Here is a 72089-nt window from a genome sequence, read left to right on the forward strand (position 1 = left end):
TGAATTCCATTGAAATTTAAAAAACAAAACAAACTCTCTTGAATATTCTACAAACCTATCGTTCAATACCACTGAAACTGAAATAACGTAACAAGTTTCATTGATTGAAATATTCAGGAAAATATGAGGTATGACCATTAGATTTTACAAAATATTTCAGATTCGTTTAGACATGTATATTATTAGTATGCTTTTTAATCACTCTGATTTCTTCAGGCCACCACAAACTCGTGCAACAACTATTGGTAGAAGGCTACCACAAACTCTTCTTCAACCGATATGTCAAGTATCAAAACCAAGTTATTATCATGTAAGTTAAGAGTTAAACAAGTATACCTTATAAACTAAGATATATTGGAGATTACTCTGAATTGTTGTCGTCTAATTTTTTCTTGACAGATAATTGAGGACTCAATCAGCGAGAATTCAATCAGCGATGCATAACAGAACCAATTTGTAATTCAAAGAAGCAAAGTACTAACTTATCTTACAAAGAATCTCTATTTATTTAATGTACAATAGTAAGTTTATGAAACCCTTACCATAAATTTACAAGAAAGGCTCTGATTGGCTCAACAAGAGAGGCACCGAAAAGAATCAAGCGGAGAGCCAAATACCAAGCCATCTACAGTAATTATATTTGATCAACCTACCGAATAAGTTTATGAAATCTTGGCCACAAAAACTTACTAATGCAAATGTAATTGAGTTAACAGGAAAGGATACAACTAAGCCAACAAGAGAGGCGCAAAAAAGAATCAAATGGACTGCCAAAAAGAGAGCCATCTAGAGTAATATTCTTTAGTAACTTAACTAACACATATAATTCAGAACATTACTTTTATATATACCGAAACTAACACATATATGGTAGGAGTGATCCATCGCACAAAGAGCATGTCAGGAACGGAAAAGAGAAGAAAAATAAAAGATGAATCAAAGACAGCATATATGTGGCTAAAGAGCGGTCGAGATCATCCGAAAATTTGGATGGTATAGATTATACCTTGGCCCCACTCGACTCTAATTGAACCATGTTGTAAAAAGATTTGTAACTTAGTTGGATATCCTAATCATTGAACAATACCCGCATTCAATGTAGAAAATAAAAGCCTATGACAGTCTCCCAGGACACCCAAAACCCTTATCTCTCCTCTATTTTTGCTTGACTTTACTTCCCGGACACCCAAAACACATTCCTAAGAGTAAGAAGTATTCCCTTTCCTAATCCAACAAAAATTCCTAACAAAAAAAACTTTTCTTAATCTATGCGATTTCAGGGTTAATAAATACCATGAATTCCATTGAAATTTAAAAAACAAAAAAAACTCTCTTGAATATTCTACAAACCTATCGTTCAATACCACTGAAACTGAAATAACGTAACAAGTTTCATTGATTGAAATATTCAGGAAAATATGAGGTATGACCATTAGATTTTACAAAATATTTCAGATTCGTTTAGACATGTATATTATTAGTATGCTTTTTAATCACTCTGATTTCTTCAGGCCACCACAAACTCGTGCAGCAACTATTGGTAGAAGGCTACCACAAACTCTTCTTCAACCTATATGTCAAGTATCAAAACCAAGTTATTATCATGTAAGTGAAGAGTTAAACAAGTATACCTTATAAACTAAGATATATTGGAGATTATTCTGAATTGGTTTCGTCTAAATTTTTCTTGACAGATAATTGAGGACTCAATCAGCGAGAATTCAATCAGCGATGCACAACAGAACCAATTTGTAATTCAAAGAAGCAAAGTACTGACTTATCTTACAAAGAATCTCTATTTATTTAATGTACAATAATAAGTTTATGAAACCCTTACCATAAATTTACAGGAAAGGCTCTGATTGGCTCAACAAGAAAGGCGCCGAAAAGAATCAAGTGGAGAGCCAAACACCAAGCCATCTACAGTAATTATATTTGATCAATCTACCGCATAAGTTTATGAAATCTTGGCGACAAAAACTTACTAATGCAAGGAAAGGCTACAATTAAGCCAACAAGAGAGGCGCAAAAATGAATCAAATGGACTGCCAAAAAGAGAGCCATCTAGAGTAATATTCTTTAGTAACTTAACTAACACATATAATTCAGAACATTACTTTTATATATAACGAAACTAACACATATATGGTAGGCGCGATCCATCGCACAAAGAGCACGTCAGGAACAGAAAACATAAGAAAAATTAAAGATGAATCAAAGACAGCATGATGTGGTTCATAATGGTCAGCCTGATGAAATTCAAACAACAAAAGGAATGCAAGATGAGGAATGTGTACAAATAGGAAAACAAAGGGCAACACAAATTCAGGCAAGTTAATAACTACAATGGTAATTAATTAGTAATGCTTTTATACTTAACACTGATTTTCTTAAGAATTTTTTTTGGGTCAATGTAGCAATCTCGGTGCAAGCGACAAAAAACATTAACACAGTCAAAAATAATATTCGGAAACATTAGACAATACCCGCATTCAATGTAGAAAATAAAAGCCTGTGACAGTCTCCCAGGACACCCAAAACCCTTATCTCTCCTCTATTTTTGCTCGACTTTACTTCCCAGACACCGAAAACACATTCCTAAGAGTAAGAAGTATTCCCTTTCCTAATCCAACAAAAATTCCTAACCGAAAAAACTTTTCTTAGTCTATGCGATTTCAGGGTTAATAAATACCATGAATTCCATTGAAACTTAAATAACAAAACAAGCTCTCTTGAATATTCTACAAACCTATCGTTCGATACCACTGAAACTGAAATAACGTAACAAGTTTCATTGATTGAAATATTCAGGAAAATATGAGGTGTGACCATTATATTTTACAAAATATTTCAGATTCGTTTAGACATGTATATTATTAGTATGCTTTTTAATCACCCTGATTTCTTCAGGCCACCACAAACTCGTGCAGCAACTATTGGTAGAAGGCTACCACAAACTCTTCTTCAACCTATATGTCAAGTATCAAAACCAAGTTATTATCATGTAAGTGAAGAGTTAAACAAGTATACCTTATAAACTAAGATATATTGGAGATTACTCTGAATTGTTTTCGTCTAGTTTTTTCTTGACAGATAATTGAGGACTCAATCAGCGAGAATTCAATCAGCGATGCACAACAGAACCAACTTGTAATTCAAAGAAGCAAAGTACTGAGTCATCTTACAAAGAATCTCTATTTATTTAATGTACAATAATAAGTTTATGAAACCGTTACCATAAATTTACAGGAAAGGCTCCGATTGGCTCAACAAGAGAGGCGCCGAAATGAATCAAGCGGGGAGCCAAACACCAAGCCATCTACAGTAATTATATTTGATCAATCTACCGCATAAGTTTATGAAATATTGGCGACAAAAACTTACTAATGCAATTGTAATTGAGTTAACAGGAAAGGCTACAATTAAGCCAACAAGAGAGGCGCAAAAAAGAATCAAATGGACTGCTAAAAAGAGATCCATTTAGAGTAATATTCTTTAGTAACTTAACTAACACATATAATTCAGAACATTACTTTTATATATACCGAAACTAACACATATATGGTAGGCACGATCCACCGCACAAATAGCACGTCAGGAACGGAAAAGAGATGAAAAATTAAAGATGAATCAAAGACAGCATGATGTGGTTCATAATGGTCAGCTTGATGAAATTCAAACAGCAAAAGGAATGCAAGATGAGGGATCAGTACAAAAAGGAAAATAAAGGGAAGCACAAATTCAGGCAAGTTAATAACTACAATGATAATTAATTAGTAGTGCTTTTATACTTAACACTGATTTTCTTAAGAAGTTTTTTTGGGTCATTGTAGCAATCTCGGTGCAAGCGACAAAAAACATTAACACGGTCAGAAATAATATTCGGAGAAACAACAAATACAAACGTTGAAACTATCTATCCTGAAGAGGTAATATTAAGAAAATAGCAACAAAAATTCAAACACTGAACATCTTTTAAACTTGACTCATCAAATGAAGTTAATATATAAAATATCAATTGAAAAAGCGGGGGTCTAACAACACCACCCAATATTTCGCTTAGCAATCTGTATGGACTAACTCCGAAATACTTTTCTAGAGAATCAACTAGACAGTCAGACTCAATCTAGATAAAAGTATCTCAAGGAGTTAATATCTCTCTCTTGATTTGATTTTTACTCAAGCTAAAAACAATAGCGAGTCTTTATCAAATACAAGGAATACTTGGACGGTACCAAAGACCAATGTCCAAGGATCAATCAGTATCAATCAACAACCAAAGGTTGGATATCCAATTGATGATCACGAACACACAACCTGTATTATTTCAATTATATAAAATATAATGCGGAAAAGAAATAACACAGACACCAGAATTTTTGTTAACGAGGAAACCGCAAATGCAGAAAAACCCCAGGACCTAGTCCAGATTGAATACACACTGTATTAAGCCGCTACAGACACTAGCCTACTGCAAACTAACTTCAGACTGGACTATAGTTGAACCCCAATCAGTCTCCCACCGATCCAAGGTACAATTATACTCCTACGCCTCTGATCCCAGCAGGATACTACGCACTTGATCCCCTTAGCTGATCTCACCCACAACCAAGAGTTGTTGCAACCCAAAATCACAGACTTGATAATAAACAGATCCGTCTCACACAGAAAAGTCTATCGAAGGATAAATCTGTCTCCCACAGATAAACCCTAGGTTTTGTTCCGTCTTAAGATATAAAATCAAGGTGAACAGGAACCAATTGATAATCCGGTCTTATATTCCCGAAGAACAACCTAGATTAATCAATCACCTCTCTACAATCTTTCCTGACTACACAGGCGGTTTGTCGAGGAATCACAAACAGTGAGACGAAGATGTTTGTGACTTCTTTATCTTGCCTATCGGAGAACTCTCACGATCTCAATCCAATCAATCGATTGTACTCGTACGATAGAAGATGCAAGATCAGATCACACAACTACGATAAAGTAGTATCGGTCTGGCTTCACAATCCCAGTGAAGTCTTTAAGTCGTTAACCTGATTTTAAAGAAGAAAATCAAAGGTTAATGGAGATCGACTCTAGCGGACGCACTAGTACCACACAAACGTGTGGGGATTAGTTTTGCACAATGCTAGATGTCTCCTTTATATAGCCTTCAAATCAGGTTTTGCCTTAGGTACAAAGCAATCCTTATTCACCGTTAGATGAAAACCTGATTTAGATTCAAGCTAATATTTCTCAACCGTTAGATCGAAAACTTAGATTGTCACACACACTTGGGTAAACGTTTACTGGGTTTGTGAAAACCATGCCCAAACGTGTACGTGTATGTTGGTTCAACATAGTAACCCAAAAAGCTAACCATATGAGCATTTCATATCAACCTTGTTCTTCTTCACCATAACTAGTTCAATTGACACAAATGAACTAGTTAAAGAGTTGCTCAATTTCTATGAGATCTTATTTAACTACACAAGACACAATTGAAACAAAGATGATTCGATTCGATTGAATCGGCTCATGAACATTATAGCCACGGTTTGCATAAAGCATTCCTTAGTAATTTAATGTTTCATGTTCAGAGCACATCTTTAGATCATAACCTCTTAAGTTCACAAACAAGTTCGCGGACTTAAGTTAATCGGTTGAATTTTCCAAACTCAGCAGAAATTCTCGGAAAGAGAACTTCTGCCAGTTCGCGGACTGAGTTCGCGGACTTAGCACACAAACGAGTTTTGGAAAATCCAGCAGAAATTCTCGGTCGAGAACTTCCGACAGTTCGAGGACTGAGTCTGCAGACTGGGTTCACGGACTTGGCAAGCCAATTCCACAATCCTCCCGATTTCTCTTGATCAACAAAGTTCGAAAACTTCGGTTCAAGGAATACATGGTTATGTAACCTAAACTCTCATTTCAATCATTGAGACATTCTCAGAGGACGCTATGTAGCCGTTATTCACAGACTGATTCACGTCAGAGCAATTCTCAAAATGATTGAAACTTTTCATGACTTTCGTCACTAGGTGAAGATAAACTTGATCAAAGCGAAACGCTTTACCAACACACGTTTTCGAGATAAAAGATAAGCAATGAATGCTCAGCTCGAAATGTCAAATGTGTATGATCTAGTCTATATAGCATACGACTTTTGTCTCATAAGAAATAGGAGATAAAATAGATAGACTTTTGACTGATAGATAAGTTCAAGTCTCCACATAACTTTTTGTTGATGAAGTTCCACGGTTCCTTGTATAGATCTTCGTCGTTGTATGATGAATCGCCATGAAGTCCTTGAGCTCAACTACACTTTTCTATCCTAGTCCGAGACTTAGCTACATATGCTAGAAATCAAGACTTATAGTGTTGATCACTACCATTGACAAACATGCTTGAGATAGCAACGCATGCGAGGTCGACCGATCTATGCTTTAACATTAATTTATATGTTATTCATTGCAGATCAATGCTTTACAAATGGAAAGAAATCATCATGTGAATGCTACAGATATATCCATCGAATCTACCAACTCCGAAAATTCCATTGCAAATGATATTGAAATATAGTATTGAAAAATATAACCTCTAAGTTTAGTAATATTTGCATTAGTGATTTACTGATTTTTATTCTTATGTTTAAATAGGTCTATTCCGGAAGTAGACTCATCAGATGAATACACTGATCACTACGACTCATCAGATGAAAAAAGTGACGATGATATGCAAATAATAACTACAACAGCGAATAATAAACATACAACTAGACGTAGAATTAATCGCGATGGAAGAAATTTCCTGGGGAAAATGGATGTTCAATGCCCAAATTGCAAAGCGTTGCATTGGATCAATGAGAAGTCAAGTGATTCGTCCCTCAAGCAACCTAAATTTGTCACATGTTGTCACAAAGGAAAAATTCGTTTACCACCACTGCGTGAACCCCCAACGGCTATAAGAGAATTACTCGAAGGTTCCAAAGACTTCCGTAAAAATATCAGAAATTATAATGCAGCAAACGCATATACCAGTCTCGGATGCAAATATGACACAAGAGCCCCGAAAGGAAAAGGTCCATGGTGCTTTTCTATACATGGTGAATTACGACATACGTATGGATCTCTGACGTCGAAGGACGGAGTTGATCCTGTGTACTCCCAGCTTTACATATATGATCTGTCTCATGCATTATCTATAAGGGAAACTAGGAATCAGTATTTAAATAAAGATACTCTTAAGATAATTCAGGATACTCTGTTGCAGCATAATATTTTATATCCGAAGTTTCTTCATGCATATGAGATATTAAAAAAGAATGAATCACTTGAGAAGACCGTTCAGGTTTCTTTGCATTACAATGAGATAACTGATGAAAGACGTTATAATCTACCGACTGCAGATGAAGTGTCTGTAATCGTACCGGAAAAAGAAAGTAAAACAACGGGTCCACGTGATATTCTATTACACCTAAGAGCAGAGCATGGCTACACAAGAATAGATGAGTGTCACCCTGCATATCTACCTCTGCATTACGTTCTATTATTTACGTACGGTGAGCTAGGTTGTAGCATAGATCTCAATCAGTGGGATGTCGGTACAAAAACATATACAAATGTATCTTTGAGCCAAATCCAGTACCTTAGTTATCGTATTTTTCAGCGGAAATCAGAGTATTCAACAATCTTAAGAGCAGGAAAACTTCTCCAGGAATTTTTAGTGGATTCGTGGGCTTCTACTGAGCAAAGTCGTTTAGATTTTTTGAGATTTAACTAAGGGAAACTACGTGCAGACCAGTACGCTGAAATAAAAGAAATGAAAAATACGAGATTAAAGCCTAACGAGGGAAGTAAACTATGCATTCTACCATCTTCATTCATTGGAGGTCCAAGACACATGTTTGAAATCTATCAAGATTTTATGGCAATAACACGTTTTAACCATCATCCAGATATTTTTCTAACAATGACTGCAAATCCGAACTGGACAGAAATCAAAGATGAGCTTTTAGAACAACAATATGCATCTGATCGTCCTGATTTAGTTGCACGTGTTTTTGAATTAAAAAGAAAGGCACTGATGGATGAAATAATTAAAAAGAAAGTTTTTGGAGAAGTTGTAGGCCACTTCACACAATCGAATTCCAGAAACGAGGTCTGCCGCACATGCATGCATTAATATTCTTACAAAAATCAGAAAAAATACGTACAGTGGAGCAAGTCGATAAATTTGTTTCAGCAGAATTTCCCAGTGAGGAAACAAATCCAGTTCTCTTCGACACGGTTAGAAAGTGTATGGTACATGGACCATGTGGTGATAGAAATCCAGAATCTCCCTGCATGAGAAAAGGAAAATGTATTAAGGGATATCCCAAACATTACAATGACGCTACATGTTTAGATGGTGGAGGGTATCCAGTTTATCGCAGAAGAGATGATGGAAGAGAAGTTATTGTGCGCAATTGACGCAAATCATACAATATTGACGTTGTTCCCTATAATCCACACCTGACAAGAATGTTCAACTGTCATATAAATGTCGAAGTGTGTGCAGGTGTAAGAGCTGTCAAATACATACACAAATATATCTATAAAGGACATGATAGAACAACAGTAATCGTAGGTGCAAGGGATGAGGTTCAAGAGTATATTGATGCCAGGTATGTTTGGCCGCCAGAAGCAGCATGGCGTTTATTTCGTTATTCCATGCACCAAGAAGTACCAAGTGTGCAAAGGCTGGCAATACATTTGCCCGGACAACAAAGAGTTGTGTATGAGTCGGAGCAATCAATGAAAGCGGTGTCAGAAAAAACGGAAAACAACTTTGATGGGTCATTTTGAGTATTATGCTAAAAATACAAATGCCCCTAAGCATACATACCAAGATTTCCCACAACACTTTGTTTGGCTTAAACAGGAAAAAAGATGGAAAATCAGGCAACAAGGCTTTACTATTGCGAGAATCCATTTTGTTAGCCCTAACGTAGGAGAATTGTACTATCTTCGATTATTGCTGACTGTTGTAGCAGGTGCAGATTCATTTCTGAGCTTGAGAACTGTGGACAACGAAGAACATCCTACATTTAAAAAAGCATGCATAGCACTTGGGATACTAGAAACTGATGGAGAGTATTTAAAGTGTCTTACAAAAGCCGCAGTGATCCAAACAGGTAGTCAGGTGAGAAAGCTTTTCAAGATTATTTTATCGGAATGTACCCCAGCTGAACCAGAAGTTCTATGGGCAAAATTCGGAATGAACATATGTGATGATCTTCCTCATACAATGAAAAGATTGTTTAACATTCAAAAACCAACAAACGAACAAACTTTGGATTATGGATTGTACCTGGTGGATAAATTACTGCGTGAATCCGGGAAGGAGCTGGAAGATTTTCCACCAATGCCTAAACCAAAAGAAAACTGGGGTAAGATTGTCGACAACAAATTAATGTTCGAACATAAACAACTTCAATTTGCAATTCAAGAACCTACAGTTCAACACAATATCAAAATACTGAATGCTAAACAAAGGGCTGCGTACAATGCAATAACAAAGTCTGTGAATGATAGAGATGGTAAGCTATTTTTCCTGAATGGCAGTGCGGGAACATGAAAGACATTCATGTATAATACCATAGCAGCAAGTTGTCGATTGAATGGAGATATAGTAGTAAATGTTGCCTCATCAGGCATTACTTCACTACTATTAGCAGGTGGCGAACTGCACATTCAACGTTTAAAATTCCGCCAGAGATTAATGAAATCAGCGTGTGTTCAATTTCAAAACAAAAGGAAGAAGCTAAATTTTTTAAGTAAGCAAAGTTGATTATATGGGACGAAGTGCCGATGCAGCATAAATTTTGTATAGAAGCAGTTGATAGGACACTACAAGATATATTTGAGAACAATTTAGCCTTTGGAGGTATTACAGTTGTTATGGGAGGAGACTTCCGGCAAACTTTGCCAATTGTACCAAATGGAGGTCGTGCAGAAGTTGTTGGAGCATGTGTACAAAAATCATCGCTATGGGATAATATGCAGGTGTTGACGCTTGACCAGAACATGCGTCTTGATCAATGCCATCCGGAAAACATAGATTTCGCAAGTTCTTGCTCGAGGTAATAGTTTTTAAAATTCCAATCATACCAAGTAAATATTCATACAAACTGTATAGCCAAAAAGATATTTATATTCAGCTAAACAAATTTGGTAGGTTGGGACAAAGCAAGAAGAAAAAGTGGTACTGCCATCATTGGTGCAAAGATACGAAAACATAAAAGAGTTGATATCCAAACTGTATCCATGTTTGGGAACATCTCAACAGGTATCGCCCGAACAATTAACTGAGAGAATCATTCTCTCAGCACACAATGATGATGTTGACAAGATTAACATGGAGGCATTGAATAGTTTGAAGGGAAGGACGTTCACATATTTAGCTGCTGATAAATTAAATCCGGACAAAAGCGGAAGAATTCCGAATTATTCTAATGAAAATCTTCAAAATCTAAACCCACCAGGGATGCCACCGTTCAAGTTGGATCTAAAAGTTGGTTGTCCAATTATTTTGATGAGAAATCTTGCCCCTTCAGAGGGACTTTGCAACAGTACTAGGCTATTGGTTACCAAATGTGGTAAATATGTGATCCAGGGAATAATTTTAACTGGAGACAAAGCGGGTGAAAAGGTAATGCTACCAAGAATTTTATTTAAACCATCGGTGTCGGAATTAAACGTAAACATGACAAGGCGTCAGTTTCCAGTCCGAGTGGCTTATGCGATGACAATCAATAAATCTCAAGGCCAATCTGTCAAGTATGTGGGAATTGATTTACAGACCCCTGTTTTCAGCCATGGCCAACTATATGTTGCTTTATCGAGGTGCACAACTGCAAATAGAATAACAGTACTACTGGAAAATGGAACGGACAATCTCGAAACAACTAACATCGTCTATCCAGAAGTTCTATTGTAAATTATTCATGTTTATTTGATTTAGTATAGCATATTGATTTTCATGTTTATTTTTATTCATAAATAGAACTTCGAACTTAAAGCCATAATATTTCATACAAGTTAAGTTGAATTTTTATTACTTTACACTATTGGTAGGAGAATCTCATCGTTGAAGGAAATAGTAACTGTTTAATATTACTAACCTTGGAGGTCATCTACAAACACAGGTTCAAGTATAGAATCGGGACTACGTTGTTCAGCTTCTTTACATGATGCGTTGTAGAATGCAATCTCCACTGCTTGGCTTCTTTGGTTGAGAACTTCTGCAACATTTGAAATAACTTAGATTAGTTAAAAAACTCATCATTAGGGTAGACCATTAGAAAATTGAATTTTGAATGTCGTACGCACCGAATAATTGTATTTAATATATGCCCAATCTTAAGAAACTATGAGTGATCATCAATAACTAAAGGAACCAACTTAACTCTCAGACCCAAGATTGAACCTCAAGCTAGGGGAACAACTGTATTTATATATACCCAATGTTAAGAAATTATGGGTGATCATCAATAAGTAAAGGAAACAAATTAACTCTCAGTCCCCTAGCTTGAACCTGGAGCCAGGGGAACAATTGTATTTACGATATAATGTTGTCATGAAGCGTGGGACATTTGTCTCAAAGTTTGAGTTCATTCCTTATACAAATTCCAGCAGAACTGATACTGGACAGAACTACATAACTTGAAACATAAACTGCATAAATTACAGAATTGATCCTACAAACAATCACTAATACAACGAAGGAAATTGCACAAAATCTTTCAAAAGCAATTGTTGAAGAAAACACCGCTTTGTACCTGATCTTTTGAACTGTCAACTGTAGCATTTTACTTTAATCTATCAAAATCAGTTTTCTTTAAGTAACTTCATTATACTCTAACTTAAGAAACTATGAGTGATCCATAACCAAAACAACAGACTGCATACTACGGAGTGGAAACAACTTAACTATCAGACCCTAAATGTTAATAAGCGACTGTGCACCCGCATGAAAGAAAAAAAACCGCTATTTTCAGAATAAACTTAAGATCTACAGAATATATCTCAAATACAGTGTACACAAGAGCACACATAACATTGCCAACCAATTGCATGTGAGAACAGATAAAACAGATTATCATGGATCAAGAAGCAAAAATATATTTGGCTCCATCCCATGAACAGATATAATACAAACAGGAAGGGTTAATCTGTTACAGCAAGCATATAAAACAAATATATTTGGCTCCATCCCCTAATAGTTACCGAAAGCATATAAAACAAATTGACGGTTATATTATCACCCTGTTTGGTGTTTAAAAACAATGTGCCTTCATTTATCGATACACCGAATACAAACAAATACGAAGATAGTCATCATAATACAGATCCTAGCCTAGAAATAAGAATATCACATTTCTCTTAGTTGATATCCAACATAAGGACAGACACAATTCTCAATCCTCATTTACAATTAAGTGTCACTAATCTTACATTAGTAAGTGCACAACAAAGATTCATGAAGTGGTGATTCTTTTATTAGTTTAAGCTAGAATTCAATTAATAAAATTCAACGCTTTAAGAAGTTCAACTAAGCAACCACATTACATTATGTTCAAAACTACTGAATTTCAATCACAAACTAAATTTAAGAATATATTTAGAGAGATAAAGATATATAATTTATATGCTTAGTCTGTTATTAAACCAAGTGCCACAATGATAAAAGAAAAAGATTCTCAATCCGAATTAATAACTAAGAACTGGTAGCGGCAATATCACAAACACCATGTGTTCCAAACCAATTTCTTCAAGTTAACTTAACGAAGATGTAAAAAAAAAGGGGGATGGGAGAAAGGAAGATAACAAATATACCTTTTTGGCAGTTGGTGCCTTTTCCTGTGCTAAATAGAAGCGAGAATAACAAATAATGAGTGACTGCTGAGGGCCGAGTAGAATTTCAAGGGTTTGAGATTTTGGGGAAATTTGAAACGAAAAGATTTTGATTGTGTGAGTGAAGAAAATGTTAGGGTTTGAGATTTGGGGGAAATTGGAGAAGAAAATGAGGAAGACGATAGCAGAGATTTAAAGCTACATTCGAGAAATCAGGCTCTTCTGTGTAGAAATCGTTTCATTGTGTTATGATAAACTCATTTGTAAAAATTTGGGAAAGAGCTAGGGAAAATAGATAAAAGAGCGATATTAGCCGAAATGACGGAAATATCCTAGGTTTTATCAAAATTGACGTACTTGCGTACAACAACAGCCGACAGGCGAAGGAAGTGTCCGTGATTCTTCTAATTTGGTACTTGCAACAAGACAGTGAAGAGGTTGAGCCGGGGCCGTAGACCCCGGTGATACCTAGTATCCTCTTAATATCTTCTTCGTATCATAAACTTGAATATTGAACAAAAGAAATGAGAAAGGGTTAATAGGCGAACCTATCGTCCGATAATGGTTTAATTTGAGGAAAACCGGCCTCCCGATGATTATTTCGAGGGTAATCAGAGTCCAAACTAGAGAAAAACTCTAATCACGACTCATTTTCATTGGACATCTATTTAATTGAGATTGGACTCTTTAAATACAGTTTACAAAGCATTCAGTTACAATCCACGTACATCTCCTCTGACATAGGAGTTCACCCCCACTAACCAAAACTACTTGTTTGTATCAAACAAAAAACCAAAACTACTTGCAACTGCTAATTCAAATGCTAATTTGAATTCCTATTAATTAGTCACAATAACACGTTTACAATAATTATTATCACAGATACCTATTTTTTTCTTCCAAAATCCTCTCCATAACCGTGTTTTCCAAAGAATTATCCAAACCTAGTTTCTTCAACAAAAAAAAATTCTTCAAACCTAGATTTACTAGGATTGAATCTGATATATCAGATTCTCCAAGTAAATTTGGGTTTGTAATTGTATAGTTAACTTTCCTGCTTTCAATAAAAATCCTTTGGTGATTAGGTTTTAAAATTTTACTTTTACATTATTGTTCTTCTGTTTTTGTTGTTTTAATGGCTATTTCATGCCTTGTCACAATTCCAATTCCAATTGCCATTAGGGCGTTTTATTATAACCTATGTGCTCTTAAAGTGAAATCCAATGGGAGATTCAAGCATATCTTTGAAGACGATCGATTCCGACGTGACGATGATCAAGCATTATACAAAGAAGATCAATGGCTACTGGAATGGATCGTGATTACAATGATTAGCGAAAACTGCTTTGACGGATTTCATCTCACTGAAGAAGAAGCCTCTGAATGGTTGAAGAATAATCAAAATACCAGTATTCAGATTAGTCCTTTCCATTTTATTTGGTTTCATATAGATCAAAGAATTCACATTGCATATTAATATTGGTTGTATCAGTGTGCAATGTATTATGATGAAACATGATGGTATGTTTATCTACCACTTCTGCTATGTAACAATCCAAACCTCAATTTAAATGAGGTAATCTAATAAATATCTCTTGGGGTTTTTTAAAGCCCCTCTTTCCATAAAAAAATAAATTATTATCACTATTGGATCCTTCCATCTCTCTCTTGCTCTGCAATTTCTATAACTGTTTTTCCTAATAATTCTCCATTAACTGTCATCATCTCTTCCCCAATATTTACACAGAAAACTTAAATCTCTTTGAATATATCTTGTGTTTTCAAATCTATTTTGATTCTTAGGATTCATAATAGATTTGACAATAGTAGTATTAGGATTTTGTATATAAATAAAACTTAATTGCTTATGCAATTTAGGGTTTAATTTCCTTTTCATGTGTTTCTTTTCTTGTAATAGTCTAATGGCTTATTATTGCCATTATGATCCCTTATTATATGTTCTTTTAGCAGATTTTTATAGCCTTCGTGGCAATTTTTTCACTTGCAGAGATATATATAGGTATATCACTGAGGATGCTTCTCTCCAGCATGGCGTAGATCCAAACACATTTATGCAGGATTCATGTCTACTGGTGTTGATGCTGATTATAATGTTCAGGGCATATTACTCATTTTCAGTGGAGACTCAAGATTTGAAGATCAAAGAATCTAAATCAAAGATTCAAGAATTAAAATGGTTCAACATGAAGTTAGAAACCATCAGGAAAACATCGATATTCTCTCGGAAATATAAGTATTTTGTACTTTTAATGTTATTTATTAGTTCTTCTGTTTTAAAAGATCTTATCATTATTTGTACTCTTTGCTATAATTTCTTGATCGATGTACATGTAAAACTCTGCAAAACAAATTAATGAAATTTGTTTTTTCTTCAAAATAAATAAATTATTATCACTATTCCTAATTAACAAAAGTAGTAATCGTAACATTCCACCACCCTTAGAAAAATAACCTTGTCCTCAAGGTTATGCTTTACTTTTTTCATGACTTCATCACCATGACTTCAACAAATAATAAGGTGTTTAAAATCTTTAAAATCATGTATAACCTCATCGACTCTTTTCCACAGTTCTTGAGTTTGAACCAGAAAATCAAACATTTTTTTTTAAATTAAAAACAATTGAACAAGAATACATCAACAGAATTTTTATTTTTCCGTCGCAAATAGAGTATCAAAATCAGGAGAACAATATTTAGAATATCTTTTTACACAAATAAAAGATCTAGGCAAAAATATTCAGACAAGTTAGAAAATCTCCAAATAAGTAAAACTGATTGTTATTTTTTTTTCTTTTTTTTTTTTGGTATTAGGAGAAAGATATTTAACAAAGAACAATATTCAAAATATATTTTTACCCAAACAAAATGTATGTGAAAATATTGGGAACATGTTAACAAATTTCTCCAAGTGAAACCGTTTTTTTTTTCTTTTTTTTTTTGACGGAAAAATCAAAAACCTAAACCAACTCTAAACAAAATCCTAATCTGTAAAACGAAAATGAAAAGAAAAATATTAAAGGATAGAAACCACTTATCTGATGATCTTCAGGATTGATACTGGTGAAGATTTTGTGTTTTGCGGAAACGAAAACCTTGCTCTGGTAATACCACTTGTTACGATCCTCTTAATATCTTCTTCATATCATAACTTGAATACTGAACAAAAGAAATGATAAAGGGATAATAGACGAACCCATCATCCGGTAATGGTTTAATTCGAGGAAAACCAGCCTCCCGATGATTACTTCGACTGTAATCAGACTCCAAACTAGAGAAGAACTCTAATCACGATTCGTTTTCATTGGATATCTATTTAATTAAGATTGGACTCTTTAAATAGAGTTTACAAAGCATTGAGTTACAACCCACGTACATCTCCTCTGAAATAAGAGTTAACCCCCACTAACCAAAACTACTTGCAACTGCTAATTCAAATACTAATTCTCCTCTGAAATAAGAGTTAACCCCCACTAACCAAAACTACTTGCAACTGCTAATTCAAATACTAATTCGAATTCCTATTAATTAGCCACAATAACACATTTACAATAATTATTATCACTAATCCTAATTAACAAAAGTAGTAGCCGTAACACATTTCTTCCTCCTCCACCTCCACCACCACCGCCAGTTTCCCCACCATCGTCGCCGCCATTTTCCCACCACCACCATCTTGATCATCGGCTCCAACTACTAGAACAACTTCTTCCAAAAAGAACGTCTCTGCAGTTGAGACAATACAACTAAATGTGTAATCTGAGTTTATCAACTCCATATCATCTTTAGTTCTCAAGATTTGAAGAGCCACCGGTATCTGAGTTCGTTGATGGATATATTGCTTGGTTGTAATAACTCGGTCATCATTCCTCACTCTAATCCAAGTTCTCATCCTACCGGGAAAAATGATCTTTACTCTCATCGATGAGTTATTGTATAACTCCATTATTCTGTTTCTTGATGAAAAAAATTAGGTTTTGTTTCTTGAAGAAAAAATTAGGGTTTAAATTTGGACAGGTGGAAGATGATTTTGTTTTTATTTGTAAAACGTGCTTCTGATTATCGAGTACTCTTATAAAGAACCTGGGAGGACTACACACCAGAGCGGGAAACTAATGCAAGGCGAAGTGCGTGAACTCGAAGAATCACATCTGCCATCTCTCACAGCGGTATGCCCAATTGCACGTGCTTTTTCACTCTTTGGAATTACTCGGGGTAATATTTTCTAGTTACCTTCTAATTGCTTACCTGGACGCACTTAGATGTTTTATTTTTATTTTTTTGAGACGACATTTACCGATGTAACTATTTATCCTCTTCCTTTTTTATATAAACAAACTAACTTTTTGTCGGGAAGACAACATTTACGGACATAACTATTATACGTGGTAAATATATTGGGTGATAATGGTAGTTATTTGAATTAAAAATCCCTATTATCAAAAATTTAAAAAAATAAATAATGAATTCGAAACCCAAACATCGGAAAAAAAATTATAGAGCATAATTTTTTTTAAAAAGTGCAATTGTTTTTTTCCCTCCAATATTGAGTGTGTTATTTGACTAGGCTGCTTCAATATATATATATATATATATATATAAAACTAGTCTAAAGTGCAGTGTTAGTATCGTTGTTTAATGATCACAAACTATCCTACGCGATTATAAAATGGAAAAATACAGTTTAACCCAGAATCCAATCCCACATGGTCATATAATTTTTATTTAAAAAAAAATCATTTTCGCTTCATTATTATCTCATTTGTACAAAAAAATACACTTGCACAAAACTTTCATAAGCATACTCAGTTAATCCCACGTAAACCTACTTTTTTCTGGAAAATACATTGGTGCACTAATATGTACCCACCTAAAAAACATAGAATAAATCAACCAGTCATACCCACAAATAGATTTGTTTCATGAGAATTACATTGGTGTACAACTATGTACACATCTAAAAAATCCAACACCCATACCCATAAATCGTGGCATATATCCATGAGATAAGACAATTGCGAATAATTATGTACACATCTACAAAAATTCAGAAAATCCAACATCCATACTCACAAAACAAGCATATTCATGACATGGGACAATGGTGTACAACTATGTACACATTTACAAAAACATAGCAAATCCATGCATACCAGTAAACACATGCCATATATCAATAAGGCAGTAAAATGGTGTCCAACTATATAGACATCCATAAAATCCAAGAAATTCAACATACATACCCACAAAACAGGAGATATATTCATGACACAAGACAAGGTGCACCAGTTTGTACATATGTGTAACTTGAATCGTCTACCTAAGTTTCAACAGCACAATAACCTGCGTATATTCAATCAATAAATGTCGTTATTGACATTTGAATAACTAAAGTTTTTACTCCCCCTAAAGGTAAGCTAGGTAAATATTCAATCTGAACATCTTTGTTATTCCCCTTTTTGTAGTCAGAATACTACAACAGCAATATGATATGTTTCTCCCTCTTAGTCAATGATTTACTCTTACGTTAGCAATAACGTTTAAGCACAATTGTTCTTTAATTAGTGATTGCAAATCATTTGTTTACTCCATATATTTCTCCCCCCTTTTTGTCACAAAATGATAAAGGTTCGAGCAAATAAAAAACAAACCGAAAGGATCTTACAAATGTAAAAGACTTGTAAACAACCTATAAGAGTTAAGCACGAAGGTTTCACATACCACTTTAGATAACCAATATTAAAACCGAAACTACAAGTAGTTTAGTTTTAATATGTTATCAATGAAACAATTTCCCGAAGCAATTTTCCCTAATAGTTTAACAAATCGACTAAGAAACTTAATTCCCTTGTTAAACCGATTGCAAACATACAATCTCTTATTTCGATAAGACCAAAATAAATATCAGAATTAACGTTATTTCTCTCATCAGGCTCTAGTTATCCAGACAATAACTTAGACCTTTCTCTTTAGACAAGAAAAACACTAGGTTAGTTAACTAGTTTTTCTTTTCAAGGCATTCAATTAGACTTGAATAACCGAATCCTCCAATTTGATAAGTCTAACTAAGATCGGAGTTAACTTACTTTCTCTCATCCGGAATCGATTGGACTAAACAAATGATCTCGTATTTGTTAAGCCATAAACAATACATACAAACCAAAATAAATTTACTTGCACAATTACTTTCTTAACTGGAAGCAATCGAAACAAACATAGACATTATAGCACCGTAATTGCACCGAATTTCTTTAAGCAAAAACACGTTATACCCAACAATAAAGAAGATACCAATCAATAAGCCAAATAAATTGACACAGTTTTGCTTAACCACAAGCAATTGAATCATACACACACATACATCCATACACAATAATGGAACATATCAGTTGTACCGAAATTTTGTAAGCAAAAGCAAAATATATGCAATATAAACATGCTTTTCTTAAACAGGAAAACAATTAACTAACAAATTTTTTACCTCGAATTCCGCATCCTCTTCTCCCTAGAAAGATATATCATTAATTGCAAGTTCAAGTAAGAACTCTCCCTCAGTGTGTTGTCATCCTCTCGCAAGAACAAAAGAACAACAACAAAATCAACCTTTACTAGAGAAAGGTTGAATCGGTTTTAACTAATGCGTGCTAATAGCAAAAGTTTAAATCCGAAACACATATGTTATGCTAAACACAACTTATGTAAACATAAATTGATTATCAACATATTGTGACCTTTCACATATGAGTTTCAATCGGAACACCTTATGATCCTTTGATAAAGCCTACCAACATGGGCTAGAACTTAATCCCGCTACATCAAAAAGCCACACAAACCACAAGGGTCATCACCATATGAGATCGAATATTTTTAGGTTAATAAAAACCGAAACTAAACATTTCATAAATCCGAAAGCAAATAGCATAAAATATAAACATTCATTCACAGGCTATGTAATCGGTAACTATCACAAGAAAAATTATAAACAAATAATTTTATTTCATAAATAATGATAGTTTTATTCAAAGAGGCCTAACATATTTAGCATCCTAAATTTAAATAAGAGAGCTTGACTCGAGAATTTTCTCAATCTTTTCCACACAAAAATCACAGACAACATCACTACATTCTCTTTCCTTTACTAAGAAAGAAATAATATGTAGTACTTTTAAGCGAGGTACAGAACTGCAAGAGTTAATTACATCCGAAATTTCTTCTATTAGATCTTCCCCACTCTCTACATAAGGAGAGAGCATTGTACGATATCACATGGTTGTTTTTGTGAAAGCTTGATATTGTAAGAAGAAGGAACGGGACCGAACATATATATATGTATTTCGAAAGAGGTTTAAGGAAACCTTCAAACTTTGGAAGTATTATACAAAAAGGAAAGTATCCGTTTGATAGCTTAGAATTAAAACCCATCTTATGTATGCGATCATAATTTATTTTATTATTTTTTAAAAAACAATTCACATATTAATAAGATTTGTATAATCATAGATTCCAGATTGACTTCCTTTTTCCTTTTCGACTTTGCAGTAGATTGTCGAAAGATACCTGTGAATCAATATCACTGGATGTTTTTAAATCCTCTTTGAGTCTAATAATAAGACGTTCATAGTCATCTTTATCTAAAATTACAACATGATTGTTTTTCTTAGCATTTTCTTTAGATGATCTCTTTTTAACTTTCACTTCAAACTTGGGCATCCACTTGTAGGTGGATTTGGGATGAAGATCTTTCATCTCTTGAAACATTACATTTTTCTAAGCTGAAACATCAGATCTCATATTCCTATTGACAAAGGTATTAACCTTTTTATCATTGTTCCTTTTAGGATTCCTCCTTGTATGATAGGAACACGAATTATTAGAAAAATTCTTTTGTCTCAAAATAGGATAATGGTGATCTGAGAATTTTTTAGAGGTAAATTTACTCAATTCTTTTGAAACAAAAGATAAAGCATTCTGCATCTTTCGAAGTTTACAACTCCTTTGCATGTGACCTTTATTTCCACAATAATAACAATGCTTACTAAAAGGAGTATATTTTTTTAGGATTACCTTTGTGAGATGTTTTTCCCTTATGTTGATCTTCGATCTGAGACTTAGCATGATTGCATCTGGAACTATTTTCTTTTAAAGGCTCACTTGAGCTCTTTGGGGATCAGGAATGTCAGTTGGTTTAGGTAGATCTTCTGGTGTGGAAGAACATACAACCTTTACAAATTTTATTTCTTTGTTGGTTGAGGAAGTATTGATTCCCTGATATCCCAAGCCACGCATATCACCATGACTTCTTCATGTTTCCAAAAAGGAAGACAAGTTGGTTGTGCTATCATTGAGCCTTTTTAGCTTTGCAACTTCTTCTTACAATATTTTAACTTTGTCAAGAGCGTTGACAAGGTCAATCTTAAGAAGGTTTTATTTGGAATAAACAAACTCCTCCTTTTGTCCACACATTAACTGTTGAGAATTAAACTTTGCTTCAGTTTCAACAAGTTTTTTATTCAACAGATAATGTTTTCTGTAGAGATTCTCATAATCGAGAGTCTTTGAGAATAGGCTCTCTCTGCAGTCCTTCAAAAGATATCGAGCATTTTGATATCCAGAGAAGATCTTTCTCAGTTTCATATTTTCTCTGCAAAGAGGAGCAAGAAGTCCAACAACATCTGAGGTGGATAGCCTTTTCGTAGAAATAACACCTAATAGTGAAGAAAATACAGAGATATCTTCTTCTACATCTTGATCAATTTCTGAATCACCATCTTCAGAAATTTCATCAGGTTGTCTTTCAAGACAAGCTTTCCCGTCATCAAAATCTTTATTATACTGATCACTTTGTTCAGTAGATTTACAAAGGATGAATTTATTAGGTGTTGATTCTTCATCTTGTTTTTCGTTAACTGAATCATTTACAGGTTCAACTGTAACCATTTTTTATTCAAATCTTATAGGTTGGATCACACCAAACACTGATTATTATATCTTTTCGTGTTTGCCTGCTCTGGTACCAATTGAAAAGATGAGGGTTCCCAAATACACCACAATCTTTTAGTTTCAAGCTATAAGTCCTCTATCGAAAGTGATCGTCTATGGAAAGAGTCGAGACAGTGCAACTAATCGGTTCACACTTCGTGTGATTGTCTATGGATACGAGATCGAGACAATACAACAACAAGATAACTAGTGTGATTAACTACGGATACAAGATCGAGACAATACGAGAAAAAAGTATGTTACTTGATAATAGTTTCAGACTTAACCAAACTCTATAGGAACACTATCAAGTAACGCGGAGTTAAAGTTTGTGTATTTTACTTTTAATTATAATAAGTAATTATAATTGCGCAAACAGAAAAGTAAAAGACACAACAAGTTTTTTGTTAACGAGGAAACTGCAAATGCAGAAAAACCCCGGGACCTAGTTTAGAATTGAATACTCTCATAATTAAGCCGATGTACAAAATCTACACCAACTTCGTATAGTTGAGACCAAGCAACTACCACTAGTTCACTTAGTTTCCTCAGTATCCAGGCGCTTCTGACTTCAATGAGTGCACACACTAGTACAATTCCTTTGGATCGTATTCCAAATAGTAGAGAAACAACAAATCTGTTTGGTAACAACTCTTTTGATTCTTTCAAGATAAAGAATCTCAAGTCATACACAAAGGATTTTTCGTTTAATCTAATAAACTCCTTCGCCTGGTAAGATCAATCTATCCAATAACTACTAAAGTAATCAAGTTTAGATTCGCAACCAGTCATATAGATTCCAACAAGAAAATATAAAGTGATGCCGATCTCACGCAACTAATCAATCGAATAAATCAGATTCTAGTTGGATCCCAGCCGATCAAGGTTCGTGCACACACAAAGATATGAGAACTAATATGAAATTCTTCAAATCTTCTTTAATCTCCAATAAAAACCTGCACAACGCCACTTGAATCTCTTGTGATCAATCACATACATAACGGAGTCTGTTAACAATGGATTATCACAATATGTCTTTATATCTACAAACAGTTCTAAAGACCTCGTCTATACTTCGATCTAGTTTGAGTGAATCTTATATCAGAAGAGAAGATTCTCAAGAATAAACAAACTAGGCCCAATTAAAGTTTCATCAACCGTTAGTCATCAAATCAATCAAAAATTAATAAGACTGCAATTATCTAGTTTCCCACCAACGGTACTCGTAGAGCTTCTTGATACCACATAAGTCTTTAAACGAGCGGTCGTAAGAGATTTCACCTAATTAGGATATTTTCCTCTCCGAATAGACGGCTACACCAGAAACAACGAGAATTAAGTTTGTCTGGATCTTAGGATGGTTTGCTAGAAATGCAAACTTAGGTATTTATAGACCAAGGATGTTTAGACACCAAGGAATTTCCAAAACCGAAAATATTCTCAAGATATGCAATGAATAGTAAAATTAGGTTTTCCTAATTCCAATAAATGCTTGTCCAAAATTTCTGAAATCTCTCAACAGAAAATCTCTAATTAGTAAATGCACATTACTAATTTTTATTCTCTAGAGATGCATTTAATTATTGGTAATTAAATCATATAAAACCAAAAACCTTAATTAAAAGATTCTCAATTTATTTCGGCACAAGATCTCCTTGAGTACTAAGGATAAATAAGGTTGTCGTTCACTCGGACTTGATGAGATTAATTTCAGATTTAATAAAATAAAATACTAAAAATAAATAAAATATATACAAAATATGTCACAGGATGAAGAATTTACTGGGACTCAGGATTTCACTGTTTTTCATATTCAAGTGGTTCAGAAATTAATCCTAGGCAATTATAGCTCAAAATAAGAGAAATATTAACTCTATTCTTTGCCAAAGTAGATTTCATAAAACATTAGTTGTATATTGTAAGCATGAAGCATCAAAATTTCCTATAACTAAGCATGCGTCATCAAACAAAGTCACAAATAATTAATTAAAATCAGAAATCGTTAAAAATCGGTGAAAAAAGTAAATAAAGAATTAATTGAATTACCACAGGGATGAAAAACAACTTCCTCCGTCATCCCAGTGATGAGTCTAGCTCCGCATAGTGGAAACACTCTCAAAATTCATTTTTATTGCTCAAAGGGTGTTTACAAGATGAAAATGGAGGGAAAATTATCAAACCGGGTTTGTAACACTTATTTTTGTTACAAACCGAACTGTTACAGAGAACGATAAAAACTGTCTGTTGTTTGCACTGTAGCACAACGGTTGTTCTTGTGTGTCTTATGTTCTTCGTGTTCTTGAGGTGCACTTATTTTTGTTACAAACCGAACTGTTACAGAGAACGATAAAAAATGTCTGTTGTTTGCACTGTAGCACAACGGTTGTTCTTGTGTGTCTTATGTTCTTCGTGTTCTTGAGGTGCAGCAGCAGCAGAAACGACTCAGCAACCTCTGATTTCTTCTCTACAGCTCAGCAATCACCTCTGTTTTCACCCCTCACTCTCTATCTTCGTTGCTTCAATTGAACCCAACAAAACCTCACCATACGAACAAACCACAAATCCATTTTGTCGACCCATGAGATATTCCCCATTTGCATCTCAATGACTGCCCAACTAACTGAAGTTTCTGCGCCACCTGATTTCTCTCAACTCCTGCAGTTCCTTTTCATCTCCATTCACCATTAAATTCACTCCCAGATTCATGTCAAGAAACCTCATACGAAACCCATCTTCAGTTCAATGCAGAAACCCCCAAAATCTGTTTCAGCCATCGACAACCACAAACACCAACTGTCACTGCCACAAACCCACAAAAGATTCAACTCCCGGCTTCTTTGATTGTTACCAATTCTTTCTCAATCGAGTACAAGGTTCACAGCATGAACCAGCAAGCTGGACTCCAAGAGCACCTTCAGTTTGATCTCCGTTTCTATCAACAGATGTGAACGAAGGTCCTAGAATACGATCGGCAGCTGCTTAAACATTCCACCATCTTGAAATAAGAAACAAAATTTAGTTTCGATAAGAAACGAGAAAGTGGAACAAACAAGACGTGGTGCAGATGATAACACGTCCTCCACTTTTTGTTAAGCCCATTATATATACGAAAATATTTACTCACCGAAGAATTTGCACCGCATTCTCACCGTGTAAGAGGATGGGTGGGGCCTATTTCTGCCCCACCACTATCCCAATGCACCGAACGCTGCCCTGGGTCCGTGTGATCTCCCTCGGTGCATTCACGGTGCGAATTCTTCGGTGGGTCTAGCAAGACTGTTATATATATAACAAAGAATATAATTCTTTGTTTTCATTTGTGTCACTATGTGAGGCAGTGATATGGCTCCCGTGATGATACATATTGATCTCTATACCTTGGTATCTATACTATTAAGGAGAAATTCAGAATAATAATAGAAGAGAAACTTAGAAAACAGAACACAAGTAGTAATTCGAAGAAAATATCTTCTCTAGATTATGAACAAGAAAACGATTACAATTCTCTCTTTGTTACGCTCACAATCTTCTTTAACAGTAGATTAACCTTAAACTGTTTGCTAAGCTTGCACAAGTATTGCTCCAAGCTTTCTCTAGGTTTTCTGTGCCTAGAATTTTGTGTGTCCTTAGCTATTAGCCAAAGCCCTCTGTTTATAGCCTTCATCGTACTCAGCCGACCAAGGACTTCTATTAGGAATCTATTTCCTGAACTGTGAGTATTGCCTAAAATAAAACTCTTCCCCAACTAGGAATTCTGCCTAAACAAGAATTCCTGCCTATAACAGGATTCTTCCCTCAACTTAGCTTGAGGTTAACTTAGCTTGAGGTTAACTAAGTTACCTAAAGGAGTACAGATACACATGTATCATGGGTCCCCCTTTTAAGAATTTGAACTCCTGTGAAAGTTAAAAATGAAGTTTTGGGAACTCAAGAGTCCCTTTTTCCTTGTTAGACCACTTAGCCTTTCTAGGAACTTGACCTTTAAATCCAATTAGAAAAGCTTCTTTCTCTCCTTGTCGTGTTTTAGTCACTCTTTGCTCCAATATGCAATCTTCCTTGAGTGGTTCTTCTCTATCAAACCATAAGTCTTCTACTCGTGCTAAGATCATAGTGTCATCGCCGTCATCATCTAATAATGGTGGTTCAAACAACTTCAAGCATTCGGCATTTATAACCGATCAGTACATTCCTAGATAAGGTGGTAAATCCAGACAAAAGGCATTGTCACCAATCTGATCGATTATATTAAACGGTCCATATCTCAATGGTTTCATCTTCCTACCTTCCCCCTTCAGTCACTCCTTACCTAATTTTAACCGTAACAAGTCACCAACACCGAAATTACAAGGCACGAGATGCCTATCATGTTTTGCTTTGTATTTGGATTGTGACTTCTTTAATTGTCCTTCAACAGTCGCGTGAATCTGATATATCTTCTCCAAGAACTTTTGTCCCTTTTGTCATTCGCTTCCTTCCTTCCCCCCATTGAGGTGTCACTAGAAAATACTAGATCGAACGGACTAGGTGGTAAGTAACTATAACACGTTTCGAAAGGAGATTTTCCCAAAGAACTGTGAACTGCTCTATTGAAAGCAAACTGTAGATATGGTAAACTCTCATCCCAAGTTTTAGGATGCTTATGTTAGAGCATAGCTCGGTTGAACCCACCAAGCGTTGGTATGTCAAGTTTGGTTGTCATATTTTAGTGAATCAAAACTCATTTTAAGAGTCGCTTGATTATGTACTAGAGTCAACTTCGTATAGGTTAGCTTGAAAGTATTAGGATATGAGACATTACAAGTATTGCGAAGAAATGAAGAAGTGAAGAAGTAAGAAGCTACAACGACAACATCATCCTTCCACTTGGGGTTAGTGATATTTGACTTGAACTGTTTCATTCCCTAACGTATCTTCTAAGTTGTGCATATTGAAAACGAAACTGCGAAGCATGCACACTCTAGATAGACATAGTATTAAGGAATACAATATGAAGTTATTGATTAACCATTAAACTTTGTAGATAAGACATCGACATAATCGTTTAAATGCTATTGTGATTATGTATGGGTATAAGGTGAGGATTTCATCCTAGGAAACAATGTTTTACATGTTTTTTAAGGAAATAAGTTAATAAACTTGTTTATGAATCGAAAAGGAAATCGCCAGGCATTATTGGGATTGTTATTCATTGCATATCTTGTGAACATCCAATATCTGTGATTTAGTATAACCGCTCACGACTTGTTTGTGTTCTTGGTAAAACTATTCACAAAGGCCTGACTTATGTATTGGTATGACTTGTATTAGTGAAACCGATCTTAAATAATCACCTGAGATGGTATGATCGAGTTTGTGATTTGTTTGACCGAATCTGGGTAAAGGGGAACCGATCCTATGAAGAGGTGCAACACATCACAAAGGGGAATCGATCCTTGTATGATGTGCAACAAGTTTGTACCAGAAAGGGGAACCGATCCTATGGACATGTGCAACACGTTTTTAGGCAAACGGGAACCGATCCTATGCACATGTGAAACACATATGATTTAGATACCATATATATATGGGGAACCGATCCTAGTACCTAGTCAACCGAATTTTGGAAAGCTAGTGTAACTATCCACATTACTCACATGGAGGTAGAACCGAAACTTGTTTTTGTAGAACCGTTAAACCCATGATTTGTGATCAATCACATAGTTCTTGAAAGTCAGATAAACCAATTCTAAACTTGTTTGAAAGTGTGGAAAATCGGTTTCAAGGTTGTAAGTATGAAAGAGGACTTACAAAGTAAGGATGTCGACACACTTTGAACACAGGCAATAATGTTTATCTTTTATTTTTCAAAGTTATTCCTTAATAGCTAATGGAAGAAAATCTCAGGATCGAAATTTAAATAAGTTAAGAATCTTTTATTTAAGGTTGTTAATTTTATTTTAGGAAAATGAGAATTAGTAATGTGCATTTACTAGTTGAGATTTTCGGTCATTAGTTTGGACAGAGCATTTCCAGGAATTATGGAAACCGAATTTGGAATATATTGAATATCTTTGAGAATATTTTCGTTTTTGGAAATTTCTTGGTGTCCAAACTTCCTTGTCTATAAATACCTGAAGTTTGCATTTCTGGCAAACTACTTCGTGACAACAAACTTCCTCGGTTGTGTTTTTACTGGTGTAGCCGCCTATTTGGAGAGGAGAGTAACCTAATTAGGCGAAATCTCTTACGGCCGCTCAGTTTAAAGTCTTCTTTGGGATTGAGAAGCTCTACGAGTACAGTTGGTCGGAAACTAGATAATTGCGGTTTATCTTGTGTTTTCGATTGATTTGATTGACTAACGGCGGATGAACTTTGATTTCACCTAGTTTGTTTATGCTTGATAATCTTCTCTTCTGATATAAGATTCACTCAAACTAGATCGAAGTTTCGACAGGGATCTTTAGACTGTTATTAGTTCTAAAGACGATCTTGTGATAATCCATTGTTAACAGACTCCGTTTTGTACGTGATTGATTACAAGAGATTCAAGTTGTTGCATGCAGGTGTTTATTGAAGATGTAAGAAGATTTGAAGACAAAGAAGATATTGAAGATTTCTGATTTGGGGTTCATAATCTTTGGTGTGCACAATACTTATTTCGGTATAAGAGGATCCAACCATAATCGGTTTATCCTTGTGGTAGATTGGATTGATTAGTTGTGTAGATTGGCATCAATATAATTCTTTGTGATTAAAAGTATTGATTGCAAAATCTTAACAATTACTTCGGTAGTTGAGAATAAGATAGATCTAAGAACCTGACGAAGGAGTTTATTTGAGATAAACAGAAGAGCCTTTGTCGAACTCACATCACTTGGTTGAAGAGAGTTGATACCAAACAGATTTGTTGTTCCTTTATTGTTTGGAATATGAACCAAAGGAATTGTTCCAAGTACGTGACTTATTCATAAGTTGGAGGCGTGGGAATACAGACGGAACTAGGTGAACTATAGGTTTAGTTGCTTGGTCTCAACTATATGAAGTTGGTTTAATTTTTTGTAGCGGCTTAATCCCGAGAGTATTCAATTCTGGATAAGGTCCCGGGATTTTTCTGCATTTGCGGTTTCCTCGTTAACAAAATCTTGTTGTGTCATTTACTTTATATTTCCGCATTATAATTGTTTTATTAAAATTAAAGTAAATTACACAAACGTTAATTCCTATTTACTTGATAAGCAATCATATTGTGTTTGGTTAAGTCCGAACCTTTTTATCAAGTAAACATACTTCGTTGTTGTATTGTCTCGATCTCGTATCCATAGACGATCACATGAAGTGCGAACCGGTTAGTTGCATTATCTCGACTCAGTCCATAGACAATCACTTTCGGAGAAAGGACTTATAGGTAGGAAAAGTTTTAGCTTGAGGTATATTTGGGTACCCTCGCCTTTTCAATTAGTATCAGAGAAGGAAAAAACGAAAAGATCTAACAATATGTGTTTGGTGCGATCCAACCTATAAGAATGTGAAAAAGCGAGGGTCTAAAAACCTCACCCAATATTTCGATTAGAAATCTGTATGGACTAACTCCAATATACTTTCTAGAGAATCAACTAGACAGTCATACTCAATCTAGATAAAAGTATATCAAAGATTTAATATCTCAATCTCTCGATTTGATCAATAATCAAGTAAATGGAAATATGCGAGTCTTTAATCAAATACTAGAGAGATAAACTTGGATGGTACCAAAGACCAATATCCAAGTGTCAATCAATTTAAATCAACAACCAAAGGTTGGATATTCTAATTGATTGATCTTAACGCACAACCTGTGATATTTCAATTATATAACAAAATATAATGCGGAATAGAAATAACACATGAAAAAATGGGGGTACAACAACCACACCCAAAATTTCGCTTAGCAATCTGTATGGACAAACTCCAATATAATTTCTATAAAATCAACTAGACAGTCAGACTCAATATAAAAAAGGATATCAAAGAGTTTATATCTCAATCTCTCGATTTGATATATACTCAAGCAAATAGAAATCTGCGAGTCTTTATCAAATACTAGAGAGATAACTTGGATGGTACCAAAGACCAATATCCAAGTGTCAATCAATTTAAATCAACAACCAAAAGGTCGGATATTCTAATTGATTGAACAACGCACAACCTGTGGTATTTCAATTATATAAACAAATATAATGCGGAAAAGAAATAACAAATACACCAGAATTTTGTTAACGAGGAAACCGCAAATGCAGAAAAACCTCGGGACCTGGTCCAGATTGAACACACACTGTATTAAGCCGCTACAGACACTAGCCTACTCCAAACTAACTTCGATCTGGACTGTAGTTGAACCCCAATAGATCTCACACTGATACAAGGTACAGTTATGCTCCTACGCCTCTGATCCCAGCAGGATGCTGCGTACTTGATTCCCTTAGCTGATCTCACCCACAACTAAGAGTTGCTACGACCCAAAGTCGAAGACTAAAATAAACAAATCTGTATCACACAAAAAAGTCTACAGTAATAGATAAACCTGTCTCCCACGAATATACCTACGAGTTTTTTTCCGTGTTTTGATAAATCAAGGTCAACAGGAACCAGTTGATAAACCGAACTTATATTCCCGAAGAACATCCTAGTATTATCAATCACCTCACAATAATCTTAATCGACGCAGCGAAAAAAGATATTGTGGAATCACAAACGATGAGACGAAGTGTTTGTGATTACTTTTCTATCTTGCGTATCGGAGATATAAATCTCAATCCAATTATTACAATTGTACTCAAAACGATAGAAACAACAAGATCAAATCACACAACTAGAAAAGTAGTATCGTTCTGGCTTCAAAATCCCAACGAAGTCTTTAAGTCGTTAACCTGGTTTAGAAGAAGAAACCAAAGGTTAAAAGAGAATTGACTCTATCTTATACAACTAGTATCACACGTAAGGTGTGGGGATTAGGTTTCCCAGTTGCTAGAGTTCTCCCTTATATAGTCTTTCAAATCAGGGTTTGCAATCAATGTTAGCTTGGTAACAACGCATAAAATATTTACCATTAGATGAAAACCTGATTAGATTCAAGCTAATATTTCTCAACCGTTGGATCGAAACCTTAGCTTGTTACACACAAATAGAAGTTCCAATTTTGGGTTTATGTAAACGTTCCCAATCATTAACATTTGTTGGTTCAACAATAGTTAACCAAATGGTTAGCCATATGATCACTTTCATATCCACCATATTATTCTTCACCATAACTAGTCCAAATGACTCAAATGAACTAGTAAGAGAGTTGTTGAATTACTTAGATCTTATGTAACTACATAAGACACAATCGAAGAAAAAACGGTTTGATTCACTCGAATCGGTTCATCAACTTTATAGCCAAGGTTTGCAAAAGCATTCATTAGTTTATATAAACATGAATTCAAGAACAACCGATTTTAGATATAACCTACTCAAGTTCGCGGACTGGGTTCGCGGACTTAAGCTCACGGAAGGAGTTCACAAACTCCAGAAGAAATTCTCAGGTCGAGAACTTCCGCCAGTTCGCGGACTTGGCTCACGCCACATTCCGTTTCTCTTGATCAACAAAGTTCGCAAACTTTGGTTCAAGGAATAAGGAATTATACATATATGTATTTCCACAACAATGCTTATATCCTACCAATGGTTATGTAATATAAACTCTCATTTCAATCATTGAAACATTCTCAGAGGACGTTATATAGCCGTTATTCACAGATCATTTTTCGTCAGAGCAATTTCCAAAGTGATTGAAACATAACATGACATTCGTCACTAGGTAAAGATGAATTTGGCTAAAGAGAAAGCTTACTGAAAAAGTGGGGGTACAACAACCACACCCAATATTTCGCTTAGCAATCTGTATGGACAAACTCCAGTATACTTTCTAGAGAATCAACTAGACAGTCAGACTCAATCTAGATAAAAGTATATCAAAGAGTTTATATCTCAATCTCTCGATTTGATATATACTCAAGCAAATAGAAATCTACGAGTCTTTATCAAATACTAGAGAGATAACTTGGATGGTACCAAAGACCAATATCCAAGTGTCAATCAATTTAAATCAACAACCAAAAGGTCAGATATTCTAATTGATTGAACAACGCACAACCTGTGGTATTTCAATTATATAACAAAATATAATGCGGAAAAGAAATAACACGGACACTAGAATTTTGTTAACGAGGAAACCGCAAGTGCAGAAAAACCCCGGGACTTAGTCCAGATTGAACATACATTGTATTAAGCCGCTACAGACACTAGCCTACTCCAAACTAACTTCGGTTTGGACTGTAGTTGAACCCTAATCAATCTCACACTTATGCAAGGTACATTTATGCTCCTACGCCTCTGATCCCAGCAGGATGCTACGTACTTGATTACCTTAGCTGATCTCACCCACAACTAAGAGTTGCTACGACCCAAAGTCGAAGACTTTAATAAACAAATCTGTATCACACAAAAAAGTCTACGGTGATAGATAAATCAGTCTCCCACGAATATACCTATGAGTTTTGCTCCGTCTTTTGATAAATCAAGGTGAACAGGAACCAATTGATAGACCAGACTTATATTCCCGAAGAACAACCTAGTATAATCAATCACCTCACAATAATCTTAATCGACGCGGCGAAAAAATTTATTGTGGAATCACAAACGATGAGACGAAGTGTTTGTGATTACTTTTCTATCTTGCCTATCGGAGATATAAATCTCGAGCCAATTATTACAATCGTACTCGTAACGATAGAAGATGCAAGATCAGATCACACAACTACAATAAAAGTAGTATCGGTCTGGTTCACAATCCCAATGAAGTCTTTAAGTCGTTAACCTGGTTTAGAAGAAGAAACCAAAGGTTAAAGGAGAATCGACTCTAGTTATGCAACTAGTATCACACGTAAGGTGTGGGGATTAGGTTTCCCAGTTGCTAGAGTTCTCCCTTATATAGTCTTTCAAATCAGGGTTTGCAATCAATGTTAGCTTGGTAACAAAGCATTCAATATTCACCGTTAGATGAAAACCTAATTAGATTCAAGCTAATATTTTTCAACCGTTGGATCGAAAACTTAGCTTGTTACACACAAATGAAATGTCCAATTTTGGGTCTACGAACCGTTCCCAAACATTAACATTTGTTGGTTCAACAATAGTTAACCAAATGGTTAGCCATATGATCACTTTCATATCCACCATATTCTGCTTCACCATAACTAGTTCAAATGATTCAAATAAACTAGTTAGAGAGTTGTTCAATTGCTTAGATCTTATGTAACTACACAAGACACAATCGAAGCAAAAACGGTTTGATTCACTCAAATCAGTTCATGAACTTTATAGCCGCGGTTTGCAAAAGCATTCCTTAGTTTATATAAACATGAGTTCAAGAACAACCGGTTTTAGATATAACCTGCTCAAGTTCGCGGACTGGGTACGCGGACTTAAGCTCATGGAAGGAGTTCACAAACTCCGGCAGAAATTCTCGGGTCGAGAACTTCCGCCAGTTCGCGGACTTGGCTCACACCACATTCCGTTTCTCTTGATCAACAAAGTTCGCAAACTTTGGTTCAAGGAATAAGGACTTATACATATATGTGTTTCCACAAAAATGCTTATATCCTACCAATGATTATGTAATCTAAACTCCCATTTCAATCATTGAAACATTCTCAGAGGACGTTATATAGCCGTTATTCACAGACCATTTTTCGTCAGAGAAATTTCCAAAGTGATTGAAACGTAAAGATGAATTTACGCTAAAGCGAAAGCTTACCAACACATATTTCGATAAATAGATAGGCGAGTCACACTCGGCTCGAAATAGCAAATATGTATAATGAAAGTCTATAAATCAGCACGACTTTTGTCTCAAGAGTAGGAGATAGAGTAGTTAGACTTTTGAGTGACTGATAAGTTCAAGTCTCCACATACCTTTTAGTCTATGAAGATCCACCAGTTCCTTGAGTAGTCCTTCGTCTTGTATGATGATTGCCATGAACTCTTGAGCTCAACTATACTTTCTATCCTAGTCCGAGACCTTTAGCTATGTAGGCTAGAAATCAAGACTTATAGTTTTGATCACTAACATTGTCAAACATGCTTGAGATAGCAATGCATGCGAGTTCGACCGAGCAATGCTCTAACAATCTCCCCCTTTGTCAATTTTAGTGGCAAAACTATTAGTATATATGGAATACAAAAAATAAATGAATTAACTTTTGTAACTCCTATTCCACATGCCTAATCTTCAACATTACTCGAAATCTTCGTCACTTCCAAGTACTCTAATGATCCCAAAGGTTGTAAGTTTAGCATCGTCGTTGTTGAAAATCCGTAGATATAACAACAAGAAAACAATAGTTCTCAATCATTGTTATACAGTGTTATAGTATCATTACACAACATCAAAGTCCAATTGTATCACAACTTCAACAACAATACTATGGTGATATGTATCACTCCCCCTTAGTCAATACTCCATCTCACATGGAAACCACTCAAACCCTTACATAATGATCCGAAAACCATATGTATTTATAGTGTGAACTACATATTAATTCTCCCACTTTTTGTCAATAAAATTGGCAAACGTTCAAGAACGGGATCCTAATGAAATTTCCGAAAGAGATATTTCTTGACCAAAAGAAAGTAAAAATATATCATCTTGTTTAGATGCAATCATAAAGCCGAAGCTAAATGCATTCATCAAGGAGTTTAAAGATACAAGATAACCCCTACAATATTCCACAGCCGCACTCCCCACAAAGATTTAGTAATTAAGCGCAAGTTCAAAAATAACTCTCCCCCATAAAATGTCATTCCCGAAAGAACAACAAGAGCAACCTTAATTTCGAAAGAAAAGAAGGATTTCTTTGGACATACGAAATCACATACAAGTATGAATTTGAAACCAACATATTCAATTAAAATAACCACAAGAGAAATCATGATTAATTTAATCGACAAATGCTCAACATAAGTGAACTTATGGAGACTTAAAAAATACAAATAGATTAATCACAAGAGAACCCATAATTAATCTAATCGAAATACACAATCAAACTAATCACAAAAGTAATCAATTTAATTGGTCGTGCTCGACATAAGAAGACTTACGGAGCAACAACTAAATAACCACACAAGATGATTAGTTTAGTTGAATATGCTCGACATAAAGTACCTCACGGAAGAACAACAGAGCTAATCATAAAAATAATCAACTTGCTCGTTCAATGCTCAACATAAGACACTTTACGGAGCCTCACAGTAATACATAAAATATGGATCAGGGAAGATCAATTACTGCGGAGTACACAAGGATTCATTCTATTTTCCATCACTATTCACATAACGATATCCAATAGACATAATCCTTGAAAACAAAAGATTTTAACATATATTCAATCAATAATTGACATAATAGGCTTAACTTTTGTATTTATCAAAAGTTTATTCATTCTTCTATCAATACATGCATATCGACATACGAAAGACTTTACTTTTGACAAGGTATGGGACAATCATACTTCACGGATGCAAACACACATATCCCATAACAATATTGCAATATATAAAATCATAAAGATTAATACTGCAAAAATCATCTTCCAAACAAATTTAGAATTTAAACCAATAAATCTAAAAACATGAAGATGAAAACTTTGGACATAGCTATGTGTAATCACAATAATGGCTATTCCAAACTCTAGTTATTCTTCTAATAAAAACAAGAAAATAGAAGATTTACTAGGCAATAAAAGAGAATCAAAGTTCGTTAAGAACCTCATATCTTTCAATGAATCCATCAAAGAAGGTGTCACTGATTTCCTTTATTCTCTTGACTGTAGACACACCATGTTCATGAGTTAGAGCACTAACTTTGCGATCAACAACCCGAGCAAGTTGTCTAGCCTTGGTGCAGTCCATGATGAGTCTCTTTTGATTCTGTATCAGAATATTCTGATTAGCAAGGATTCTGGCCTGATCATCCAAGAGTTGGTTTATTTGCAGTTGAAGATTTGCAAACTCGACCTTTGAATCGTTTTGAATACGAATCAAATCCTTGACAGAATCATCAATCCAAGAGTTGTAATCCTTTCTTTCAAGCATCTTATTTAGAACCAGCTCTTGAATTGACTCACGTCCTTGAGCGTCTTCCTCCATATCAAGAAACACTATCTCTTGATATTTTGCAGAGTTCTCCATATAAATTTTGTTAGGGATGGAGACACACAATATAGAGAAATATATATGTGTATGAAAACAGGAGAAGGAAACTCTTGTTTTTGGAAACCCTAAGAACTCTCAAGAGGAGGACGCGGACGTTTGTGGACCGTCAGCACACAAAAAACAAAGAAAAAGAAAAAACTCAAACTGAAATAATATACAACATACTTGAGTGTTTCTCAATAAATTTCCTTGCACCTCTCAAGTTAGAAACAAGGAAAAGAATACCTGGAGTCAGGTGGTAGAGTGGAAATTAATCCCACTGTGATCATCGAGAAAGAAGTTGTATATATCATCTGACAGTTTGACCTTCGTGTTCTTCGCCTTTCTTTGGTTGTCTTTCATCCCAGAAGAGTAAGACACAGTGTGTTTATCATATCCGGCAGAAGGCTTTCTCTGAGGACTAAATCTAGGACCTCTTGCAACTGGTTCAAGAGGATCGGAATAGATAGGAATCCATTTTCCAGACTTAGATTTGCCAGAAAAGTCTTATAAACACAGGGAATGCTTTTATTAGCGGCACAAGAGTTTACACCACTAGAATTTATTTGAACCCTGTGATGACTTCTAGAAAGAAAATCATTTTTATAAGTGTTTATAGGTGAAAACTATTCCTGCCGAATTTGGTAATTTGGGGTGTGTGGATGAGGAATGAATCTAAAACCTAAACAAATGCACTGCACGGGAGTGCTTTGTGATTCGAGAAATCAATCTGTACAATTCTGGCCTAAACCAAGAAATGGTCGTTCCAGACTTGCTTCGGTCACAAAGTGAAGGAGATTGGGTTGATCTTAGGGAGGGAAGCGAAGAAGGTGTTGAGATTGTGAAGTTGTTGGCTATGTATGACTTGTATCAGAAAGCTGAACTGGCTTACAGAATGAAAGCTATCAGTTCTGGTGTTGGAATACGATTGTATCAACACTTAGTTTCTGTTGTCTTGTCTTTTTTGAAAATAGAGAGGAGAACCTATTTATACAAGTCATTGAGCCTAACCCACGTCTCTCATAGGAAGTGGAGAAAATGGAGTGATGGAGTAGTAGAGTTGCGTGTGTTAGTGTTACATGATAAGTCTTGCCTACTTCTCCTATCATCACTATCCGTCCATGACTTCCTGACACGTTCTTGTGATGGCGCGTTGTGTGCTGCATGCTGTAAACCGCCAGACCAATACCTCAGTATGTATCCCCCAGTTTGTGACATGATTGATGTCTCGAGTGTGTGGATCGTGGGACCCACAGAAAGCAGCATGTGATGCTAGATTAAATAACTAATTTATTTAGGAAGTCGATACTTGTGAAGTATCGTGTGTATTCTATGCAAGTAATGCATCGAATATACTCAGCATGTATGAAGCATCGTTGTTTGAGCGTCTTAAAATAGCTTCATGTGATGGTTTGGAGGCTGCGCAAGCAAGTCCTGACTTGGCCGACCACATGGTGTGGTAGAGTGGAGGATGATAATCACCAAGACACCTCATTGACCAGTTAACTCCTGACCAGGGTTGTATAACCAAGCAGGTGAAGTTGAACGGACGAGATGATCTTTGAGACACTCATATGCGACCGTTACTGGAATTAGGGTTGTGAAGAGGTGCGCAAGCATCACTCTTCAGCTTGGTCGAAACCAAGCTCGGGACGCAATTTTGGCCAGGCCGATTATGCATATGTGTAAACGGCATGCCGGTATAGGCGCCTATACCTTGCTGCCCCATGAATGCGTGATTTGGACCGCTCAATATGTCTGGTAAAGAGAAGAGGCTAGGATCGATTTGTGACAGAAATTTTGTGCCGCAAAGCCCGCGCGACAAGTCTACTTCGGGCGCGCGTTTCGATACGACCAAGCTTGGTCGGTCTTGGCTGATCAGTCCGGCGTGCAGACGGCAGGCTGGTGTACACTCCTATACTTTACTATCCCATAGAAACGTGATCTAAGACACTCAATTTTTCCGGCAAAGTTGAGTGGTCGAGATTAGTTTGCAATTGGGAGGTGTGACCACGCCTAGTTTGGGGGTGTGAATCGAGGCAACTATTCATGATAAGCTTTGGCTGATCGGGTGTGGAGATAAATGTGTCCACAGTGAGCATGTTGATGCTCACCGGACCTGGTTAGTCTACTCCTAAACCCTTCATCCGAGCAGGAGAATATGGACGCTCGTGATCGCAACACAAGCCCTAATTAGGGTTTTTCCGGCCGTGCGTCATGCCTTGTTTGGGCGCACGAATTGGGACGACCAACCATAGTTGGTCCTGACCGATTGGTCATATATGTATGCGGGCCCACGGTGTTTGTGTTGACATGCTCTGGGCCCTTTGAATCTATATCTACACCCTCCATCTATGCCTGCGAAGATGGATGGTTGAGACCGATTTGCGACACATGTAATGTGCCGCAAACCCTAATTTAGGGTTTCACGTCCGCGCTGCTTCGGCTGGACGTGTTAGCAAGCTATGCTACCCTTTTGGGGAGGCCGACCATGCGGGTACGCATTGGGCCGGTTGTGAATACTCCAATACCTGCTTGAGAGTTATGAATTCGATCTGAACCATCCAATCATGCTGGTGAAGTTGGATGGTCGTGATCGTTTCTGAGACTGATATGGACAGTCCAGATGCTGAATCGGGCTAGTATAACACTCCAAGAGTTATAGCATGTACGGGTATTTCGTACATGCTTTATTATTAATGCTTGGAGATTCGGGTTGCTCTGCTGAGAGCAACACTCAGTCGTCATGCCGCACCAATGATAAAAGTGGAGCAGTACAGGAAATACAAGGCTGGTAATACATTAATAATGTTATAAATTCACAAGGTATATGGGATTGTTTCGACATGCTCCATTTTAGGTGAATTAGTAAAGTGGAGAAGTATTCATCACTTATCAGTTGCTTTATCCTTTGCAGGATGTCAGCGCATAGATTTGGTTTTACAATTTTAGCCCTGAACTAAAATCCACCATCAACATTAAGTCCCCTGCCTAGCGCATAATGGTTGCATTGTTGTGGGGTAGGCATGAGATGCTGACAGTTAAAGATAAAACTTATGAGACAAAGTTAGATGTTACCAGGAGAGACGGGTCGTCTTGTCCTTGGAGCATGTCACGTTCAAGAGGCGTCCAGGCGAGCGTTCCCCTAGCATGATTTCGGTCTTGCTGATTCGATCGACCTAGCTATGCCTGCTTCGGTCGAGGAGATATTGCGCCTGCTTGATCGAACGTGGGCTTGATGTGCCTAATCGACGGACTGCTGCGCCTGCTTCGTTCGTGGGAGTACGCCAGGTGTGACGACGACCTTGGTGGGACCGGTTTCCTCCTTCAGATATTTGATCCAAGAAGGGAATAGAACTTGTATGCTCCTCTTCCCATAGACAATCGTGCATGTAACCCTGAACGGATGTGGACCCCACCATGTATATACTTCGACCAAACGTTACCCTGTTGCACCTGTTTGATAGGCATGTGGGCCCGCCTACTTCGCTCAACCGTAGGACTCATCATGCGTCTGCTTGATCTAACGTGGGCTTGTTGTGCCTGCTTCGGTTAAACATGGGTCCACTGTGTGCCTGCTTTGGTCGAATGTGGGACCCGATGTAAGCATGCTTGCTTCGAACATGGGCAGATGTGCATGCTTCAATTAAACACGGGTCCACCGTGTACATGCTTCAAACGTCGGCCATGTACTTCGACTGAAAACCGGACCTGCTGTGTGCGCCTATTTCATTCGAATACCAGCCTTATGACCTTTATCAACTCCGGCTTCGTGGACTCGACCAACACCGGCCTTGTTTGCTGACGTTGCCCAATACCAGCCTTACTTGCTGACGTGGCCCAATACCAGCCTTGTGACCTTGATCGGCCTTGACCAATACCGGCCAGACGTGACCCCAGCCTACTTGCGTGACGTGATATCAGTCTTGCTTGCGTGACGGGATATTAGCTTTGCGATCTCGACCAATACCAGCTTCGCAGACTTGGGAAACACCGGCCTCGTTTGCTGACGTGTCTCAATACCATCCTTGCTTGCTTTGCCTGAACTTGGGACCCGCCGCGTGCCTGCTTTGCTTGAGGTCAGATGTTGCCTCACCCAACACCATACTTGCTCCTTGACCAACACCGGCCTTGCCTTGACGAACACCGGCCTTGCTGACGGACATCGCTGCCTCGACCGACACCGGACTTGTCCCGTATACCATCTTTGTTACTTCTACCAACACCGGCCTTGGTGATGTGACCAACACCGGTCTTGCTGACTAATATCGGTCTTGATAACCAACATCGGTCTTCCCTTTGCTCGAACGTGGCACCCAGGCGTGCTTGCTTTGCCCAAACGTGAACCTTGTATGTTCGAACGTGGTGTGGGTCCCGCTGAGAGCGTTGAAGCAGCTTCTAGAGCGAGCAGGTCCTGGAGAGCGTTGAAGCAGCTTCTGGTGGAGGGAGCGTTGAAGCGGCTTCTGCTGGAGAGAGTGTTGAAGCAGCTTCTTCAGGAGAGAGCGTTGAAGCAAGCTTCTTGTGTAAGAGCGGTGAAGCAGCTTCCTCTTCAGTTTGATTTACACTTGCGAATTACATGCTTCTTGATTGACCATGTTGAAGAAGTCCCTGACTTACGGTGAAGGAACTTCATGCTGAGCCTCAGTCCCCAAGCGTGATTTACATGGTTCTATCTTGTATGGTCGATGGGTTTACCATAATAAAGATATCACCATCTCTCCTCCGTGACTCTACCACTTCTCCGTGGGAAAATAAAATATGCAGAAGTTCGGATTACCTCTGTCCGTAGTACTTGTTGCTACGGTGAAGCTTGAACAACGGTTCTCAACCGCAGCTGTGATCAGAAGAGACTGGGAGGAAGATGGCGCTAACTTGGCGGTCTTCATATAGTGGTAGAGCTCGTCTCGTTATTATATGGAGAAGCTAATGATGGAACCGATGGCTTCTTGATGTTGCCTCATGGAATGAAGAAGAGGGGGACAGTCCCCTGCCCACGAGTATCCATTGAGACTTCGACTTGATAGATGTTGCCGCGCTGGGTCCATGAGACCGTCTTTACGCCTGTGTTGCGCTTCACAGACGTCCAGGAATATCACCAGCCTTTGACAATACTTCTGCACTCTTGAGTATATATTCGTCTTTGGACATCTTGGAACGATAGCGTGCTTGCATCTCTCTAAATTCACCATCTTTGAGATGGGCAGTGCTAAGTGTCATACTCCTTTGCCATTATCATCTTCGGATAGTGTCTTTGAGGAGTAGGGAAGTTCCTTCATGCGAATGACTTAACTAATGATGAAGCTCTTGACATGGAGAATCTGTATGTACCTCTTAAGACCCAGGTGCAATCTCCTTTGGTAACGCAGCTACTTCTTCTACGGGAGACGAAATTCTGAAAGCGTCTCTCATTAATGTTGCTGCCGTCGATCCAGACATGGTATATCTTGGACGTTGTTTCATCATTTTGGCGGTCGTGCATGTTGAGTTGGAGTTGGCGATATTGGACGCGCAGGATGTTGTATCTCGGTAGCTTTCCTCTTACTGCTTCAGCGGAACTTCTTACAAAGGCTGAAGATTGTATTGCCCGTTGGTGAAATATATGTTTCCACGAACATTGTGAGGTTCTTCATTACTGGCAGGCTTGCTGTTTCCAGCAGAGCAGGTGTTGTCGTACTTGCACCATGCTCATACATCCTTATCTGGTTGTAGCCGCAACATCCATCCATGGAGGAGAACATGCCGTGTTTGCTGGTAGCATCTACCAACATGTCGATGTTAGGTAGAGGAAATCGGCATTGGGGAAGCATTCGTTCAAGTCTCTGGAATCCATGCAACACCTGATCTCGCGCCTGAATTTTCTCGGAGATTGTTTGACCGGCTTGGATCGGAGATTTTATGGATGCTTACACAAAGTCGAGCTGATGGAGATAGGCCTAGGAGATTCCTCATCGTCGAGCTCATCAGTTGTGGTGTTGGTACCTACTTGCAGTTTTCGTGGAGCGTCTAGCACTTCTTCTTGTGGCTGATCGTTGTTGTAGCATTCCGTTGGGTGGAGAGAAGAATTAAGATGCCTCGTCAACAAGGATGCATCATGGTGCCTAGCCTTCGATGACGCAGGTCGGTCCTCCTCCTGGATTGACGCTCACTGGGGAGTGGGATGCAATGGACTTTGTCTGATCCTTGCCGCGGAGCTTCCCTCGGTTTGAAGAGTTCCACTCCGCATATTCGTGCGTAAGGAAACAATGATGCAGGAATACGAATGACTTCTTTATTCATCATAGTCTTCAGGCATTGGTGATACGTTAGAGGGACGATCCCGTATGTGCTGGTCTAGTTTCCTTCAAAGTCTGTCATTGTGGTAGGATGCCATACGATCTTGCCTGAACAAACCTTGGCCGTCCTGAGAGTCTTGAGAGTAATCACATTCGAAGACGCTCCCGTGTCGATGAGGGCCTATTGATCTCTGAATCCTTGATGCGTGCAGTAACGTGTAGGGCCCGGTTGTGACCTTCTTCTGGTTGATTGCAGCAAAACGTCTCTGCCCGTTGATTCTTTGAGAGGTGTAAAAGTTCGCATAAACTTTCCACTAGAGAAACCGCTTCCTGATCCACCGGCCTCTGGATCATAGCGAACTATTGACTTGAAGAGCATCGTTATGAGGATCAGTCCCCAGTGTAGGAATCTACATGACATGACCGTTCATATCTGATGTCGCTTCTTTGATCAGGTCCATGTAGGTCCGCGCCGCTGAAGTCCCTTCTCCGGGTGCGTTGAATGCGTTCCTTGTTGGCTCTAGGGGATGTCGCGGCTCTTGTGGCAATCGATCAGTTAATGTCTTAAGAAAAGTGAGTACCTCTTTCTGAGTTGCATCCATATCCGTTTGAGTCTTATAAAGGACTTCCTGCCTCTCCATGCGATGATATTGGGAGATGGTCCTCCTCTTGCTCCTACAACTCCTCGTTATGATGAAAGGGTGAAAGTTGTTGCTCTGGTGACCTCCGGAGGCGTTACACTTGAGGAGATGCCGGGATTTGCGGATGCTCTGTCTCTGGTGATGGGAGGTGTTACACTTACTGGAACATATTCTGCTCCGCTGGTGCTGATAGTAGAGGATGCAATTCCACGAGATACATTGATGGTATTGTCTGGCTGCACGGTGACACCTGGGATGTCAACACCGAGAGTGTTGTCAACGCTAGTCCCGTCAGGATTGGTCGCTGATCCAGACCTAAGATCCACCATTTTCAAAATCAGTAAAATTGAATTGGTATTGAACAAATTGACTTCACAACCGAGAGATTAATCTCCCACTGTGGTCGCCAATTGTTTATGGGTGAAAACTATTCTTGCAGAATTTGGTAATTTGGGGTGTGTGGATGAGGAATGAATATAAACCCTAAACAAATGCACTGCACGGGAGTGCTTTGTGATTCGAGAAATCAATCTGTACAATTCTGTCCTAAACCAAGAAATGGCCGTTCCAGACTTACTTCGGTCACAAAGTGAAGGAGATGGGGTTGATCTTAGGGAGGGAAGCGAAGAAGGTGTTGAGATTTTGAAGTTGTTGGCTATGTATGACTTGTATCAGAAAGATGAACTGGCTTACAGAATGAAAGCTATCAGTTCTGGTGTTGGAATACGATTGTATCAACACTTGGTTTCTGTTGTCTTGTCTTTTTTGAAAATGGGTAGGAGAACCTATTTATACAAGTCATTGAGCCTAACCCACGTCTCTCATGGGAAATGGAGAAAGTGGAGTGATGGAGTAGTGGAGTTGCATGTGTTAGTGTTACACGATCAGTCTTGCCCACTTCTCCCATCATCATTATCCGTCCATGACTTCCTGACATGTTCTTGTGATGGCGCGTTGTGCGCTGCACACTGTAAACCGCCAGACCAATACCCCAGTATGTATCCCCCAGTTTGTGACATGATTGATGTCTCGAGTGTGTGGATCGTGGGACCCAAAGAAAGCAGCACGTGATGCTAGATTAAATAACTAAGTTATTTAGGAAGTCGATACTTGTGAAGTATCGTGTGTATTCTATGCAAGTAATGCATCGAATAAACTCAGCATGTATGAAGCATCGTTGTTTGAGCGTCTTAAAATAGCTTCATGTCCAGCCTACTTCATGTGATGGTTTGGAGGCTGCGCAAGCAAGTCCTGACTTGGTCGACCACATGGTGTGGTAGAGTGGCGGATAATAATCACCAAGACACCTCATTGACCAGTTAACTCCTGACCAGGGTTGTATAACCAAGCAGGTGAAGTTGAACGGACGAGATGATCTTTGAGACACTCATCTGAGACCGTTAGTGGAATTACGGTTTGTGAAGAGGTGCCCAAGCATCACTCTTCATCTTGGTCGAAACCAAGCTCGGGACGCAATTTTGGCCAGGACGATTGTGCATGCGTGTAAACGGCATGCCAGTATAGGCGCCTATACCTTGCTGCCCCATGAATGCGTGATCTGGACCGATCAATGTGTCCGGTAAAGAGGAGCGGCTATGATCGATTTGTGACAGAAATTTTGTGCCGCAAAGGCCGCGCGACAAGCCTACTTCGGGCGCGCGTTTCGAGACGACCAAGCTTGGTCGGTCTTGGCTGATCAGTCCGGCATGCAGACGGCGGGCTGGTGTACACGCTATACTTTACTATCCCATAGAAACGTGATCTAAGCCACTCAATTTGTCCGGCAAAGTTGAGTGGTCGAGATTAGTTTGAAATTGGGAGGTGTGACCACGCCTAGTTTGGGCGTGCGAATCGAGGCAACCATTCATGATAAGCTTTGGCTGATCGGGTGTGGAGATAGATGGGTCCACAACGATCATGTTGATGCTCACCGAACCTTCTTAGTCTACTTCTAAACCCTTCATCCGAGCAGGAGAAGATGGACGCTCGTGATCGCAACACAAGCCCTAATTAGGGTTTTGCCGGCTGTGCGTCATGCCTTGTTTGGGCGCACGAATTGGGACGACCAACCATAGTTGGTCCTGACCGATTGGTCATGTATGTAGGAGGGCCCACGGTGTTTGTGTTGACATGCTCTGGGACCTTTGAATCTATATCTACACCCTCCATCTATGCCGGCAAATATGGATGGTTGAGACCGATTTGCGACACATGTAATGTGAAACCCTAATTTAGGGTTTCACGTCTGTGCTGCTTTGGCTGGACGTATTAGCAAGCTATGCTACCCTTTTGGGGAGGCCGACCATGCGGGTCCGCATTGGGACGGTGGTGAATACTCCAATACCTGCTTGAGGGTTATGGATTCGATCTGAGCCATCCAATCATGCTGGTGAATTTGGATGGTCGTGATCGTTTATGAGACTGATATGGACAATCCAGATGCTCAATAGGGCTAGTATAAGATGGTGGGGTTTTGAAAACACCTACAAACTGACCTGCAAGTGCACAGGGTCAATTGTAGTTAGTGATGGGAAGAAAAGGTTTGTCCACAGGGACTTGGAGGGAGCTATTGAAGTTCTCTAGCTAGTCTGAGCTAGTGACAGGCAGTGAAGATGGTATTTACAGAAGCAATAAAAATGAAGCAAAGAGAAAGACCAAGGCAGTGAGCCAAGGGCAGAGACAGTGAGCAAATAACCAAAGGCAGTGAAAGAGAATTAAACAAAGATGAGGTAAAATACTAAAGAACACTAGGGATTTGATTCCACCATCTAACCTATCTAGGCAGTGTTACTTGTGAACTAAAATCTTGTCCCTAATGGACCTAGGTTAAGGTTCAAGCCTGCCTATGGTCCAGGGCTGCATTAGTGGAAGATAATTAGCTTAATTCACTAGCATCACCCCTAGCATTGAGTGTCTGTTTAAGGCACACTCAATCACAGGTGATGTTTGTTCCCTAACTTCATTACTTCCCTATTTCAGTGAAATGTGGATGGTTAAGTCCCTAAATTCTCTAGTTCACCCCTAGCATTGAGTGTCTTCTTACAGCACACTCAATCACAGGTGACTTCAATCACCAAGAACACTAACATCCTAATTCAGTTATACCTACAAGAGTGTTCACTAAGTTTTTTTTTCTACCCAACAAGGTCTTCAGGCTTCATCTAAGCCCCAACTGATGATCTAGAACATGTTGACAGTAATTGATGACATGATAAACATAAAGATTAATTGGAATTGCAAATTAAAAATTAACCCTAAATTAACAGTAAATTGACATTGGAATTAAACTGAAATTAACCCAATTAGGGGGTATCTCGGCTAACCAAGAACACCTCAACAGTAATACCCAGCCCTCAATTTATACAAAAAAGGAATGACGAACCCTAATTCCCAAAACCGAGAAAACTAGGGTTAGGGTTTACCTAAAATTCTTCACCCACGTCGACGACCCATGCTCTCTTCTTGTTCCTCCTGCTCTTCCCATGCTTCTATTGCTTCTTCTTCCATCTCTGTCATGCCTATAACTCTATTTCCCTAATTTCAAAACCCTAAACTTGAGAGGGTTTGTGAAACTAGCGAAATAGGCTAATAGGATGGATGGGTTTCGATGTCTTTGATGTAGGGTGGCTATGGTGTTTGGTGATGAAGCGGCAGTGGCAGAGGTGGTGTTCTGGTGGTGGCAGGACATGGTGTCTCTGCAGAGGTGAGGGGGTGGAAGAGAAAATGAGGTCGATGGAGAGGAAGGAGGGGATGTTTGGTTGAGGTTAAATGATTCGGTTGCTAGGGTGTTAGGAGGGATATCAAGGTTCGATGTCCAGCGAAGGTAAGCCACTGGATGCGAAGATGGTAAGTGGATCTAACGGTGAGATAGGAGCATATAGGAGCGACCGTCGGATAAAGGAATACAACAAAACGAACGGTACTTGATGGAGTTAGGTACTGTAGTGTAAGGCGGAGATATCAAACTTCGATGCACAGCAAGGGAGCGACCGTCGGATGCTTCTGAGAACTGATCTGACGGCTGAAGACGCAAGCGGGTATGGATTTGGGTTCTAGGCTTTTGGGTATAGAATATGGGTTTGGGAAATGAGTTTGGGCTTGGAAAACCTTGAGCCCACTTCTTCTTTAAGAAAACTTTCTTCTTCAAGCCCATTTCTATCCTTTTTTTGGTCTTCCGCACATCACTCTTCGCGGCTTCCTTGCGTAATTCCTCCTGGCTTTTCACTACTTTTCTGCTCTTTTTGCTCCGCAACTCATCCAATCTTTATTTATTACCTAAAAATGCAAAATTAAGTAAGAAAAATATTTATTCTTGAAAACAATGAAAATACAGAATATGGGATAAAATGTAGAATTAATGCACAAAAGATGAGTTAAATGCCAAGAAAAATATATAGAAATATGCACTTTTTAGCACTCATCAAATACCCCCAAACCTGAATTTTACTTGTCCTCAAGTAAAACAAAACTAAGGAAATCCTACCTATACCACTGTCGCTGGTCTCTCGAATGCATTTAGCGTATGCACTAAGCCTTTTAAACCACTAAGTGTCCCTAGTGGACGAGTTGAAGTCTCGTGAAGGTTTACCAGAGGTGTGCCTGCAAAACCTAAGGACAAAATATAAGCTCATATTCCATCAAATGTGACATGTGCAAAACAGTTTAAGCTCACAGCAAAATGGAGATGTCAATCTAGCTATCGAAGGCACAATCCTAGCACTGATAACAAAAAAAGACATGTGATAAGAGTGTAAAGTGTATCTACACATGTGTAAAGAAAGATCTGAAGTTATGACTACTAATCACCAAGAGATAGTTTCTCAGGCTAAGAACTGAGGTCGAAATCTAGCTAGCTGTCCGGACTTTACGAGAATTGTAAATGAGTTGGAGGTATTTCACAATTACTCGCGTTGTACATCAATGGCATACACCCTCCTTGCTTATTACAATGAAACAACAAAATGACTCTTTACATGACTCTTATTTACATTGACTATTCTCTTTTTATTTTTGGAACAAGAGATGATGGAATTGATAAATACTTGATTTTTTTGGAAACACTTTTGATACATGTACAAAAGGAAACAAAAGATTACATGACACTTTGCAAGAGGTAGCCCTTTTTGATGCACCCAGTTAAATTCGATGGTTGTCTTTCTTAATGTAACCTCCACCTTCTATCCCAACCAACCAAAGAACAAGCTAGTCAAGTTTCGTTCAGTATTCTAAAGTGATTGGCAATCGTAACTTCCTATCAAACACCTTGAAGATCGAGGCCATACATGTATTGGTAGATCGTGCGCGTGCAAATTTCTTATCACTATGTGAATTGTGCTAGAATCAGGGTGCCTAAATATCTAGACTAAGACTCCTAATAAAAATACATATTTGCACAAGAGTCAACATTTCAAGGTAAATGAGCTCCATTTTTATGATTTTTTAATTTTTAATTTTTTTTGAATTTTTTTCGATTTTTTTTCAAAAGAAGGAGTTCGTTTTCAATTATGGCAAATTATCATGGTATCTACTCTATACCCCCAAACCTAAACTAAACATTGTCCTCAATGTTTCAAAATATGGAAAGAATTAAAATGCAACATATGGAAAGGGACATGCTGAGTAGAGTAAAAGGAGAGAGAATACCCGATTTCGGCGAAAGCAGAATTAAAACTCCGTTATTCAAGGCAAAAATCCAACATATTTCAGCCGAGATCATATTGGATAAGCAAAATATATACAAAAAGAACAAAAGGGTTTTTAAAATTTTATCTACTGGATTATTTACAAAAATATTCACCATACACTAACAATCTAAAGAGTTGAGGATCAACCCAAAAGACAAAGTGTAGCGGTTTCAACAACTTCACACATGAAAGAAAAGCACGTGAAGCTGTGAAACCAAATGAGCTACCCCCAAACCTGGATTTTACAGAAGATACAATTTTGAAAACAAAATCGCGCAGTTTTGGGGGTTCATCATGCACAAGATCTAACTCAAAGTGAACTGTGCTATGGACGGGCAAACATGCAATTTCCAACTGTGGTTCCTCAGATGTATTATACTTAGAAGCAAAATAGTCCAAGAGGACTTGGGAAGCACACAGTTCCAAACCTAGGTTGGGGACTCTCAGAAAAGTCGGTTTGTCAATATGGGTACAAACCAAATCTAGGTTGGGTGGAAGGCCATCAGATTGTGACTTATGTAGGACGATAGGCACATCATTATTAATCAAATCAAAATCTCCTAAATCATCTACACATGTCACATCATGCTCACAATCATCAATCAAATTAGCAAGTTCACACTCAGAATCATCAGAATCATCAACAGTAAAATTGACATTGGAATTAACCCAATTAGGGGGTATCTCGGCTAACCAAGAACACCTCAACAGTAATACCCAGCCCTCAATTTATACAAAAAAGGAATGACGAACCCTAATTCCCAAAACCGAGAAAACTAGGGTTAGGGTTTACCTAAAATTCTTCACCCACGTCGACGACCCATGCTCTCTTCTTGTTCCTCCTGCTCTTCCCATGCTTCTATTGCTTCTTCTTCCATCTCTGTCATGCCTATAACTCTATTTCCCTAATTTCAAAACCCTAAATTTGAGAGGGTTTGTGAAACTAGCGAAATAGGCTAATAGGATGGATGGGTTTCGATGTCTTTGATGTAGGGTGGCTATGGTGTTTGGTGATGAAGCGGCAGTGGCAGAGGTGGTGTTCTGGTGGTGGCAGGACATGGTGTCTCTGCAGAGGTGAGGGGGTGGAAGAGAAAATGAGGTCGATGGAGAGGAAGGAGGGGATGTTTGGTTGAGGTTAAATGATTCGGTTGCTAGGGTGTTAGGAGGGATATCAAGGTTCGATGTCCAGCGAAGGTAAGCCACTGGATGCGAAGATGGTAAGTGGATCTAACGGTGAGATAGGAGCATATATGAGCGACCGTCGGATAAAGGAATACAACAAAACGAACGGTACTTGATGGAGTTAGGTACTGTAGTGTAAGGCGGAGATATCAAACTTCGATGCACAGCAAGGGAGCGACCGTCGGATGCTTCTGAGAACTGATCTGACGGCTGAAGACGCAAGCGGGTATGGATTTGGGTTTTAGGCTTTTGGGTATAGAATATGGGTTTGGGAAATGAGTTTGGGCTTGGAAAACCTTGAGCCCACTTCTTCTTTAAGAAAACTTTCTTCTTCAAGCCCATTTCTATCCTTTTTTTGGTCTTCCGCACATCACTCTTCGCGGCTTCCTTGCGTAATTCCTCCTGGCTTTTCACTACTTTTCTGCTCTTTTTGCTCCGCAACTCATCCAATCTTTATTTATTACCTAAAAATGCAAAATTAAGTAAGAAAAATATTTATTCTTGAAAACAATGAAAATACAGAATATGGGATAAAATGTAGAATTAATGCACAAAAGATGAGTTAAATTCCAAGAAAAATATATAGAAATAAGCACTTTTTAGCACTCATCATAAGACTCCGAGAGTTATAGCCTGTACGAGTATTTCTTACATGCTTCATTATTAATGCTTGGAGATTTGTGTTGCTCTGCTGAGAGCAACACTCAGTCGTCATTCCGCACCAATGATAAGAGTGGAGCAGTACAGGAAATACAAGGTCGGTCATACATTAATAATGTTATAAATTCACAAGGTATATGGGATTGTTGCTACATGCTCCATTTTAGGTGAATTAGTAAAGTGGAGAAGTAAAATCCACCATCAACAATAAGGTTTATCCTTTGCAGGATGTCAACGCATAAATTTGGTTTTACAATTTTAGCCTTGAACTAAAATCCACCATCAACAATAAGGTTTCTGGTTTTCTGTGGTTATGCGATTCACTGCAGTAGTCGACCAACTATTTCCGTTGACAGTGGAGAGAAGCAAATTATGAAGTTTAGAAATTTGTTTCCTTTTGGCAAAACAATGGATAGCATAGTGATTCCTTTTCCCACAAAAAGTACAGGTTCGTGGAGGAGAAGCAATAAATGGCACCTGTTTTAACTTCATAGACATATGAGAAGATTGCAAGTTATGTAAACCTTTCTTGACACAACCTTTTTCTGGAAGATCCTTCATGTACATCAAATCATTAGTTTGTACAGAATAATTTATCTTTAAGACAGAGTTTTCCTTTTCCAAGGATCTGCACTGTTTATTGGCTAGAGTAAGGGATGCTTCTAGTTTCTCTTTTTTCTACACGAAGCTTGTTAAGCTCTGATGAATGCGTTTTGATCAAACGTTTCTCTCTAACTGAGTCTTCCTTAAAAATATCCTCAAGAACATTAATCTTTTCACGATGTTGAGTAGTTTCTTGGAGAAGTTTTTCAATATTCTTAGAGAAAGACTCAATGATGCTATAGAGTTCATGTTCTCGACCAAGATACTTTTCAAATTCATCAATAAGCTGATCATGATCCTGAAAATCAATTATCTCAGTAGAAATTTTTGAAATTCCGGTGAGCTTCATTTCAGCTTTTTCCATAGTGCCCAATATCTCATCAGAGAGAGATATGTCATCACAAGATGGGACAATCTTCTTACCTCGGGATTCGGAAGAATCATCTAAGGAGTAATCCTTTGAGGTATTCCCAAGAAATTTGGCATAGTTAAAATCTTTAAAAGGCATATTGTTATGCGTAAACGTCAGAGATTCTGTCCTCAGACTCAGATTGCCACAAACAAAGACTTGTAAGGTCTTTTAAGCATGTTTGCCTGCTCTGATACCAATTGAAAAAGTGGGGGTACAACAACCACACCCAATATTTCGCTTAGCAATTTGTATGGACAAACTCCAATATGCTTTCTAGAGAAAGATAATCAGACTCAATCTAGATAAAAGTATATCAAAGAGTTTATATCTAAATCTCTCGATTTAATATATACTCAAGCAAATAGAAATCTGCGAGTCTTTACTAGAGAGATAACTTGGATAGTATCAAAAACCAATATCCAAGTGTCAATCAATTTAAATCAACAACCAAAAGGTCGAATATTCTAATTGATTGAACAACGCACAACCTGTGATATTTCAATTATATAAACAAATATAATACGGAAAAGAAATAACACAGACACCAGAATTTTTTTAACAAGGAAACCGCAAATGCAGAAAAACCCCGGGACCTAGTCCAGATTGAACACACACTGTATTAAGCCGCTACAGACACTAGCCTACTCTAAACTAACTTTGGTCTGGACTGTAGTTGAACCCCAATCAATCTCACACTGATCCAAGGTACAGTTATGCTCCTACGCCTCTGATCCCAGCAGGATGCTACGTACTTGATTCCCTTAGTTGATCTCACCCACAACTAAGAGTTGTTACGACCCAAAGTCGAAGACTTAAATAAGCAAATCTGTATCACACAGAAAAGTCTACGGTAATAGAAAAATCCGTCTCCCACGAATATACCAACGAGTTTTGTTCCGTCTTTTGATAAATCAAGGTGAATAGGAACCAATTGATAAACCGGACTTATATTCCCGAAGAACAACCTAGTATTATAAATCACCTCACAATAATCTTAATCGACGCAGCGAAAAAAGATATCGTGGAATCACAAACGATGAGACAAAGTGTTTGTGATTACTTTTCTATCTTGCCTATCGGAGATATAAATCTCAAGCCAATTATTAAAATTATAATCAAAACGATAGAAACAAAAAGATCAGATCACACAACTACAAGAAAAGTGGTATCGGTCTGGCTTCACAATCCCAATGAAGTCTTTAAGTCGTTAACCTGGTTTAGAAGAAGAAACCAAAGGTTAAAGGAGAACCAACTCTAGCTTATGAAACTAGTATCACACGTAAGGTGCGGGGATTAGGTTTCCCAGTTTCTAGAGTTCTCCCTTATAGAGTCTTTCAAATCAGGATTTGCAATCAATGATAGCTTGGTAACAACGCATTCAATATTCACCGTTAGATGAAAACCTTATCAGATTCAAGCTAATATTTCTCAACGGTTGGATCGAAACCTTAGCTTGTTACACATAAATGAAATGTCCAATTTTGGGTTTATGTAACCGTTCCCAAACATTAACATTTGTTGGTTCAACAATAGTTATCCAAATGGTTAACCATATGATCACTTTCATATCCACCATAACTAGTCCAAATGACTCAAATGAACTAGTTACAGAGTTGTTCAATTGCTTAGATCTTATGTAATTACACAAGACACAATAGAAGCAAAAACGGTTTGATTCACTCGAATCGGTTCATGAACTTTATATCCACGGTTTTCAAAAGCATTCCTTAGTTTATATAAACATGAGTTCAAGAACAACCGATTTTAGATATAACCTACTCAAGTTCGCGGACTGGGTTCGCGGACTTAAGCTCACGGAAGGAGTTCACAAACTCCAGCAGAAATTCTCGGGTCGAGAACTTCCGCCAGTTCGCGGACTTGGCTCACGCCACATTCTGTTTCTCTTGATCAACAAAGTTCGCAAATTTTGGTTCAAGGAATAAGGACTTATACATATATGTGTTTCCACAACAATGCTTATATCCTACCAATGATTATGTAATCTAAACTCTCATTTCAATCATTGGAACATTCTCAGAGGACGTTATTTAGCCGTTATTTACAGACCAATTTTCGTCAGAGCAATTTCCAAAGTGATTGAAACATAACATGACATTCGTCACTAGGTAAAGATGAATTTGGATAAAGCGAAAGCTTACCCAACATATATTTCGAGAAATAGATAGGCGAGTTAAACTCGGCTCGAAATAGCAAATGTGTATAATGAAAGTCTATATATCAAAAAGACTTTTGTCTCAAGAATAGGAGATAGAGTAAATAGACTTTTCAGTGACAGATAAGTTCAAGTCTCCACATACCTTTTAGTCGATGAAGTTCCACTAGTTCCTTGAGTAGTCCTTCGTCTTGTATGATGATTTCCATGGAGTCTTGAGCTCAACTACACTTTCTATCATAGTCCGAGACCTTTATCTATAATAGGTTAGAAATCAAGACTTATAGTTTTGATCACTAACATTGACAAATATGCTTGAGATAGCAACGCATGCGAGTTCGACCGAGCAATGCTCTAACATCACAGATACCAGAAATTTTGTTAACTAGGAAACCGCAAATGCAGAAAAACCCCGGGAGCTAGTCTAGATTGAACACCACACTGTATCAAGCCGCTACAGATACTAGCCTACTACAAACTAACTTCGGTCTGGACTGTAGTTGAACCCTAATAAATATCACACTGATTCAAGGTACAGTTGCACTCCTTACGTCTCTGATCCCAGCAGGATACTACGCACTTAATTCTCTTAGCTGATCTCACCCACAACCAAGAGTTGCTACGACCCAAAGTCGAGGACTTTAATAAACAAATCTGTATCACACAGAAAAGTCTACGATGATAGATAAATATGTCTCCCACAGATAAACCTAAGAGTATTGTTCCGTCTTTTGATAAAATCAAGGTGAACAGAAACCAATTGATAACCCGGACTTATATTCCTGAAGAACAGCCTAGAATTATCAATCACCTCACAATAATATATATCGTATGGTAGCGAAACTAGATATTGCGGAATCACAAATGATGAGACGAAGATGTTTGTGATTTCTTTTTATCTTTCCCTATCGGAGATATAATCTCAAGTGAATTATTCAATTGAACTCGTACGATGGAAAATGGCAATATCAGATCGCTCAACTACAAGAGAAGTAGTTTCGCCTGGCTTCACAATCCCAATTAAGTCTTTCAGTCGTTAACCTACAGGGTCTCGAGAAGAAACCTAAGGTTAAAGGAGAATCGACTCTAGCAAAACCAACTAGTATCATACAGGAGGTGTGGGGATTAGTTTTTCCAATTGCTAGATGTCTTCTTTATATAGTTTTCAAATCAGGGTTTGCAATCCAAGTTACCTTGGTAACAAAGCATTCAATATTCACCGTTAGATGAAAAACCTGATTTAACCAAGCTAATATCTTTCAACCGTTAGATCGAAACTTAGCTTGTCACACACAAATGAAATGTATTTCATTTAGTTTTGAGTAACCGTACCTAAACGTGCACACTTAGTTGGTTCACAAATAGTTAACCAATGGTTAGCCATATGAGCACTTCCATATTAACCGTATTCATCTTCTTCACATAACTAGTTCAAATGACTCAAAAGAACTAGTTGAAGAGTTGTTCAATTGCTTAGGTCTTTAGAATAGAAACAATTGAAAAAAAATCGGTTTGATTCACTTGAATCAATTCATGAACAATATACCCACGGTTAGCAAAGATTGCATTCCATATTGATTTATTGTTTAAGTTCATGAACTTCTGATTTGAGAAATATAACCAACTTGGGTACGCGTACGGGTACGTGTACCATAGCTACCAAGTTTGAGTTTAGAAACTGAGCAGAAAATTTTCGGTCGAAAACTTCCGTGGGTACGCGTACCTAAATTGACTGGTTTAACAGTTTGCAAACTTACAAACTCAGGAGAAATTTTCGGTTCGAAAAGTTCCGCTGGTACGCGTACCCAACCTGTCTCCTTGACCAATACCGTACGCACACGTATGCACAGACTTGGTTTCCGGCACATGGATTTATACACTAATGTGCGAACACACTATATATGCTTATATTCATAGTTGGTTACGTAATCTCAACTCTACATTTCAATCATTGAAACATTCTTCTATAATGTTATAACAATCGTTATTCACAACTATCGTCATCAAAGCTATTTTCAAGATTGAAATCATCATGACTTTCATCACGGGTTAAGATGAAAAGTGGTTAAAGCGAAAGCTTACCAACATATATTTCGAGAACAAGATAGAAGAGTAAACTCGGCTCGAAATAACAAATGTGTATGTATGAAAACTATCATACTTATACGACTTTGTCTCAAGAGTAGGAGATAGAGTAGATAGACTTTTGAGTGATAGATAAGTTCAAGTCTCCACATATCTTTTAGTCGGATGAAGTTCCACTGGTTCCTTGAGTAGTTCTTCATCTTCGTAAGGTGATCGCCATGGAGTCTGGAGCTCAACTACACTAAACTGTCCTAAACCGAGACTTAGCTATAAGTAGTCTAGGAATCAAGATATATAGTTTTTACAACTAAACTTGACAAACATGCTTGAGATAGCAACGCATGCGAGTTCGACCGAGCAGTGCTCTAACAGAATGAACTCGAGTTCTCATGAATCGACTTCAATTAACGTACCGCCAAGATTTGACAGAAAAAACTATCTATGGTGGAAATCTTCTATGAAATCTTTTCTTCAATCTCGAGACTTTAATACGTGGATATTAGTCGTCGATGGTTATAATTACCCATTGGTAGAAAATTCGGAAACTGAGTTTAAACGCTTAGTGGAGTTTTTAAACGAAGAAAAGGCTCTTGCAAAGCAGAATTCATATGGTTTGAATGCTATAATACATGCTGTAATTTGTGACCTACAACATCATGTATCAACATGTCAAACTTCGAAAGAAGCTTTGGATAACCTTTAGATTGTATTCGAAGGAAACACTTCAGATAAAGAAGCTAGACTTCAAACTCTTACGTTCGACTGGGAGAACCTTCGAATGGATGAAAATAACACCTTTGAAGAGTTTCATCTTAAACTCTCTGAGATAACTAATTCCTCTTTCTCTCTTGGAAAGACTATCTCTGAAAAGGATATAGTATGCATAATTCTCATATCATTGCAATCTAGATACGATTCTAAAAAACATGCTATCATTGAAGTTAATGATCTTTCGTCTCTATATAGAAGTTCCCTAGTTGGAAAACTAAAAATATTTGATCAAGAAAATTTGTCTAAAAAAAAGGCCAATCTGGCCTATAAAGCCATAAAAGGGGTTTCGACTCAATACTCGGAAAATTTCGAAAATCAGGAAGATCTAACTGCTGAAGATGAAGCTGAACTAAATCATCATTTGTCTCTTATTACTCAACGATTCAAGAAACTGTTGAGACATAGAAAAAGAGAATCACCTGTGTCAAAAGGAAAAAATATTCCTCCACATAAACGTGAAGACACCTGAGATGATGATGATATTATTCCTCAATGCTACAAATGTAGAGGGTTCGGCCATATCTCTCTAGACTGTCCTACTAAGGACACACAGTGGAAAAGAAATGCTTACACTGCCACACTTGATTATTGTCCTAATGAGAATGATCAAGTTGATGAGATAGATCACGTTGCAACTATTGCATAAGTCTATGACTCTGAAGTCCTTCCGACTCTAGATACTGAAGAAGAGTTTACTCCATTGATTTTCAAAGAATTATTTCCATATAAAGACAAAAGAACTCACCTTCTTGAATCTGACATCATTCAAATAAAATCATCTCTTGATTAACTCAAACTGAGTCTTTTGAATGATAAAAAAAATATAACAAGCGACCATAGAAAATCAAGGCTACTCAATGCTCTGAAAAGGTACAAGTATCTAAACTCATTCTCGATATTAAGTCTTGTCAAGGTGAGATAAGGAAGTTAAAAGCAGAAAATCAGAAAATGAGAAATAGACTCAATTGCTTTGATAAATCTTCATCTGGTATGAATGTATCAAGAGACGAGGAGGTAAGACTAAATAAGTCTGTGAAATCTAGATCCAGAAAACACAACAATTCTGGTGTGTGCTTCTTGTGCATACAAAAAGGGCATTTTCAAAGGCAATGTCCTGATACTAAACAGAGAAAGAGACTGTTAAAACCGCAAAATCAAGATCTAAGTGTAGATCAAAGATCTTTTCAAAGCAGGAGAATAAGTTCTTCGAACATCATGATCTTACATCAAGATTAAAAGTTGAACCTAAAAGTTCAAATATAATGTCTCCTCAACCATGTAAGAATGTTGAAATCTTCAAGGGAAGAATCTCAACAACCAAAAAGTGACCATCTAACTGGTTATCATGGATCCTTACTGTTACCCTTAAAAGTATACAGTAAGGATACACATGTAAATATTTTTTATAAAAATATTTCTAAAAATTGATTTTCGGTTAATAATTTAAGTAAAATAATATTCTAAAAAAAATTTGAGAAAATGTTTTAGAACTTATAAGAGGGAAGACCTCTTACTTCATTTTCATAGAGTTTTGACAGTACGTCTACCTCTAGTTGCAGCTCTCGAAAAACCGAAAAGGTCTGGACTATATTGTTTCCAAACAAGAAACTTCATCTCGAGTCATCTGATGGCGATTCTGATTCATCTCCAGAACTTCAATAGGATGTTCCTAATGAAGAGATCTCCTCTCTCAATGATAATATTCTCAAGAATCTTTCACTAAAATTAGATTTAATCTTATGTGAAGTAAGGAACATGGAAAAGGATTTGCGAAAGGAAGTCAAGGACAATGTTGTCAGTCTTGAATCAAGACTCGTAATTATAAAAGATGATTGGAATCCGGTAAAATCTTCTGATCCGGATTCAACCTTGAAGGATGAGATAAAATGATGAATTTAGAATTGCAAAGGAAAATAAACTCCAATTTTGATTTCTTTCAATGATTGTATTAGGTCTATTATGAATAAAACTATTATGAATAAAATTATTTGATTTATAAATTTTCTTGTGATGGTTTTGATTTACGTAGCCTGTGCTTGAATGCTTTATTATTGATATGGATGTTTATGGGGTGTTTGATTTCGGTTTTATTACCTTGATAATTTGATCTCATAATGTTGTGAGCCCTTATGGTTTGGTTGACTTTTTGATTTAGCAGGATTAAGTTCTATCCCATGTTGGTAGGCTTTATCAAAGGATCATGAGGGGTTCTGGTAGAAAAAATATGTGAAAAATTCACAATATGTTGAATTGGTTTTGGTTTAGCATAAAAGCATATATGTTTCGGTGGTTTTCAACTTTTGCTTGCAATAGTTAAAAACCGGTTTTCAACCTTTCTCTGGTAAAGGTTGGTTGTTGTTATTCTTTTGTTTTGCATAAGGATGACAACATAATGATATTTCGATATCAATTCTCCCTGGAAGAAGATACAAACATATTGGAAAAGTGGATGCGAAATTTGAGGTAACAATGTTGTTAGTTAATTGTTTTCCTATTTAAGAAAAGCCTGATTCTATTTCATATATATTTTTCTTTTGCTTAACAAAATTTCGGTACAATTGATGATTTATTCCATTATGTGTGTATGGATGTGTGTATGATTCAATTGGTTCCGGTTAAGAAAAACTATTGTTATCTTGTTTTATTGCGTGGTATCAACTGTTTAGGCTTACAAAATTTCGGTGCAATTGCGGTGTTTTAATGCTTATGTTGTTTCAATTACTTCCGTTTGAGGTGAATAGTTATGCAAGTTGATTTATTTTGGTTTGTATGAATTATTTATCGCTTAACGAAAGAAAAGGTTTACGGAATGGATTGTTTAGTCCAATTCGATTCTGGATAAGAGAAGTTAAGTTTATCTTAGTTAAACTTATCAAAGTTGGTTTCGGTTATTCAAGTCTAATCTAATGCCTTAACAAGAAATGCTAGTTAACTAACCTAGTACTTGTCTTGTTTAAAATTTAAAGGTCTAAGTTATATGGATAATTAGAACCTGATGAGAAAAATCGAGTTATCTTTATTTTGGTCTTATCGAATGAAGCGATTGTATTTGTACAATCGGTTTAGCAAAGGGACTAAGGTGCTTAGTTGATTTTTGGTTTGCTAAACTAAAATTGGGAAAATTTCTTCGAGCAATTGTTTCCTTGATAACATATCGAAACAAATTACTTTGTAGTTTCGGTTTTGATATTGGTTATCAAAAATGGTGTGTGGAACCCTCGTGCTTAACTCTATAGGTTTGCAAGTCTATTCTGAGATTTGTAAGATTCTTTCCGTGTTGTCCTTTATTTTTTCATTTTTTTTGTCATTTGGTGACAAAAGGGGGAGAAATATATGGATTAAAAAAGTGATACTGGTATAAGGGGGAGTAGCATATCATATTAATTGGTATAACAAAGACGTGCGGATTGATGAAATCCACCTATATCACCTTTAGGTGGAGTATTAGCTTTGTTATTATAATGTCAAAAGATGCATTTAAGGATTGAATGAATGCAGGTTATTGTGTTGCTGAATTCGGGAATCAAGCGTATGTGTAACGAATTCTTGTAATTTTTTTATACATATGATTGTAAGAGTTTTGTAACTAAAATTGACAAAGGGGGAGATTGTTAGAGCATAGATCGTTTGAACCCACCAAGTGTTGGTATGTCAAGTTTCGTTGTCATATTTTAGTGAATCAAAACTCATTTTAATAGTCGCTTGGTTATGTACTAGAGTCAACTTCGTATAGATTAGCTTGAAACTATTAGGATATGAGACATTACAGGTATTGCGAAGACTTGAAGAAGTGAAGAAGTAAGAAGCTACAACGACAACATCATCCTTCCACTTGAGGTTAGTGATATTTTACTTGAACTATTTCATTCCCTAAAGTATCTTTCAAGTTGTTCATATTGAAAACGAAACTACGAAGCATGAACACTCTAGATAGACATAGTATTAAGGGATACAATATGAAGTTTATTGCTTAACCATTAAAATTTGTAGATAAGACATCGACATAATCGTTTAAATGCTATTGTGATTATGTATGGGTATAAGGGGAGGATTTCATCCTAGGAAACAATGTTTTACATGTGTTTTAAGGAAGTAAGTTCATAAACTTGTTTATGAATCGAAAAGGAAATCGCCAGGAGTTATTGGGATTGTTATTCATTACATAGCTTGTGAACATCCAATATGTGTGATTTAGTATAACCGCTCACGACTTGTTTGTGTTCTTGGTAAAACTATTCACAAAGGCCTGACTTATGTATTGATTAGACTTTTATTAGTGAAACCGATCTTAAGTAATCACATGAGATGGTATGATCGAGTTTGTGATTTGTTTGACCGAATCTGGGTGAAGGGGAACCGATCCTATGAAAAGGTGCAACATATCACAAAGTGGAATCGATCCTTGTATGAGGTGCAACAAGTTTGTAGCAGAAAGGGGAACCGATCCTATGGACATGTGCAACACGTTTTTAGGAAAAGAGGAACCGATCCTATGGAAATGTGCAACACATATGAGTTAGATACCATATATATGTGGGGAACCGATCCTAGTACCTAGTCAACCGAATTTTAGAAATCTAGTGTGACTATGCACAATGCTCACATGGAGGCAGAACCGAAACTTGTTTTGGTAGAACCGTTAAACCCATGATTTATGATTGAATGTTCTTGATCAATCACATAGTTCTTGAAAGTCATATGAACCAATTTTAAACTTGTTTGCAAGTGTGGCAAATCAGGTTGTAAGTATGAAAGAGGACTTACAAAGTAAGGATGTCGACACACTTTGAACACTGGCAGTAATGTTTATCTTTTATTGTTCAAAGTTATTCCTTAATACCTAATGGAAGAAAATCCCAGGATCGAAATTTAAATAAGTTAAGAATCTTTTATTTAAGGTTGTTAATTTTATTTTAGGAAAATGAGAATTAGTAATGTGCATTTACTAGTTGAGATTTTCCAAAGAGATTTTCGGTCATTATTTTGGACAGAGAATTTCCAGGAATTATGGAAACCGAATTTGGAATATATTGAATATCTTTGAGAATATTTTCGGTTTTGGAAATTCCTTGGTGTCCAAACTTCCTTGTCTATAAATACTTGAAGTTTGCATTTCCAGCAAACTAATCCTTTGTGACAGCAAACTTCCTCGGTTGTGTTGTTACTGGTGTAGCCGCGTATTTGGAGAGGAGAGTAACCTAATTAGGCGAAATCTCTTACGGCCGCTCAGTTTAAAGTCTTCTTTGGGATTGAGAATCTCTACGAGTACCGTTGGTGGGAAACTAGATAATTTCGGTTTATCTTGTGTTTTCGATTGATTTGATTGGCTAACGGTGGTTGAACTTGGATTGCACCTAGTTTTGTTTATGCTTGAGTATCTTCTCTTCTGATATAAGATTCACTCAAACTAGATCGAAGTTTCGACATGGATCTTTAGACTGTTGTTAGTTCTAAAGACGATCTTGTGATAATCCATTGTTAGCAGACTCCATTCTATGAGTGATTGATCACAAGAGATTCAAGTTGTTGTGTGCAGGTGTTTATTGAAGATCTAAGAACATTTGAAGACAAAAAAGATATTGAAGATTTCTGATTTAGGGTTCATAATCTTTGGTGTGCACAATACTTGGTTCGGTATAAGAGGATCCAACTATAATAGTTTATCCTTGTGGTAGATTGGGTGATTAGTTTTATAGATTGGAATCAATATAATTCTTTGTGATTAAAAGTATTGATTGCAAAATCTTAACAATTACTTCGGTAGTTGAGAATAAGATAGATCTAAGAACCTGACGAAGGAGTTTATTTGAGATAAACAGAAGATCCTTTGTCGAACTCACATCACTTGGTTGAAGAGAGTTGATACCAAACAGATTTGTTGTTCCTTTATTGTTTGGAATATGAACCAAAGAAATTGTTCCAAGTACATGACTTATTCATAAGTTGAAGGCGTGGGAATACAGACGGAACTAGGTGAACTATAGGTTTAGTTGCTTGGTATCAACTATATGAAGTTGGTTTAATTTTGTGTAGCGGCTTAATCCCGAGAGTATTCAATTCTGGACAAGGTCCCGGGGTTTTTCTGCATTTGCGGTTTCCTCGTTAACAAAATCTTGCCGTGTCATTTACTTTATATTTCCGCATTATAATTGTTTTATTAAAATTAAAGTAAATTACACAAACGTTAATTCCTATTTACTTGATAAGCAATCATATTGTGTTTGGTTAAGTCCGAACCTTTTTATCAAGTAAACATACTTCGTTGTTGTATTGTTTCGATCTCGTATCCATAGACGATCACATGAAGTGCGAACCGGTTAGTTGCATTATCTCGACTCAGTCCATAGACAATCACTTTCGGAGAAAGGACTTATAGGGAGGAAAAGTTTTAGCTTGAGGTATATTTGGGTACCCTCGCCTTTTCATCTTAGAATTATATCCCCTTAACATGTGAACCAAAGTCCGATTGACCACTTATGTTTGTCCGTCTGTTTGTAGATGAAAAGCCGTACTCTTCTTCAACCTAGTGTCCATCATCTTCCATAAAGAATCCTAAAAGTGACTAAGGAATCAACTATCCCTATCAGAAATAATCAAAGCAGGTAAACCAAAATGCTTCAGCACATGCTCAAAGAAGAGCTTTGTTGCACCGGCTCCCGTTACTGTCTTTTTACATGGAATTAATGCAATCATCTTGCTGAATCGATCGACCACAACGAACAAGTAATAATAACCAAACTTGGTCTTCGGTAATCCACCAAGAAAATCCGTAGAAATACTCTCCCAAGGCCTTGATGGTACTGGTAATGGTATATATAACCCACGTTTTCTGTTGGAAGGTTTAGATGTGCTACACAATTTACACCCTCTAGCCAACTTAGCCACATCATCTTGCATATTTGGCCAAAAAACATATCGACGAAGGTTAAGAAGAGTTTTATTCATCCCAAAGTGTCCAGCAACTCGGGATGTATGTGTCTCTCTCAACCATTGTAAACGATCTCCGTCTTCTGGTATGCAAAGTAATTGACCCTTATATAATAATCCATCCTGAAGTTCAAACTCACCTTTCAAACCACTCTTTACACCTTCTAACACCTTCTTGAAGTCTTTGCTAGATGCGTATGACTCTGCATACTCTTGAGGAACAATCAACTGAATTCTCATGGCCACCATTAATGCTCGGATTGATGGTCGAGACAACATATCTGCCAACTTGTTTGTTACTCCCTTTTTGTACTTAATGAGAACGTTGAAACTCATCGAATAAGACATCCACTTCATGTGTCGGGCTTGTTGTAGTTTCGTCTGAGCGTGTAGATACTCCAATGGTTTGTGATCTGAATGTACCACTACGTATTTACCTAAGAGATACACTCGCCAATGCTTGATACATTGATATAAAGAATAAAATTCTTTGTCATAAGGTGCGTATTTCTTAATAGCACCTGAGAACAATTCTGAATGGTACTCCACTGGTTTACTATCCTCTAACAACACTCCTCCCAATGCATAGCTAGAAGCGTCGCTCTCAACTTCAAAAGTACGTTGTGAGTTAGGAAATGCCAACACCAGTGCTCCTGAAATCTTCCTTTCTAGTAACTGAAAAGCGTCTTCATGGGTTTGCTGCAATTCAAACTTTGCCTTAGCTCCCGTCAAACCATGTGTGGTCCTGCAATATTCAAAAAATGTCGGATAAACTTACACAAATAGGTGCAAGCCCCTAAGAAACTCCTGATTTCAGTTATAGTACTAGGTCTAGGCCACTTAGTGATCACTTCGGCCTTCCTTGGATCAATCTTCCGTTGTCCACCACCAACAATGAATCTGAGATACACCAACTCCTCCTTCCAAAACTCACACTTTTTTACGTTCAACTTCAGCTGGCCTTCATGTAACACTTTAAACACCTTCTCAACGTGAACGTGATGCTCTTCCCAAGTTCTGCTGTATATTATGATATCATCCAAGTAAACAATCACAAAATCCTCTATAAAAAGTCGTAACAAATCATTCATCAAACACATAAACATCGCTGGAGCATTACACAAACCAAAAGGCATCACCAACCATTCGAACAAGCCTTGTTTGGTCTTGAAAGCAGTTTTCCATGTATAATCTTCTCGAACTCTCATCTGGTGATATCCGAATTTGAAATCTAACTTTGTAAAGACTCGAGCTTTTTCCAACTGATCCATCATGTCTTCTATCCTAGGTAAAGGATAACGATGCTTGATTGTGATCTTGTTCAATGCTCTATAATCAAAATACATGCGCCATCCTCCATCTTTCTTTGGTACCAAAAACACCGCTGATCCACAAGGTGAAGACCTACATTAGGAAGAGACCTACATTAGGAAGAGAACTCTCTCCGGTCAACATAATTTCTAGAAGTTCTTGGACTTGTTTCTTTCCTCTACGGTCGTGCGATAAAGACCTACATTAGGAAGAGAACTCTCTCCGATCAACATAATTTCATGCTCCACACTCCTCTTTAGCGGTAACCCCATGACATCAGAAAATATATCCTTGTACTTCAACTTCAACCTTTCTAAGTCATCTTCTTGTTGTGCAGTCAAGGCTGCCAAACGAACTCTACTCGGCATCTCCTCAAGAGCACAGATCACAAGGAGAATGAACTTTGTGCTAGCATTTACCAACCGCTTAGCCTGAGTCGCTGTGATCAAGCTTGCTCCCTCAAGAGGAGAATCAATAGCCCGAATCACAAAACTTTCTCCATCTTTGGTAAAGGTGTACTTTTGTTCCCTCCTGTGTAGAGTTGCATCTCTATCCTGAAAAAGCGGGGGTCTAACAACACCACACAATATTTCGTTTGGCAATCTGAATAGACAAACTCCAATATACTTTCTAGAGAATCAACTAGACATTCAGACTCAATCTAGAGTAAAGTATATCAAAGAGTTTAATATCTCTATTTCAACACAATCAAAGTTAAACAGAAACAAGTCCGTAAACCTGATTTTAGTGTGAAGCTCTTGAAACAAAGTATTTTGTTTTAATCACAACCTATTCAATATCCACCGTGTATAAACCTCTTTAAGCAACAACCACTAAAGGAATATTTCAACACAGTGTCCACTTGAAATAAGGTTAGTCCAGACTGGTCTAACAATGTGAAAATAACAAAATCAATTGTTCAAGATCAATCAAGTCTTATCCAACAAACAATGTCGGATTTAACAACTATGATTGATTAACGTACAACCTGTATTATTTCAATTATATAAATAAAATATAATGCAGAAAAGAAATAACACAGACACCAGATTTTGTTAACGAGGAAACCGCAAATGCAGAAAAACTCCGGGACCTAATCCAGAATAAACACACACTGATAATAAGCTGTTACACCAAATTCCTACTACCTATTCGGACTAGATGTAATACCTTCTTCAGCAGTTGTAGAAATCCTAGCAGAATACTGATTCTCTTTAGGAACTCTTCACACAAATCTTCTAGAAAAACCCAAAGTTCTCTTTAGAAGATACACCACAACGATCGATACGATTTGATATTTTGTTTGCACAAAACACCAATTTTATTTCCCTTTAGATGTGAATCAAGGTTTTGGAAATCTTGTGTTTATTTTGATAAAAACAATTACTAGGTAAAAGTAATATCAAAACAAACTTGTAGATTAGGATTTTAACTTACAATTAGTATGCGTACACACAAGGAGTCCGTGAACCTGATTTCCGTAAGTAAACTTGGGTGATTCCAAAGATCAATTTCCAAGTTAAGAAAACCCTAATAAATCTACCACAAGAACAACTAGAATAAATCTAGAGATATCTTGTTTAAAACTTCTCAAGGATTTTTACGAGATGCCTCAAAAGAAGTTTTTCTTTCTAGTCTCCGATTTCGACTAACAAGTGTTGGTATACGATCGGAAACTAAAATCTATTAAAACCTAGAGTTTATGATCAACAACTCTTGGATGGTTTTATATCAGAAGAGAAAACCTTAGAATAGACAAGAGGTGAAAAACCTAGATTACAAGTTGTATGATCAATCACGAAGATTAAATCCAACTTGGCTTTGTGATCCCTAATACAAAGACTTTTATCCTACTCTCGTTCACGAAAAACGGAAGACGTGGAAAACAACTTGCAGATCTTACGCCAATTTTCCAAAGGGATGAAAACATGTAAACTCGCGAACTCATTATTTATAATGAACAATAGCTTGGAAGCTAAGCAAAGTTATTTTCCTTTTACAAGACTCTCCTAAATATGGGAGTCTTACCTAAGTTAAAACTAGGGCTGCCAACGGGTACCCGATTACCCGGAACCGAACCGAACCCGATTGATTCAGGTCCGGTTTCGGATCCTAATTCTAGACCCATTAGTAGTTTTGGTACCGGCGGGTAGACCCGATAAAGAACCGTTTATTTTCGGGTCCTTAGTGGGTCAACCCGTCGGGTACCCGGGAACCGCGGGTACCCGACATATTTCTGCGCAAAACCTAAAAAGGATAAGTTAGTCATGATAATTCAGGAACAGGCATCTAACTCTCTTGAACTTTCCGTCTTTCCCTTTCTAGACTCAAATTAATTCTCTCTTTGAGAACCTAAATTAGGATGAATTACTATGATTTCATCCCTATCTTCTTCATTTTTCTAACTGAACATCACTTGGATCTAATGGGGTAAGATTTTCCATTTTTTACTTTGTAAGATCTTTTTGAGTTTAAGAAATCATTCGATCAATGGAGTTATTGTGCTTAATGATTAATTCCCAAGTTATTTTATTACGTTTTAATGAAGGTTGATTGTATATTTTTGCATCGAGTTTAATTTCCTTACAAAACTGATCAATCAACATTTTATTGTTGAATTTCTGTTCATGGTAACAGTTGAAAATTGGTATTCAATTTGATACATATGTAAAATGATTATGAAATAGGTGATGCTCCTAATATGTTTGATAAAGTGTTGATTACGAATTTCTTTTTTGAATGCTTTGAAGTTTGAATCAGTTGTCAAAATGGAAGTCAATTATATATTATGACAGTTCATCTATACTCATATTGGATCTTATTATAGTGGTTAATAGATTCAACTGTCAATAATTATCATTTGTATACAGGTGCAACAATTGAGCTATTTGAATCGTTTGTCCAATCTCTGCACGAGATGGGGAGATTATTTGAATCGTTTGTCCAATCTCTGCACGAGATGGGGAGATTTGGATACATATCGAAGAACCCTGTGATTCACTTGTTTCATCTACTGTCAAAAAAAATAAGCAGAACTTTTTGAGGGGGATAAGGAAAGTATGGGGAGGAGAGGTTGTGTTATATCTTTCCAGGAACTGCCGTACTTAGTCCTCATGTATTTTTGGGCGAAAGTTTTATGTGTTTTAAGTTGCTATTTTGTATGCGTTGCTAGTTTACAGAGCTCTGGGATTTTCGTCAATGTATTGATGTGTATTTTCATTATGTGGTAAAAGTGTAAAATTGAACATCAAATACCCGTTTGATACTCGGAATCGGCGGGTACTCGGTTATTTAATAGGGTCCGGTTCTGGGTCCATGAATTTAGGAACCGGAACCGAAACCGGAGGAAATAATAGGATCCGGTTTGGGGTAGTATACTACCCGGACCCGATAGGACCCGTTGGCACCCCTAGTTAAAATTCTTGCCAAAATAATTAAATAAATAACTTATTTAGCAAAAATTATATTTATGTGAATAAATCACATTTTAACTTAGGCAGGAATCACAAACACTTTAATATGGTAATCAAAAGTGTTTGGACCAATAGTTAACTTGCCTAGATAAGGAAACATCACCAACTTGACCAAAAATCCCTTTTAGTTATGTAGTGGGCCCAAGTTCGCGGACCACTCCAAAGCTCATGGAATGTTTCCTACTAATGAACTTAAATCACTCATAACTTTGTCGTTATAACTCGGAATTGAGTGATTCTTGGCTCATTGGATTCACAAGCTCATTCACTATAACATGAGATCCTTTATAGGGATAAAGGTTATTATCACCAAGGTCATGAATCAAATAACCTCAAGTATATATACATAAATGTACATTTACCGTCATCGGAATTGTTCCATGTAGTGAGCATATATCTTGATAGATTAGAAAGGTAGAATTGAAAAAGAATCCAAATGACATCAATCACATACCTTTGTTGATGAAGTACTTGTTGAAGTCTTCTTGTAGTCTTCAATCTTCATCCTTTAAGGATAGCTTCGATTCAACTTCTTAGACCTAATCTAGTCCGAAACTATCTTTAGTATGCTAAATCAAGAATGCATTTTGGAAACTAAAATTGAGAACTAAATTGACATACCAACGCTAGTGGGTTCAACCGAGCAGTGCTCTAACAATCTCCCCCTTTGTCAATTTTAGTGACAAAACCATTTTACATATGGCTTGTACTTGTTAAAAGTAAAAACTACAATCTTGATTTCCTTGGTTCTTCAACTCTTCATGTGTTCATCCTGTACTTGTTGAAGATCCATCATAGTATTATTACACAACATCAAAGTTTCATTGTATCACAACTTTGACAATAATACTACAGTGATATGTATCACTCCCCCTTAGTCAATACCCAATCTCGATTATGGAAACCACTCCCTCTTACACAATGATCCGAAAACCATATGTATTTGTAGTGTGAACTACATTATTTCTCCCCCTTTTTGTCAATAAAATTGGCAAAGGTACAAGAACGGGATCACAATGAAATTTCCACAAGAGACATTTCATAGAATAAAAGAAAATTACATACCAACTTAATTTAGATGCAATCATAAAGCCGAATCTAAATGCATTCATCAAGGAGTTTTAAGATACAAGATAACCCCTATAAAATTCCACAGCCGCACATCCCGCAAGATATTACCATTAAGCACAAGTTCAAAAGAACTCTCCCCCATTTGATGTCATTCCCGAAAGAACAACAAGAGCGACCTTACTCCAGAGAGAAGGATTTAAAATGGATCTTAGAAATCCTACAAGGAGATATGATTTAAGAACCAATCATTGAAAGTCTCTCATGAGATCATGTTACTAAAAAGTTTAGAACCATCTCATGGTAACAATACACAATATGTGATCATCTTTTCTAAGATACAAACTTGTATAAACAAGACTTGAAATACTTAGAAGGAAGAATCAACTTTTCCACAAGGATTTACACCAAGAATGGTTACCATAAGAGTATGAAAAAGTTTCTTTGACAATAAAAACCAACATCCGTGGCTTTGATAATTGCTTCTAACCTGTTAAACTTAAGAATTTCAATCACAAATCAAGTTAGGTAATTAAGACTCATACATGTGGTATCTAGCCATATGATCACTTCTATATAAACCATATACCACATGATCACTTCTATATAACCATATTCTTCTTCACCATAACTAGTTCAATTGAATCAAATGAACTAGTTAGAGAGTTGTTCAATTGATATGAGATCTTATGTAACTACACAAGACACAATTGAAACAAATATGATTCGATTCGATTGAATCGGCTCATGAACTTTATAGCCACGATTTGCATAAAGCATTCCTTAGTAATTTAATGTTTCTTGTTCAGAGCACATATTTAGATCATAACCTCTTAAGTTCACAAACAAGTTCGCGGACTTAAGTAAACCGGTTGAGTTTTCCAAACTCAGCAGAAATTCTCGGAAAGAGAACTTCCGCCAGTTCGCGGACTGGGTTCGCGGACTTAGCACACAAACGAGTTTTGGAATATCCAGCAGAATTTCTCGGTCGAGAACTTCCGACAGTGCGCGGACTGAGTTTGCGGACTGGGTTCGCGGACTTGGCAAGCCAATTCCACAATCCTTCCGATTTCTCTTGATCAACAAAGTTCGAAAACTTCGGTTCAAGGAATACATGGTTATGTAATCTAAACTCTCATTTCAATCATTGAGACATTCTTAGAGGACGCTATGTAGCCGTTATTCACAGACCGATTCACGTCAGAGCAATTCTCAAAGTAATTTGAAACTTTTCATGACTTTCGTCACTAGGTGAAGATAAACTTGATTGAAGCGAAAGCTTACCAACACACGTTTCGAGGAATATATATAAGCGAGTTAAACTCAGCTTGAAACAATAAATTGTTCCACATATTCAGAAATTTCCCAACTTAATATGTGCGCCCCAATTCTTTTGCAATCCTCACGGCATTCATTACGGCTTCTTGGCGAGGATGCACTTTCAACACAATCAGGTTGTGCTGAGGTGAGCAAAATCTTGCTCACTACAGGTATTCGAAACAGAATCATGCATGGAGTCTAGGAAATTAAAAACTTCCTTGAAACTTTCAATAAATGTTCCATACCTTTTTAAGATGTTATCCCTTGTCAAACTCTTGTCTGGGAGATCCTTCTTAATAGAACTCGTTGCTTTATTGGTCTTCTTTGGTACCATTTTTGAGTAGCTTTTGGAGCAACGTATTTCTTTTTCTCCCCAATATAATTGTGAAACTTATTTGGGGGAATACTGAAAGAACTGATATTATGAGACTCAGTTTTTCTCCAGTTTGGAACATCAGATCTTGTTATCCTAACAGAATCATATCTGGTTTTATCTCGTTTAAGAAATCTGCAATTCCTTTGCAAGTGACATGGTTTTCCACAATAAAAACAATGTTTTGTATAATGAAAAAGTTATTTTTAGTATTACCTGAGTGTGTATGTGCTTGCTTTGGAGCTTGGCAGGATTTCTTATTTTCGCGATCCGTAGTTGGTAGAGATACTTTACTTTTGTCAACCGTGGAAGGTTTTGGTTGAGAAGAATATTTAGCTTTGACAAATTTTACCTCTTTGCAAATACTAGGAGCGTCTATTCCTTCATAGCCCAATCCACGTGTATCGCGATGAATTCTACATGCTACCAATATCGAGGTTAATTTATCTGAGCTGCTATTTCTAGACAAACTCTCTTTTAAGCTCAAGTTTTCTTCTTCCAAACTTTTGACCTTCTCAAGTGCAATAACTAGATTATTCTTGGATTATTCACATCGAACTTTGAGATCTTCTCGTTCCGAATCAAATAACAAGTTCATCTCAATATTCTCCAAGTTATCTAGCTTTGCTTGAAGAGTAACTTCCCGATCTCGACCTTCGGCAATTTCTTCTTTAAGCTTTCGTATTTCGTTGAGATAATCTCTTGCACCAATAGAATCAAGTTGGTCTTGCAAGTATTTATTCCAACTACGAAGTCTTTCATATTTTACTTTCTCACTGAAAATGGTGCTTTCAGCCTCCGAGAGTTTCCGATGACTTTCTTTAAGAAGATTATTAGCTACTGGATCATCATAGAACACTTCTTCGTCAGAATCAGAATCAGTATCAGAAAGAATTTTTCCAGAAGCTAATGCAACCTCTCCTATGAGCTTTTGAGGATTATAATATTCAGGTCCATCATCAAGAGTAGGCAAGTCTGCTGCATATGCCGATTGTCTACGACTCCAGCT

At 37.1% G+C, this 72089-nt stretch overlaps 1 protein-coding gene and 1 long non-coding RNA gene across 6 annotated transcripts; one reads left to right on the plus strand and one right to left on the minus strand.

Annotated features, from left to right (window-relative positions):
* Positions 1 to 2833: 2833 nt before the first annotated feature.
* LOC113298000 lies at positions 2834 to 13153 on the minus strand. Of its 5 annotated transcripts, XM_026546626.1 has the most exons (8): positions 12864 to 13153; positions 11150 to 11269; positions 9337 to 9394; positions 8872 to 9046; positions 8201 to 8326; positions 3237 to 3319; positions 3060 to 3147; positions 2834 to 2969 (listed from the first exon to the last, which is right to left on the minus strand). In XM_026546626.1, the coding sequence occupies exons 4-8, from the start codon at positions 8956 to 8958 to the stop codon at positions 2934 to 2936; spliced, it is 420 nt and encodes a 139-aa protein (XP_026402411.1). In that variant the 5' UTR covers positions 8959 to 9046; positions 9337 to 9394; positions 11150 to 11269; positions 12864 to 13153; the 3' UTR covers positions 2834 to 2933. The 5 variants fall into 5 exon arrangements, 1 of the variants encoding a protein (XP_026402411.1); XR_003333946.1 differs by lacking the exons at positions 2834 to 2969; positions 3060 to 3147; positions 3237 to 3319 and adding exons at positions 6570 to 7186; positions 9138 to 9225 and having other exon boundaries at positions 12864 to 13152; XR_003333947.1 differs by lacking the exons at positions 3060 to 3147; positions 8872 to 9046 and having other exon boundaries at positions 12864 to 13152.
* Positions 13154 to 67127: 53974 nt separating this feature from the next.
* On the plus strand, positions 67128 to 68061 carry LOC113292858. The gene is made up of 2 exons (XR_003331909.1): positions 67128 to 67276; positions 67717 to 68061. It is a non-coding gene; the product is annotated as an uncharacterized LOC113292858 (long non-coding RNA).
* The last annotated feature ends 4028 nt before the right edge of the window (positions 68062 to 72089 follow it).

The sequence above is a fragment of the Papaver somniferum genome, chromosome 7 (genome assembly GCF_003573695.1).
Source record: "Papaver somniferum cultivar HN1 chromosome 7, ASM357369v1, whole genome shotgun sequence".
Lineage (NCBI taxonomy): Eukaryota > Viridiplantae > Streptophyta > Magnoliopsida > Ranunculales > Papaveraceae > Papaver > Papaver somniferum.

Coding starts and splice junctions, on each gene's coding strand:
- LOC113298000 (XM_026546626.1), bottom strand. CDS start 8,958: ATGGATTCTCGCAATAGTAAAGCCTTGTTGCCTGATTTTCCATCTTTT. Junction 8,327..8,871: donor AAGTGTTGTGGGAAATCTTG/GTATGTATGCTT, acceptor TTTCTCATGCAG/GGAGATTCTGGATTTCTATC. Junction 3,148..3,236: donor GCCTTTCCTGTAAATTTATG/GTAACGGTTTCA, acceptor TTGAATTACAAG/TTGGTTCTGTTGTGCATCGC.